At 54.4% G+C, this 70721-nt stretch overlaps 1 protein-coding gene across 1 annotated transcript; it reads right to left on the bottom strand.

The window, feature by feature from the left end:
• Window positions 1-19810: 19810 nt before the first annotated feature.
• RGS5 (regulator of G protein signaling 5) lies at window positions 19811-60341 on the bottom strand. Its single transcript, XM_079107442.1, has 5 exons — window positions 60195-60341; window positions 36369-36479; window positions 32369-32430; window positions 24186-24352; window positions 19811-20370 (listed from the first exon to the last, which is right to left on the bottom strand). The coding sequence occupies exons 1-5, from the start codon at window positions 60236-60238 to the stop codon at window positions 20209-20211; spliced, it is 546 nt and encodes a 181-aa protein (XP_078963568.1). The 5' UTR covers window positions 60239-60341; the 3' UTR covers window positions 19811-20208.
• Between the last annotated feature and the right edge of the window lie 10380 nt (window positions 60342-70721).

Genomic DNA, 70721 nt, shown 5'->3' with positions numbered 1-70721 from the left:
AGCAGCCCTGATGAAAACCAGATAAGCAACTCACCCGGTACCCAGCTTGGGCAGGAAAGCTATTGCTTACAGGAGCACAGACTGTGAGAATCTCCAAGGAAGCAATGTGGCATGACTTCTCCAACTTTAGCACCCCACTGTCTCAACCTACTACCCCGCTTACAGCAATATCAGGCAGGGATTCTTACCTGTGCATCCAGAGATGCAAGGAAGTGCTCACTCAGCCCCAGATGCATGGATAATGAACAGCTCAGATGTCAAATGGACAAATGTATAATAGTGCTTCTATATCCTATAATGCTATACAGCAGCAAAAATTAGTAAACTCACCCAACACACATCAGCATGAACTCAAACATACCATGTGAGCAGCTGAAGCAAACCACGAAGCCAACAGGTATATTATTCCACCTATGTGAATTTCAGTGACAGACGAAAGAGGAAACAATTTATAAGGATAATTGACAATCCTTATAAATTGACAATCTTGAAAAGCAAAGATTTAACCAACAAAATTCTGGACAGTAGTGGGAGAGTGGATACACCATTCGAGACAGGCGTGTGGGGGTGGGGAGAGAGGACTTCTTGAACTCCCTGACGGGGGAGTGCAGTTTTCATTCCATTCTTAAATTATTTTCTATGAATCACAAGAAAATTCAAAGACAACAGGCAGATGAAAGAAAAGTCGGGATTAGATTGCCAAGGATAAATTTCCCTTGCCTACAAAGAGTTTCTGTGAATCACTAAAAAATAATTTAATGGAATGAATATGAAACTGTCACAGAGAATGTGTGCAATGGTTAATTAAATAAGAAGAAATCCAGATGCGTTCACAGAAAGTACCAATTATAATTACTGAAAAGACAGCATTTTTACTATCGTGAAGATGAAACTTCACATATTGTAGGCAGTGCTGGCCAGAGTGGGAAAACACCATCCATCATGTCTTTCAGAAGCCGGTCAAAACCGTGATGGCTTCTTTCTTCAACTCAGATACTCCTCTTCAGATTCTGTCCTGGAGAAAACTCTGGCACAGATGCAACTCGTGGATAAAGCTATCAATTGTGCCTTGTTAGTAATAGTGAGAGATGGAGAAAATGGAAATGCCAGTCAGTGAAAGGCTAGTTGAACAAATCCAGATAAATCTGCACAATTAAATATCATGCAGTTAGAAAGGGCAAGGTAACAGATGGCAGCTAGGCACACCCATGTCAACAGAGGCAGGGTCCAGGCAACGTGATCTTATTCCTGAACATAAACCAAGTAGGAAGCCACCGTCTGCATGAAGGGGACCGCAGGCTGCATGCACTTGTTATAGATGTGTGACCTACTTCCAGAAAGATCTAAAATGGGGTAGCATTTACTACCCTGTAGACGGTGCCCAACAGGCTAAAGGATGAAAGGGGGAGGATTTTTAAAAATCCAGAGACATACGAGTTCAGCATCTACTCAGGAAGTTCTGATACAAGATAAGAAATCAACGACCATAAATAGATAACTTACTCTCAGAGGTGTTTTGGAGTCTGAGATGCCTACTGTGTTATGTGAACAGGGATCAAGAGGCAGAGATGTGTCTGGAACACAGTGTGGAGACGATGGTGGACTTTCCACGTGTGGACTGTGTGGGAAGACACCTGAGTGGATGGGATCCTTAGGAGAGAAAGGAGGAGGCCCAGAACTGAGCCCACAGACCCAGGGAAGAGCACCAAGAAGTGGGCAGTAGGAAGCAGGGACAGCAACGTGGCCCAAGACCAAGCACAGCCCCAGACGCCAACCGCTGAAGCTGGGTGGTTGGCCCTCCAAGCACTCGCCTCAGGGTGATGTTGAGAGCAGGCTAAGGGAGCCGAGTGGACGGTGCTCTGCTCGGAGGTGCTTGAGCGTGGATGAGCCTCCCAGAGGCTGTCGTGCAGAAGCCTGGTGCCCAGTGTGGCCATGTCGAGATGGTGGCACTTTCAGGAAGTGGAGGACACAGGAGCAGGGGGAGTCAAGGTGGAGGTGCGCAGGACAGAGCAGCTCAGGACATGCCTCAGGAAGCAGCGTGCTCCGCTCACCAGGGACAGAACACAAACCCCGAAGGCACCCGGCCCCTCCTCCAACCACGGCCGCCTGCCATCCTGTCGGCGACGGATGCACTGACGCTGTCGTTCCCAGCCAGCCCCTGCTGCACTGTCCCCACAGGAGCCTGGGCACGCCCCACGGCGTCCCCGGTCTCATTTTACGCTGTCTTGTTCTGCTTTCTGTTTGCCTCCGTCCGCCTTCAGCAGACCTTCCCGTTTCTGCTCTGCCTGTGCTGCCTTGGAGGCGCTAGCCTTCCGACAGGACAGTCAAACTGTGAGCTGTTCAGGCCTGGGCCAGGCCACCTCCCTCAAACCTCGCATGACACAGGGCCTTCATGTACAGCTCAATTTCCTCCTCATTCTCTAGATTGCTCTTCGAGGTCTGTTGCTCAATTTTCTAACATCTGTGAATTTTGCAGTTATCATTACTAACAACTACATTAATTCTGTGTAACTCTACAATTTTAATATGTTTTAAAATTTTAAGTCTTGATATAGATACCCACAGAACATGGTCAGATTTGCTTCATGGCCATGCACACTTTAAATGTTCGATGGGTATATATTCAGATGGACACACGTTTTAAACATGAAGTGAACATGCAGTTTGAGAGCACACCTTCCACACGTGACCACCATATGGACAGTTTGAGAGCACGCCTTCTTCCACACGTAACCACCATATGGAGGTTTCCAGTGCCCATCAGGGCGACACACACAGGACAGGACACGGACACTGCGGACTGAGACACAGATCATCAGTGGCAAACCGCTCTGGCAGGGAGGGTGTGGAGGAGTGCACACTGATGGCTGGGGAGGGTGCTGGCGCCCTGCGATCTTCCTCCTGAGGATTGACACACACATGAGTATGACCCGTGACGTTGCTGCGAATCTACCCAAGTGAACTGAAAACTCTGTTCATTCCAAACCCACAGCTCAGCATGTAAGGTGTAAAGCCACCTTTCTCTCCCGTTACAGGAATTTCCCACCTCCCAACCACCTGTCAATCTGCGTTCTGCCCGCCTCTCCTGTTACAGAAATTTCTGGCTTACACTGTTGCCATCTTCCTGCCTCCCATGTTACGTCCTAACATGCTATTGGTTCCTCCGAGCCTGCGAGATTCCAATATCTGGGAAAGGCCACGCGCCATCTTTCTCTTTCTTCTTTCTCCCCCCGCCCCCAGCGGACATGAATCATCTGCATAAAATAAAGTCCCTTGTGTGAGACCTCGTGTCTGCGGAGCGTTTTTCTGGGAGCTATCGATGAGCCACAACTGCCCCTAACAGCACCGACAGCAGTTTCACTCATGATTGCCGAGCACTGAATGGCTGTGGTGCCTCCTGGTATTGAAGCCAGAATCAAGGACAGGCAGTTAGTGTAGAAATAGGGGATCGGGTCAAATAGAGGAAACGAAGCCGTGAAAGCCATCTGCCTCTGGAAGTTGGAGACCGCCCTGGGAGAATGGAATGTCAAGGATCTCCAGAGCCCATTGACTACCAAATTTACCTGCCCTTATCAAGGACTGCAAGCAAGGAGCTGCCATTTAATGCCCCCTGGGCCCTTGCCTGGCAGGATCACTCTGGCCCTCCCCTTGCCCCATCCGCTTCTCACTTTTTACATCTCACCTGCAAAACTAGGCTTAGTCAAGTAGGTAGGAAGGAGAGCTAAGGGGGGAGAGAACTGGAGAACAAAAGAGACCTTAATCTATAAAAGATGTGGGGTGCGCTCACTTCTGGGGCTTTTAGAACATCGACCATGGCCCCCTTCTCCCTCCCAGGAGAAGTCTGTATCATTACCTTTAAATAAAGCCTGCTTAATATGCTAGCCTTGGCCTGCTTCTCCTAGTGTTCAAACTTCAACCTTAGAGGGAGCAGAACTCATCACCAGTGGACAGCAGTATCAGCATCAGGTCAGGAAGGAACCTTAGCCATGCCTCAACCCACAGGCATGGTTGTGCAAAAGAAGCTCAGGGCTCTGCGAAGCTGCTGCACCGGGTGTCAAGTTCAAAATTCATCTTGCACAAGGAGAGCCTGGGTAGTGGGGAGCAGAGCAGATATTAACGAGATCAAGCATCCGGGTTCATTAGAGTTCTGGAGATCCAAGAGACCAGCAGAACGTGGGGGCGGCAGGGTGGAGACTCAGGCTGACACGCTGCAGGAGCAGCCTGATCTGTCAAAGTCAAGTGCAGTGTTAAGGCCTGTCGGAGCCTAAAACAGGCCTGAAAACGCAGCCCATCTGCCAGCCAGCTAGTGCCTACTCAGAGAGTTCCATTGCTCCTCGGAGAAGGCGGCACCCCTCAGACTCCAACTGTGGCACCCGCAACACCAGGCAGACACCTGGGAACAGCCGTGGATCAGTGATGAACACAGGAAGCAGTCTACCTTGCAAAGAGCCAGGTGAGGCTGCCTACTGGCTGTGGCAAGGCCCACCAAACCCATGGGATGCAGACCCTGCCCCTTCCTCCTGCCATCAGGTGTCCACTGCAGAAGACAAGTGCAGACGCCCGACACAGGTGGCAGCCTAGATCTAACAGATACCAGCAAGAAGCCCCATCGTCCTGTGTCAGGTAACTCATGTCCATCTACGGGAATGGGGAGAACTGAAAATGGTCAGTAGGAGCGCAAACAGGAAGACTAGAGACGTGGGCAGCCCTGCTCAGGAGACATGGCCATGGCACACAGCAGAGCCCCATAGGTGGCAGCAGGAGGGACTCTGCATGAGGACACAGAGCAAGACGGTGTTTCAAGAGAACACATCAAGGTGTGTACCCCACATAGCAAACAACCAAACACAAGAAGCAAGGGCAAAGCGACTGACCAGAGGTGGGCAATCGGCTTCCCACACTCGGGGCTCAGCACTGGGCAGAGTGAGCCACCCGGCAGCTTGGGGTCAGCTCCTCCCAGCCAGGGTGGTCCAGTCCCACGTGCCCAGGGCCCCTAGACCCGGCAGGAGCGCAGGAAGACACAGTGGGGAAGGACGGAGTCTCCACGGTGTTGGCAGCGCTGGCCCTGCTTGTGCTAGAGTGGAGCTGGAGCCCTGCATCCCCCACAGGGCCAGGGGCCCAGGCCCTGTGAAACCCCAGGCTCGAACACGGGAGTGCCTTGCGCGGGTCTTGGCGAAGATGCGACACCAAAGGTGCACCAGCAGAAGTGAAGCGAAGCAAGGGGTGGCCTCACCGAGTGCCTGCACAGCGAGTGTGCAGCCAGGCAGCGGAGAACATGCCTCCAAGCCACAGATCAGAAACACGGGTTGGACTCACACACCTCAGGAGCAAAAATAGCAGCCACATTAAAGCTGAGCGGGAGCCCCAGGTGTTCCTCCTGAGAAGGCCGACAGCTGAACCCCAGCACAGGCATGGTGATGGTGGGTCGGCTTCTGGGAAAAGGAACCCCACCAGCAAGTGTGCCCTCACGCCTCCCAGGTGGCTGCTGTGAGGAGGTGGGAAACAGCAAGCACTGCCTTATGCACGAGGAGAGGCGCTCCTGCATGCTCCCGTGGGAAGCAGCACCCACACCAAGGCTGTGGGGTTCCCTGTGTTATGGTGGCCTAAATGACAACTTCAAGCTGCACAGCCTAAATGGTGGCCTAAATGACAACTTCAAGCTGCACAGCCTGGGGACTGGCAGCATCTCTGCCCTGTTGCATGGGGAGCAGGCTGCCCTTGCTGAGTGCTCCTGAGGGAGGGGATCACAAGTGCTCTCCTCCTGGAGGACCCCTGCAAGGTGGAGGACAGACGAACACCCACAGAGGCTCAGAAAGAAGGAGTGAGGTTAGGCCTGCTCATGACAAAATACTAAGGAGTCTAACAAGAAAAACAACAAAAAACCAGGAGAGAAGAGAAGCAGGAGGAGAAGGAGAAGGAGTAGAAGCAAGAGAGAAGAAGAGGAGGAGGCTGAGAGGGAGGAGGAGGAAGAGGAAAGCGAAAGGAGCCCCTCCAGACTCAGGTTTCGATCCAGTACCCAGGTGACTGCAGCTGGACAGGCAGGTGTGCGTGGAGACACCTCACCAGGGAGGAAGTGTGGTCCCGCCTGCGTGGCTGCGTGGGACTGCAGGTGTGCAAACTTTGCTTTCCTTTAAAAAAATTTTTTAATTTTATTTGTTCTAACCAGTTGTACATGGCAGAAGAATGCATTTACGCACTTTGATTGATCATATATAAATGGAGGGTAGTCTCTCATTTTTCCGACTGTACGTGTTGCAGGATCACATCGGTCATGCAGTCACACATGTCCATGAGGTAATGATGTCTGTTTCACTCTAGTATCATTCCTACCTCCACACCCCTTCCCTCCTTCTCTCAACTCTACCTAATATAAAGTAACTCTACTCAACCCTATCCCCCCAATTATTGTGAATTAGCTTCCACATATCAAAGGAAACGTTCGGCCTCTGGTTTTTTGGGATTGGCTCACTTCACTTAGCGTGGTATTCTCTAACTACATCTTCGCCAGCACGTGCCAACATTTCACTCTTCCTTAAAGCGGAGTCACATGCTTCATATGTATATGTATATGCACCTCATCTTCTTTATCTCGCTGGAGCTCCAGTGAGAGTAGCCTCAGGAGAGACATGGTGTGAGTCTGGATCCACACCTGCCCTGTGCACCTTTGGTGGCTTCCTAGAGGCAGCCTCTGGGCCTGCACTGTCTCCACCTTCCTCTGGATCCTCATCCAGCTTCCCAGCTCTGGGCTCAGTTTGTTTTTAGCTTTTGATGACACCTCCCAGCCTTTGTGGCATATCAGTCCTGTCAAAGTCAGAGGCAGTAGTGGCTGGGTTTGGGCTCCAGCTCGTTCTCCCTCCCTGGTACTTCATGTCCCTCTTCCTTTCCCATCTGTCCCATCTGTGGACCCACACTCCTGCATGCAACCGGAAGACAAGGGGCTTTGGAGACTGCACAGAGATTCCTACAGTGGCACGCTGTCCTGCCCTGTGGCACACACCCTGGTTCCCTCTCTCTCTCTCTCTCTCTGTTGTAGTGACTCTGCTTTGCTGATTGAAGTGTAACTGCTAAGGGATTTGTATTGAGAACAGTTCCAGAGGAACAGAATAGTAGAAATGAGTTTTCTGTGATTTCTGATTTGTTCTTGGATGTTACTGTCTTGAAGGCAGCAATCACCCTGTTCCCAGGTCCCTGGGTGCAAGGACAGCATTATTCACATCACCATCTGCACAGGTAAATGCACAGAGAAGGCACCATGACCAGGTATTCTCTGCTCCAGAGCATTTTAATGAACAGAAGGAGTGCAGTGGAGCTGGATCGTTGCTTATAGCCTGTAGAAAAAGCATGAGCCCAGAACTTTGGATCCCAGCCAAATATAGATGCAAGAGATTTGAAAATTCCCATGACTTCCCTGGCTAAGAACTTGTCCATATTGTTCTTGTTCTGGCTAAGAACTTCTCTATATTTTGTCCACGTCCTGAGACTTGGTGGGAGGCTGAATTTAAAGGGAGTGGACTAATTAATCTGGTGGAGGAAATTTCAAGGCAGCACAGACTTTAGGGAAAGACATGGACATTTCTGACAGCTTTGGCAAAGTTACTGTGAGAATCAGGAGCAGACAGCAGAGAAACAGGATTTTTAAAAGGATTTTAAAAATTTGCAGTTTAGACAAGAATTGAAACTGTGGGGACAAGAAAAGTACAGCTGTTGAGACATTACAGTCACTTAAGAGATAATAAGCACCTCAAATAGAGACTACAGGAAAGATGGCTGGAGGGCCTCTCGGGAATTGGCAAGTTCACACCCACCTCAGGCTCACAGGAGTAACAGTAAGAAGTCCCTGAGAAGAAGGCAGGAGGGCACCCTGCTTGCCCGGGGTCCTGGGAAGTCGCTTCCTTTCACTCAGCCACGCAGGCACCAGAGCTGCTGTAGACGTGGCTCCTGAGGCTGGGCTACTGCTCAAGGTGGTGGCAGATCAGGGTCAGCCACGTGGTGCTTGCTCCGCAGGATGCTGGAGTTAGGGGGTTGTGAAGGATTCCACCAAGAGTCAGAGGAAGACCTGGGAGGCCAGGCAAAGTGCAGCAGGTGGGAGTCCCTTCAGGGAGCCCTGAGAGGGTGATGTGTGAGAGGTGAAGGTAAAGCTGAAGTGGGAACGGAGGCCCCAGGAACTCAGAGATGTCAGCAACCCCAAAGTGCACTCTGCGGAGGAAAGCTGCTGGCTGTGAAGAAAGCAGCCTGGGAGAAGGGCCATGAGCTCTGCGTCCAGCAAGTTCAGCAGCAGAATGCGGAGGCCTGGACAGCACGCCACCTGACCATGTCCCAGGCTGGAGGCTGAGTGCAGAACTGGTCTGCTCCCTGGGTTAGGTATTGCTGTGGCCCCACCTTCTTCCTGGGCCCCTCTTTGTCCCCCAGGAGTGGGAATGTTTAGCCTGTGCCACTCTCTGGGGTAAGTGTGACTAGATCTGACCTTCACAGGGGCTCACAGCCAGGAGTTTGCTTGAGTCTCAAACGAGACTCTGGACTTGGACTTTGGGGCAGGGCTGGAACGGTGGAGATGAAGAGGCTCTTTGAGTGAACTGAGGGTATTTTGTGTTATGAGACACACCTGAGCTTTTGCGGACCAGGGACAAAATATCATCATTTGGATACAAGGCGTCCCTAAAATCTCCTGCACCGCTGCAGGAATATTCCGTTGAGATCACTGGACGTGAGCACTGTAACCTGTCAGTCCGTCTTAGTTTGAATGGACTGACTGGGTGGTGACTGCAGGTGGCCGAGGCTGGCAGTGGTGGTCCCTGGAGCAGTGCCATCTTCTGTGCCAGCTCCCTCCTGTCACAACATGCTGCCTCACCGGAGCTCAGCTCTGGATCACCAAACACGGACCTCTGAAACTGTGAGCCAAAATAAACTTTCCTTCCTCCAAGTTGTTCTTGCCAGGTGTTTTGGTCACAGCAATGAACAGGTGGTTAACGCAGAAGGTGTGTTTTATGCCAAGAGAGTGACCTGATTTTGTAAATTCATATCAATAGAAACCTGGGGTGTATGTGTGCAAATGGCTCATAAAGCTTTAGGATCAAGGAGAAAGGAAATAAAACCCGACAAACCCCAATTTATGGGCTCACTAAGCAGAGATTCAAGAATGCACACTTTAGCTCAAGGGGATAGAAAAGAGTTTGTTTTCATGACTTTAAAAAGCTCCAAATGTGGACTTCTTGAAATGCATGCTTTAGTTCAGGGAGATTGGGGTGCTGGGGCCGTTTCTTCACACAAGACCTGCTTAGCCCCCGAGTTCCCAGGAGGCCTCCACCAGCTGGGACCACAGGTGCTGGGAGCTCCCTGGTGGCTTGTCCTGTTGTCACAGTTCGGGGAGCCTGGAGAGTGGAGTAGGTCCTAACGCACCCTGGGGTCAGAGCTGTGGTAGCGTGAGTCATCAGGGAAGGTGGGAGGGAACCCTACAAGGGACAGTGGAAGCAGCAGCAGACACCAGAGTCCGGCTCGGTCCTGCTGTGCCCACCAGGGACGTCGATGGGCGGGCCTCAGTCTTGCTGGATCTGTGTACATGGAATTCAGCAGTCACCCAAACAGATCCCCCTCCAGTGGGCTTTGTGGGCCTCAGACCAGAAGGCACACGGGGCAGGGGGGGTCCCTGTGCCGGTCCCCTGAGTGAGAGCGGATCCCCAGAGTGTGGCAGAAAGGGCCTTTCCTTGTGGACCAGGCTGCCATCTTCCGGAGTCTGCGATCACTTACCCACCATGGAAACAACTTGGAACCCCTCTGCTCCTGTCTGCTGGTGGGATCTGTGCAGAGAATTTATCTCCCTGAATGGCTTCAGCGCCAAAGACGATCTTGACGTCCGCGCACCCATCCGCTGAACTCGCGCCCCATGAGTGCATGACTTGCTGCTGCCGTCACCACCCTGCCCACTTCCCATGGGGAAGGTGGCCTGGTGCTGGTCAGGGCAGCAGCTCCATACATGGCTTGTGGTCACAGCAGGGTGCTCACCTACACCTCGGCTCTACCCTTCTTCCAGAGGGTGCAGGGCCAGGATGCAGTGAGGGGTCTGCGTCCAGCACTTCGAGGAACATGGTGGGCCTGACAGTGGACAGCGGTCAGGGCTGTGCCAGTGCCCCAGGCCTCCTGCGGCAGAGTCCACGACAATCCAACCAGGTCCTGGAGTTCATCCTGCAGGCTGAGACTCCCAGAGGAAACTTCTTAGGCAGAATGTGACTTGGCATCTACAATGTTAGGTTGTTTGTCTTTTGAAGCATAGGAATGAATTTTTCCGCAGGTGCTGATTTGTTAAGGATACCACAGTTATGTTAGCCTGGTCTGTCTGGGCCGACTAACAGCCTAGCTGGAAGAAAACTGTCCTCTGAACTTAAAATGGGGGCATGCAGCCCACCGCGTGTACTTTCGAGGGAAACAGAACAGGTCCCTGAAAATGGCAGCTGCCTGGGAGATCTCTGGCCTCTTGCTGCTGCCTGCAGAGCCCATGGCGGCCCCACAGGTAGGGAGGCAAGTCCACGAAGGACCTGGGGGTCCATGGCAATGAGAGAGGAGGGCTAAGAGCCAAATTCCACAGAGCAGGAACATGGACCACCTTTGCTCCGTAAGAAGGAGGAAGAGGCACCTGCAGTCACAGGCCTCTGAACAGGGGCAAGAAAACTCAGGCCGTCATGGTAAAAATAACCTGGCATTGTAGGACCCCCCAAAAGGAAGACCCTTACTCGAGTCTCAGGATGGCGCACTCCAGGAAACACGAGAGACCGGCTTGATGCAAAAGCACGAAGCACTTTAATAACGGAGCTCCGGGCCAACACGCATCTCACGCAGGAGATAGAGGAGTCGACCCCGAGGCTCAGAAACCAGGGGTTTATATAGGAAAAGTTAGGGAGTTTGGCGCGGTTACACATAATTGGCTGATTCAAACATAAGCAGGCACATGACTACATTGATTTCATCAGCAAGTAGTACGTGCAAATTGACATTCCAGCAGTATGGTAGGGCAGTTTATTTTGGTTAGCAGGGGTCAAGTTAACCTTAAAGAAAAGGGAAGAAGGGGGAAAGTGGGTGACACGAGATGGTCCACGGCCTTGTGGAGATTGTTTATCCCCCATGGCCAGTTAGTTTTTGATGCTTTGGCAGTCTTATTTTAGGCTTGTTTAGGTATGTTCAGGCCTCAGGCCTGTCCCTCTTTGTTTCTTTTCCTAAGTTCATTTGCTAGACTACAGATTCTGTGCTTTATTATGGGCACTTAGATTTTAACTCCTTCAGCATGAAGCTGAAATAGGACAGAAATAAAAGAAAGGAAGGGAGGAAGAAAGGAGCTGCAAGTTTGGCGCTGACCACAGATCCTGTCCTGGCTCCTGCCTCACTGAGCCCAGTTCTGCTCTCACGGGGAACCCAGCAGACCCTGTCCTGGCAAGTGTGAGACACCAGCATCGTGGCTCCCAAGAATACAGGCAAATGAAATTTTGAATAAGAAGGAAGCTCTGTCACGGAAATTAGAAATAAGTAGTAGAAAGGGGGTCAAAGGAGAAAGGAAAGGAAATTCGGAGGACGGGAAGGCTTAGCCCCAAGGATCAAGACCTAGCTCACTCTAGAACAGGACTGTGGGACCTGGAGCAGTTTTGGGCCTTGGAGAAGAGCAGCTGGGCTCGGCTCCCATGCAATTACATGTGCAGAAATGGCTCCAGGGTCTAAGGCAGTGTCTAGATGTGGGAAGGCATCAGACAGGAGAGCAATCTCACCACAGCAAGGCCCCCTCAGTGCAGGCCCTCTCTGGTGGGCACAAGAGCCTGACCTCAGACATTCTCCCAGCTCTGGGGAAGCAGGGGGTCGGGTGGCCTGGGCCTGCCCCAACCTGCCTGACAGAGCCTGCTGGGGTCCCACATGCCCCTCAGCTCTGTCTCCCTCCTTCTCAGAGAACTGCACATCTGTGGGATTGACCTCCGATGAGATGGCTTAAGAAGAAAGGGTTATGCATTTGTACAAAGGCACAAGTATTGTGCCAGGGATCTTCCATCTGGGCAGAGAGAGGTGCAGGCTCTGTGTTCTCTTACCAGCCCTGAGACCCTGCATGGAACGGAGCTCCTGAACCTGAACCATCTCACTGGCTCAGCTCGCTGAGATTTAGTGACTTCGCCGAGTCCCTGACCTATACTCAGTTCTCACGTGAACATATGTAACCCTTCCTCCTCCTGCAAGCTCTGACAGTCAAGCAAGACACCCAGGGAGAGCTGACCAGGCCACAGCTGCCATGGCATGAGCGGACCAGGCCACAGGGCCCACATCTGCTGCAGACGCCCGCAGACCAGCTCCCCGGTGGGACTCTAGTTGGGACACTGCTCCAGGTCCTGAGCGCACAGGAAGCTCCATGGTGCTGGCCTGTCTAGCTTGCAGTCAGGAGTTGGCTAGCTAGAGAGGTGCTGTTTCTCTGATCCTGTCCTGCAGACTTGCACCATGAAGAAGGGAAAGGAAGCCAGTGCCCACCTGGGCTGTGGGAAGGCCGCCATGCTTCAGGCTGCAAAACCTTCCACACTGTGTTTCGTTTGCTCTCCATTGCTGCTCTGATGGGTGGCCCTCTGCTCTAGTTTTACAGATGAGCAGAAAGAGGCTCAGGGAGTTATTTCTGCTGCCCTGAGTCAGCTACGGGAGGTGAGGGCTGAGCTAGCAGGGCACCTCTCCCAGCCTGAAGCCAGCTGTCACCCATGCACAGTGCTCCTGCAGCATGCAGGCCATGCATGACTTTATCAAAATCTGCCGTGAGATCTCCCTCAAGTGTGTGACTGGGGAGCCAGGAGCTGTCCTGACTTCCCTGCAGACCCTCCAGAGACTGGATTAAGAGGAGGGCCTCCCCACACACAGGAAACCACACCCCTACCTCCTCTGCCTCCTTCCTCATTCGGGAAGACTAGGTGGGAGTCACGCACTTCTGATGTCGCTGAACTTTCTCAGAGGAACACATTCCAGTTTGGATGAGTGAGATGAGCCTTCGCTGCCTGCGTACCCCTAGGGTGAGCAGAGAAGCTCCTGGGGTGGAAAGCCACTGCAGCTCCCTGCCGTAAGTAACCCAGAACAGTCCACTTGCTCTGTTTGTTTAGGGTCGGGCTGCATGAGGGACACTGGGCCTGATGGATGTCCATGCTGTGTCCTGCCCAGAGGCTGCTCGGAGGAAGGGTGGAGGCTTCCCAGGCCCCACCAGGGTCCTGTTGCTCAGGAGCCACCCTCCCCCTCTCCTCAGCAGCATCTGGATGTGGAATGTTGTTTGCTGAGGGCCCTCTTGGAGTCTTGGGTGGCTAAGACTATCCTCCTGGCCTTCCAGGGGCAGAGTGGGGTCTGGAGGTTTCCCTGTCCAGATTTCTTCAGAAATTAAAATGTTAGACTTTGACCCCCCAACACTTTTTAGAAAGTAGTCCTATACCCACACCATGCTACCAGCTGCTGGTGGGGACGGGCCAGCCTAGTCTACAGGTGGGTGGAGTCTGAGGAGGCCGAGGAGCTTGCCCTGCAGAGGGGAAGTCTGCTGCTAATTCCTAAGGCTGCATGGGTGTGGGTGGAGCCTCAGGGCCCTGGAGGACCGAGCCCTGGGCGCTCTGCCAGAGCTGCAGGCTACGTGCTGGCAAGAACCTGCAGATGCAGCTGGGATTCAGGATGCCATTGGCTACGGTGTGGCAAGTACGATTTCAGAACGAGAACAAGCTTCCAAGACCAGGACTATGTTTTAGGACAGTCCACTTGAGAGTAGCTATAATATTGTTGCCTGTTTGTTTAAAACATTAGAAATGAGAAACTAATAGACTTTCAAGGGTTTTTAAAAGTGAATTTGTGTTTTTGCTGTTAACAGTAGTGACTGGGTTTACACACAGCGTTGTGGGGTGTTGCTCAGAAATGGACAGTGCAGAGCCCATGGCTCACAGAACACTGAATGCCTCTCCCCTGGGTCTGCAGTGCAGGGAGCAAGGCGCTTGGGTGGTCATCTCACGGTCTCCTCAGGTTTTGTTTTGCATTACAGTTACAGAGGACAGCGGGGCTCGATGTGACATGAGGGCACTTGTGTGGAGTGTGATCCGTTCCACCTCGGACTCCAGCTTTCCCTTCCCTTTCTCTACTTCACTGGTCTCCCTGTTCTCCCTCCAGTCTTTCACTAGTCTCCATGTGGAGACCAGGGAGCAGGGGTGGAGATGCCTGGGTCCTCTGTGGGAGCAGGGGTGGAGATGCCAGGGTCCTCTGTGGAGCAGGGTGGAGAGGCAAGGGTCCTCTGTGGGAGCAGGGTGGAGGGGCCAGGGTCCTCTGTGGGAGCAGGGTGGAGGGGCCAGGGTCCTCTGTGGGAGCAGGGTGGAGGGGCCAGGGTCCTCTGTGGGAGCAGGGTGGAGGGGCCAGGGTCCTCTGTGGAGCAGGGTGGAGGGGCCAGGGTCCTCTGTGTGAGCAGGGTGGAGGGGCCAATTCCCTCACACTGGAATCAGATGGTTGTCTGATGACTGCCCCAGACAAAGGACTTGGGAGAAATCTCTGTGCCTATGGGCCTGATTTCCTCCCATTTGCCACAGAGGTTGATGGTTGGGTGGTCAGGGAGTGGGGTTCTGTGTGTTCACAGTGGCCGCATGGCCTGTCCAGGTAGGCTGGGCCCTGCTCCCAGGCCCCAAGGCTGCCCTGCCCCAGCTCCTGCTTGGTGCACTTTCAGCCTGGGCCTCGGAACCTCTTGAATCTTCAGCTGCAGGACTTCTTGGACCTGAATTTCCCCTCTTAGCTCATGATCAGTCTCCTTGTAGAGACACTCAGCAGGGCAGGGCTGCAGCTGCTGGCTGAGAGCCTGCAGGTGAAGAGCTCCAGCCGCCCCTCACCCCTGCCCTGGCTCCCGCTCCCTGTGGTGTCCGGAACTCAGCTGGAGCACAGGCGTCGGGAGCAGAGCAGGACCAGGTGCCACCTGGTCTCTGTGGCAACTTGTCCCTCCTGGCACTTGAGGGTGCTGCTGGCTCAAGCGCAGCACCCTCACCCTGTCACTTGCCACCAGCAGCAGCCCCAGTGGTGGGAGGGACTTGGAAATGTGACCTCAGTGGGCAGACCTGAGGCCTGTCTTCTAGGGTGACCAGGACCGCCCTGTAAGCTCTGCTCTTCAGTGGGATTTTCACCTGAGTCTCAGTCTCAACAAGTTAAAACCAGAGGGTAGGATAAACGGGAAGTGCAAGAAGCACCCGAGGACTTGCCAGGTGAGATTGATGGGAAGGCACAGCCCGCGGAGGCCTTGTGGGCCAGCGGAAGAGTCAGCACCTGGGCAGCACGGTCTCCAGGACGCTGAGGATCCAGGACGGAACCCAGCAGAGGGTGCTTTGGATGTCGGGTGGTGGAAGAGCCTGCCTTACCTGCCTGACGGAGAGCAGAATGGGCTCCCAGTAGGATGGGGCTCAGTTATCTGGTTCTGCTCTGGTCGGGGCCAAGAACACGTCTTGGGGTCGCAGGTGGCCCCTCTGATCTGATAGATCAAACAGGAGCCCGAGAGGCATCTGATCTCTAAACCCTGCCCTGCACACGTTTCCATGGCGGCCTGAAAAAGCCCCTTGCTTGTGGGGAGGTGGAAGGGTCGGTGATCCTTGCTCTACTGGAGTTACTTGGTGGAAATTCTCAGAAAGGAGCCCAAGGTGACTGAAGTGCGGGCAGGTTCAGGGGTCTGCTCCGCGGTAGCCACGGAGGGCCGCCCAGGGCCAACGCAGGTGCGCCCGTCTCGCCCACGTTGTGTCTTCTCACTCTCTGCCTCTCTCCACATGGCTTCCCATCGCTGCTTCTCCCCACAAGTCTGCTCCCGTTTCTTCGTTTCTGCACAGTGCTCTCCCCTTCCCCAGGCCCAGGACCACTGCTGTGTGACCTCAGCCCGTCACTCACCACGTGAGATCATAGACCAGAGCTGCGCGCTGCCCTGCATGCGCTGGATCTTACGTCCTTCACTAGTGCAGGGAAAGAAGGACTCAGTCACCCCCACTGAGCATCGCAGGGTCCATGTCAGTGCTGTGCCCAGTCCTTCTCCCAGCGGTGGCAGCAGGGACCGTCACCCCTCCAGGACCAAGTGCCGCCAGAGTTTATGGACATGGCACTTTGTGTCTCCTCCATGGTGTCCTGCAGGTCACTTCTCCAGCGGTTCCCACGGACTTCTCCGGAGGGAAGGCCTCACCCTGGGAAGGAGGACCCTGAGGCTGCCGTCACACAGACGCCGTTTATCGTACACATGCCATGTGGCCACAGGTGTGGATGTGGTGCTTTATTTATCAAGAAGCTTGCATTACATAGTACGTAAAGTGTTGGATACAAAAAACAGAAGATAAACACGACTATTCCAGAATTATAAGCTTACGGAGTAGATACTGACAGGTGGTGAGACAGACCTTTGCTTCCACTCGTTCCTGCCCGTGGCTCCCGGAAACGCCTGGCGAGTTGCAGCATTCTAAAAGCCTTTGGCTCCCAGTCCTGACACCACACGACATAAAGAGGACTCAGCAAGTATCGGAATCACTCGTCTGCAGGGGTGAACCTCCCACCCCTGCCTTCGCTGAGCGGAAGCCCACGCGCTCTCCTGGGTAGCAGCCCAGTGCTTCTCCGCACACTCTGGCACCAAGGTTGGACATACTAGACGTTTTCTCTGGCAGAGGGAGGCGAGGAGGCCCTCAGAGTGAGGTGGGAAGGAAAGCAAGTGAGCTTAGTAATGGGCAGGGTTCTCGCTAGCATGGAGGTGCAGAGGGCGGCTTCGTAGTTTCCCTCTAGGAAAGGAGGCTGTTAGACGTGGTGCAGGGACACTCCCCGGTCTCCAGCGTGCCCCTCCTGCTTGTGTGTGCTGTGAGGTCCCCTCACAGACACCTCCTCCAGGAGCCCTGGCCTGAGAGCTGGGGTGGCCAGTGTAGGAAGACCTTTCTGTGGGTGCTGATGGCCATGGTCTGCCAGGACCTACTTGGTGAAGTGTGTCTAAACAGGAAGCGGCTGCTGATCACCCGCAGAACCTGACCGAGCCCACATCAAGCACACACCTGTCTAGCGGAAGCAGAGACTGGACAATGGCCAGGCCCGATTACAGCTCAGGGAAACTCCCGGAGTCCAGGCAGGGCTGCCCGGCCCTGGGTTTGAAGGAGTCTGTGTGAGAAACTGGTCTCTCCACTCTGCCGTCTACACCTAAGCCAAATGGGGAAGCAAGGGGGCCTCCACGCTCTCTCTCCTGGGGCCAGCTGCTGGGATGCCAGCCTGAGGTCCCCTCTGGCTGGACTGTCAGGGACTGCCCCACCACTCCACAGCAAGACTTGCCACTAGGCTGGACTGCTGCCTCCTGGCCACTGGCTTCACCTCACAGGTCTCCTGGCCTGCGAGAGAGAGGGGCAGCAGTAGGGGTCACTTCCCCAGGACACAGCTGAGCTCAGGTGACAGAATCACCACGAGGTGGGACAAGTGGCTTGGCGGGGCCTGGGGTGCTCATCACTTCTCAGCAGTATGTCACTAGGCCCCTTCTGTCCTCTGGGCAATAATCAATGTCACCTGCTGAAATGAACTGTGTGCTGAGAACATATCACCAAGTAAAACCCATGACTTTGGGGAGGATGAAAAGAAAACAAACTTCCTCAAAAGTTCTTCTCCCTCTGGAAAAATCTGAAATCTCCTGAATCTAAATCAGAGGTGGAGTGGTGCACAGGGTGTGGCGAGTGGGGCAGGAGGCCACCTCTGAGTCCTGCTTTGAGAGAGGTCCCTGCAGCCTGGGCCAGAGCTACGTTCCGAAGCTGTGGGGTGGGGGTCAGGGCAAGGCCTGCTGCAGCCCACCCAGTCATGCACAGCTCCTGATCTGCTCTAGAATCCACAGGTCTCTTTGTCCTGCTCTGACCTAAACCCAGCCTGCCCAGCCCTGCACTATACCAACCCAGGCAGAAAAGTGGGCCAACACCTTGGCCACTGCAGGTATCTCAAAACAGGTACCTCCATCTCCAGGGACCACAGCCTGGCTCCTCCTCCCTACTTCCCAAGTCCCCCTGCAGGGGCTGCGACTCCAGGGGCGGGGAACCCCCAGCCTCCGAGGCTCCCACAATTCACTCAGGGCAGGGCAGGAGGGCACGCGGAGGGAAAGGGGTGCACCCTGTGCGCCTGGAGAGCTCGCCCACATTTCTAACTTCCCAGATCTACAGGGATGTTTTCTTCTGTTACCTCGTAGCCAGCTACTAACATGGGGCATTGTTTTGTTTTGTTTCCTCTTTTCCAAGTTTCAAAAAAACTTTCCAAAGCTTTCAGAACTTTTTCTAGGGCAGTTTTAATATGTCCAGTTTCTCATTTGGGGCTGGAATATTTATACAGGTAGATAAAAATCCCTGCCTGCCTCCTGGGTGCAGCACCGCCTGGGGCCCTTCCTGCCCTTTGCCTCCTCAGCCCTGAGGACGGCTGCATCCACAGGCTGCATTGGCTTGAGAGGTACCAAATGCCATCTGCTCCACAGCAGCCCTCTCGGTGGAATCTGTAATGTCCACTTCAACCTCTGGGCGTTTTCAAACACTGGGATATTTAAAATAATGCAGATAAGACATTTGAATTTTTAATTTTTTTTTTTTCTTCAAAAACAAGTCACCCAGATTCTTTGGCCGCTAACATTTCCAGCTGCATGAGAAAGGCAGGGGCTGGCATTTCCCTGACTCAGAGCAGAGTAGGTGCTGGGGAAGAGGGTGCCAACGGGCTCTGGAATTCCTGTCTGAGCTCCTCTCAATCCACACGGACTCACAGCCTGGGTCCTGCCTGCCCTCGGCTGACACGAGGACTCTCACTGCAGCTTGGAGTCCGTGCCCCTGCAGATGTGGGCGCCAATTCAGTCGCTCCAACCCACTTCCAGGCAAGAATTCAAACACTTTATCCCTTGAAATCACAAAAGACGGAGGCCAGCAGGACTGGCCAGGGTTGACCCCAAGAACAGTAGCACAGCTGCTGCCCCTCAGGCATTCCTGGGATAACAAGCAGAGGAGCAGCACCCTGGGAAAGGAGCATGGGCAGGAGCGAATGCAGGACTGGACAGGGCCACCCTCTCCTGGACGCCCCTCCAGCACCTTCCTTCTGTGAACTAACTCCATGTCCTCCCTTGATCTCAAACACACTAGTTCAGTTTGATTCTACTTATTACCAAATTATGTGAATCATTGCTAATCAAACCCACTAAAGTCAGGAAGAGTCTAGCAACATTTGTGAAGAGTCTAGCAACAATGTAGAACCAGAAGTTCCAGCCAGGATACAGCTTGACCTGTGCCTTAGCTGTGCAGGAGGCAGGTGAGGGGTGTGAGCCTCCACCTCTCAGGCAGCCACACTCAGGCAGAGTTCAGGACCAGGTGCGTCGTGAAGGGCCAGTTGCTTGCAAAATGCAAAATGCAAAATGCAGGCCCTGGGAACTGCCTCTCCTGGGAAGGCTTCAGGGGCGACCACCTGTCCTCAAGGACAAGCGTGCCTGACGACAGTCAGCCTTCACCCACAGGGAGACACACCAAGGGCAACGCCCACTGCGGGGCATGGCTGCCCTCGAAAACGCACGTCCTCCTCACACCCAGGCGGGCGGTCACTCCAGGTGGTGGCAATAGTTTTTTAAGATCAAAGAATTTTTGGAATTAATTGTATTCTCACAAGGATTTCAAATAATTTGAAAATTTTAAATTTTGTTCTACATCCCAGGGGCATAAATACATTTATAAAATAGCCCATTGTTGATCCGAGGTCATCGATTTAAAATATGATTTGTAATTTACAGGGAGGAAGTGAGGGAGGGATGAGGGCAGAATTAGCCTGAATGGCCTTCGGACTGGTTTTACATAAACTTGGAGCTGTGCTCGTATCTCAAGGCTCTCCAGCTCACGTGAAGGCACTTGTAGGGAAAGGGCAGAATTTTAAACAGCGCAGTGCTTTAGAAATCCGTGGTAGGACTCTTACCACCTCTGTTGACCAATTCAGAAATGGTCAGGGGTGACTGCCTAAGGTCCCTGGAAACCGGTCTTCCCCTCTGACTTCTCAGCTGGTGTGGGCGGTGGTCTGCTTGTCTCAAAGGGTGTGTCTGAGGCAGGACCCTCTGATTCTGACTGGGGCTGACAGAAACCAGGCAGAGTTAATTAAGAACGGGGTGGAGGCAGAGCAGCCCCAAACCGGCAGGCCTGGGGTGAGCAGGGAAGCCTGGAGGGTGTGCGAAGGGCCGGCTGTGGGGGGGCCTGGCTCCAGACCAGGCCACTACTTGACAAGCTCCTGATAGAACTCGGAGCGCAGGAAGCGAGGCAGCGAATCCTTCTCCATCAGAGCGTGGACCTTCTTCTGGGCCGTGTCAAAGCTGCTCAGGGAAGGTTCCACCAGGTTCTTCACCGTGAGGTCCTTGGTGAAGTGGTCGATGTTCACCTGTGGACCAGAAGCAAGGCCGCAGGGTGGCAGGTTGGAGAGGGTTGGAGAGGGAGGCCAAGGCACCAATAAAGCACCTGAGGGGAGAGTCCTAAATGGGGAAGAGGCCAGGTGAGTCGGCCCCGAGGCCAGGCAAGCACCCTCCACATGACTCAGACGCCCCCAGGCACCCTCAGACACCAGCCCCACCAGAGCCTGCACCATGGCCAGCAGGCTGCCGTGCCTGGTAGAACTGAGAAGACGCTGCTCTGCATGCACGCACAGGCACACACATGCTCCCACATGTACACACACATGTATGAGGACACCAGCATACACATGCACACACGCGCATGCTCACACACATATATACATGCACCAACACACACATGCTCACACACGTACACATATATACATGAGGACACCAACATACACAAGCACACACACATGCACATGCTCACACACACACACATACACCAACACACACATGCTCACACATGTACACACAGAAACACAGTCATGCACATGCTAGCACAAATTTACATGCACACACATGCACATACTCACACATATATACACGACACCAACACAATGCACATGCACACACATATGCATATACACATGCACACCCATATACACATGCACACCCACATACATACCCACACATGCACATGCTCATGCTCACACAATATACATATATGCATGTGCACCAACACACATGTGCTCACACATGTTCATAGTACATATATACACATGTGTACCCACACGTGCACACACATACACATGTGCATGCACATACCAACACACACATGCACACACATACATATGCACATACACATGCGCACATATACACACAAATGCACATACATGCTCACACATACACATGCACACACCAACACATGCATGCCCACACACATGCACAACACATGCACACATATGTACACACATGCACATGCTCACATGTACACACGTGCGCACCCACACACATGCACTCACATGCATGCACATGCACACACACACGTGCACACACAACGTTCGGTGGCTTCGAGACCAGAGTGCACTCACATGCATGCACATGGTGAGTGCCTCTGAGCACATTGTCCTGCCATTGGATCTCACCCCTTACACCCAGCATTCCTTTCACACCTTGCAGAGGGAGCAGAGAGGAAAAGAAATTCTGACCAGGGACCTGTGACCTCCTCTGTGACTCTAGAAGAACAAGAAAAGCAGGAAACATGACAGAGTGATCATGCAGCTGCGGACATCCATTAAGTGGTTTGTCTCTGCAGGTGGCGTGCTCAACGCCTGTGGATGAACTGGGGATCCTACGACTGCATGAAGAGGGCACTGCCCTCTATCTAGATTTCTCAGCTGAAACAGAGGTGTAGAAGCAGTATGTGATTTACTCAAGGTCAGAGCGACAAAAAGCAAATCAAGAAGCCAGAAGTGCCACTGGAAGGTGGTGGCTCACATGTGCTGTGTGCGGGGCCACACATGGCACAAGCCAGGCATCATGATATCAGGGCCTTGTGTGGCCTGTTCCCCTGCAGCTGAGCAGGGTGCAGCCACAGAGCTAGCCCGAGTTTGGTTAGAGAAGAATGTACTTCATACTGTGTGCTTCAATGGCTCCCAAGGGGTGTGAGTGTAATAGAGGAGAAAACAGAATTGACCCTGGAGGAGGTTTGAGGGTCTCTTTGGGGCTGCTGGAGGTCCTGCCATTGAACAGCGCCATTTCCAGGAGCCCAGATACCTAGGAGCCATGGTAGGCAGGCCTGGGGGGACAGGGCCAGGGGCGGCAGGCCTGGGCTGTGCTCGTAAGCCTGGGCTTGTGCCTGGTACAGGCTCGGGGCAGAGCAGCCCTGGGAACCAGGAGCAGCCTCAGGTGGGATGGGGCAGAGAACCTGCCTTCCATGTGGGCTCTGTGGCCTGTGAGCTCAAGTCTGGGAGAGGGGGAGACTACGACGCAGACGCCTCCATTCTTGGCATGAGTTCCTACCATCATGCGAATCCAGGGCTGCTTCCCCTCTTAGGTAGAAATGCGCTAAGCTATCAGGCAGCCTGACTCCAAATGGTCGGAAAATATGATCTTAAAGTCTATTAAATATCTCCTAGATTTATCTTAAATCTTGAGGGGATTCAACCCTCTGAACTCACAGGAGGCAGCAGCAGAGAGCAGCACTTTCTCAGCTTCTGTGCATGACCTGCTCTCTGAAGCCCTTCTGACACGGGCCATTCACAGGGCCAGGAGAGATTACCTCCTAACCTTAACTACAGCCAGACAGTGAATGCACAGACTGTGTCTCCATCCAACTACGAATGACCATCTCTTTTTAAATTCTTAGTCCCGATTCTTAACACCTTATCTCTTGGACAGCTCTGGACAAAACAGCTGAGGTAAATACTCAAGAAAAAAAACTTGGATTGCTACTTGCCAGAGTGAATCTGTAACATGATCAATCTTTTCAAAAGAGTGAATATTTAGGTCAAAATGCAAGAACCGCACGATACTTACATACTAATACCTGTAATTTATTAAACAGACATGGATGCAAAACATTTGCAGTTAAGAGAAACAGTCTGAGAGAAACCAAGATTCAGAGACTTGCACAAATTCATACATCTAGGCAGGTGTGAGGTTGGATACCTGTATCCATTCCCCACACAAACATTGCCAGATGACTCTGATGTGCATGTCCAAGGCAGATCCACCTCCCTGGTCCCTGCTCTCCCTCATTATCCAGGGGCAGGATTCACCTCCCTGGTGCACTGCTCTCTCTCATTACCCAGGGCAGGATCCACCTACCTGATGCACTGCTCTCCCTCATTATCCAGAGGCAGGATCCACCTCCCTGGTGCACTGCTCTCCCTCATTATTGAGGGGCAGGATCCACCTCCCTGGTCCCTGCTCTCCCTCATTATCAGGGACAGGATCCACCTCCCTGGTCCCTGCTCTCCCTCATTATTCAGGGACAGGATCCACCTCCCTGGTCCCTGCTCTCCCTCATTATTCAGGGACAGGATCCACCTCCCTGGTCCCTGCTCTCCCTCATTACCTAGGGTCAGGATCCACCTCCCTGGTCCCTCTCTCCCTCATTATCAGGGACAGGATCCACCTCCCTGGTGCCCTGCTCTCCCTCATTACCTAGGGTCAGGATCCACCTCCCTGGTCCCTGCTCTCCCTCATTATCCAGGGACAGGTTCCACCTCCCTGGTCCCTGATCTCCCTCTTTACCCAGGGGCAGGATCCATCTCCCTGGTCCCTGCTCTCCCTCATTACCCAGGGACTGGATCCACCTCCCTGTCTCTGCTCTTTAAGACTCATATTTTCATAACCAGTGATGACTTCATAAGTGACCTTGAGAACAGGGCAGGGGAAACTGGACGGGGAGAGCAGAGAGGAGGGGAAAGGATTTGAAGGAAAGGAAAGAAAGCAGAGGTGGCAGGAGCAGAGGAGACGTGTGGGAGAGGTGTGGGACGCTCAGCCGGCACCATTAGTCCTGGCCCTGGGTTTGGTTCCCACACCTCGTCTACCCCTCTGACATCCCTGAAATGCAGTTTCCCACATACCTGTTTCACAGGGGGAGGAACTAGGTTCAGAGGGAGTCGGCAATTCCTCCAAGATTGCAGCGCAGTACCCACACTGTGCGGACCGTGGCTGGAGAGCGGCCAGACAGAACCGGGAGCTCCAGCTTTGCCCTGGGCAGACACTGCGCCAGGTGGGCAGCACCAACAGAAGCAGCCCATAGCCCCAGTGCTGGCCGTCTCTCAGCTGGAAGCCTCCTGGGGACAAGTGGATCCCAGCTGACCGCACCCACCCCCCTGCCACCAGGACCCACCTCCTTCGGAGCCTCCGTTTGAATGAATTCCTCATAAATTTGCTTTGCCCTCTCTGCCATCTTGGCAGGGGACTGGATCTTCTTGTAGTCCTCACAGGCAAGCCAGAATTCGAGGTTCTCCTCACTGAACTCAGACTGCAAGAAGCTTTTGAAGCTGGCAAGTGCATCTAGCAAGGAAAGAAGTCAGTTGGGGAAATATGTTAATTAATTTAGTGACACTAAACCTTGCTGCTCCTGCTAGGCCAACCTCCTGAATGTGTCTGTCATGGATATAAGAACCCTACAAATGTCACCTACTGGATCCTCTTTGCAAACCTGAGAGGAAGGTGCTGAAAAGTCCTAGTTTACAAGTGAGGTCAGAGGTCAAGTGACTACCCACAGAGGCCCAGCTGGCCAGCAGCAGAGTGGACTCTAGGCTAGGCAGCTGGATGTAGAGTCCAAGCTTCTGAACACGTTCCCTCTGCTCAGAGCCGCCTTGTTCTTCTTCTTGGACCAGACTGTCCAGTATCAGCTGTTGCCGTCCACTGCACTTGAGACTACGAGGCCAGCTGTGTGCAGAGAGAAGAGGTGGACCCAGCTCTCCTCCACTGCGGCTGAATCTGTCATGTGTCTTAAACCAAGGACGTCAGTCTCTGTTGAGTGGAAATTTCTAAGGCCTTTCTAGCTGCCAGAAAATGAAGTCTGAGAAGGGCCCACGTCAGCAGCTCTAAGACCGCAGAGGAACCAGCAGTGTGTAGAATAAGCCAGGCAGTTAATTCTCATCAGCCCCTAACCCACAAGCTGTCAGGCACCTTCAATCACCCATTCCACGTCCTATAGAACACATAGGTGAGATTCCATGCCCAGTGCTGTCTCTGACCACTCTAGGACACCCGTCAGGTCATTTCCCACAGGCTGAGGGGGCCACCCTCCAGCATGCACGCCATTTCTGGGTGCCCTCTCACTGAAGGCTGCAACATTATTCCAAGGCTTTTTGACGTGTTGACCGCACACCTAAACTCACAAAACAGTTCTGTGCCTCCCAGTCTGGGAGAGGCAGAATCTTTCCCTTCCCTTATCTGGTTCCTAGGGATCCTCCTTCTGGCCCCTGCAGCCGCTTCTGGGTGCATTCTCCTCCTTGGCCTGTAGTTTGCTTTTGGTCCATCCCCATCATCTGGGAGGATGCTCTCTTGGGTCAGAGTGGAGGAGACTATAGGCCAGATGCTTCTGCTCTACAAGGAGCTCGAGTCTTCTCAGCCTGACCACCTCCCTGCCTACTCCACCCCCCAGAACACCCAGCTCGCATCCCTACTGAATTGCCACATCCTTCCTACTAAGGCGCCTGAGCCTCAGGATACCCCTCAACAAATCTCTTCAGGCATCCCTACCCGGGGGTCAGAGGAGACCTGGTCCAAGGCTCGTGCCAACACCCCAGTGTGGTCTGCGTTATGATCCCAGAGCTGGCCCACTGGGTAACACCACTTTTGATATGATGTAAAATAGAGTAGCAACCCTACCATGACCTAAACGAGACTGCCTATAAGACCACTTTGAAAATAAAGGCAGGATCAGACAAATTCAAGTCAGTTTACTATGAAGGAAAAAATATTGAAAACTAGATCATCACAAATCTCTTCAACAAGGGAGGGAGAAATGGAAGGAGAATTAAACGGCATTGATCATTGATAAGCACTGATCATCGATAAGTCCCATTACATAGTTAATAAACTATACACCAATAGGTTTAAACATGGGCTCTAGAGCCCAGTTGCCTGGGGCAGATTCCAGCACACCGTGTTCCTGCAATAAGCTGAGCAAGTGAGCCAAGTGGACCTCTCTGAGTCTCTGCTGCCTCGTCTGTTAAATGGACATGATCATGAGAGGGCTGGGTGGAGACTGACTCACTTTCACAAAGCCCTCATGTGATGCCAGTCATCATCACCATTCACAGCTCAGTACAAGCTGGCATTCGCCATTATCCTGCACCACAAGTCCATACTCACCATCACTAAAGCCCAACCCAAGGGCACCTCCTCGAGTGGGGGCCACTGCCCACTATGCTCTGAGGACTTTTGTTGTTGGGAGGGAACACAACACTTTTGGTTCTTTGATCAGGATTTCCGATCCTACAGTTCTCTTTCCCATGAGGCTATAATTCTTTGACTTCAAGGTTTGAACTTGAGTTCTCTCTGCCTCTCTTTGCATTCTGTCTCCTATTCTAAATATGCCCATCTGCCATTGAATAGGCAATAGCTCCAGGGAAGTAAATAAGACGATGAAGGAAAGCATTTCCTTTCAACTCATGAAACCAAAGTACAAAGCTTTAAAGAAAAATAAACTTTTTGATTTTGCTATTGTTATAGTATTTTATTCATGAGCAAGTTATCCAACCTCTCTAAATTTCATCTTCCTTTTCTGAAAAATAGGAATTGCTATTGACTTTAAGCTCTAAAATTATTGCAATCATTAAATAAAGATCATATGCAAGTTTCCGAAAACAGTGCATGATATACGATAATTAATGAATGATAGTTATTGCTTTTATCATTGTTAACACTATCTTCATGAAGACTGTGGTGCCAGTGAATAAGAAAGTGAGAAAGATGAGCCAGGAAGAGAAGAAAGGAAACTGGAAACCAAAAGGAGAGAAGTGAGAGGGGGGCAGAGATGAAAGCAAAAAGTTGTGCCTGATCCAGGAGAGCACACAGGTGGAAGAGAGTGGGTGCACCCGGTCCAGGAGAGCACACAGGTGAAAGAGAGGAGATGGGTCTGGTCCAGGAGAGCACACAGACTGAAGAGAGGAGATGGGTCTTTTCCAGGAGAGCACACAGATGGAAGAGAGGAGATGGGTCTGGTCCAGGAGGCACACAGATGGAAGAGAGGCGATGCACCTGGTCCAGGTGAGCACACAGGTGGAAGACAGGGGTGCACCTGGTCCAGGAGAGCACACAGGTGGAAGAGAGGAGATGGGTCTGGTCCAGGAGGCATGCAGATGGAAGAGAGGAGATGCACCTGGTCCAGGAGAGCTCACAGATGGAAGAGAGGAGATGACCTGGTCCAGGAGAGCACACAGGTGGAAGACAGGGGGTGCACCTGGTCCAGGAGAGCACACAGACTGAAGAGAGGAGATGGGCCTGGTCCAGGAGAGCACACAGGTGGAAGAGAGGGGGTGCACCTGGTCCAAGAGAGCACACAGGTGGAAGAGAGGAGGTGCACCTGGTCCAGGAGAGCACACAGGTGGAAGAGAGGAGATGTACCTGGTCCAGAAGGCACACAGATGGAAGAGAGGAGATGGGCCTGGTCCAGAAGAGCACACAGACTGAAGAGAGGAGATGGGCCTGGTCCAGGAGAGCACACAGATGGAAGAGAGGAGATGTACCTGGTCCAGGAGGCACACAGATGGAAGAGAGGAGATGCACCTGGTCCAGGAGAGCACGCACGTGGAAGAGAGGAGATGGGTCTGGTCCAGGTGGCACACAGACTGAAGGGAGGAGATGCACCTGGTCCAGGAGAGCTCACAGATGGAAGAGAGGAGATGGGTCTGGTCCAGGAGAGCATACTGACTGAAGAGAGGAGATGGGTCTGGTCCAGGAGAGCATACTGACTGAAGAGAGGAGATGGGTCTGGTCCAGGAGAGCACACAGACTGAAGAGAGGAGATGGGCCTGGTCCAGGAGAGCACACAGACTGAAGAGAGGAGATGGGCCTGGTCCAGGAGAGCACACAGACTGAAGAGAGGAGATGGGCCTGGTCCAGGAGAGCACACAGACTGAAGAGAGGAGATGCACCTGGTCCAGGAAAAGGCACAGATGGAAGAGAGATGTGCCTGATTCATGCTGCTTCTCTCCCCATTAGACAATCCATCGTGTCTCAGGGAGTTTAGGAACCATTCTAGTTTTTGAACTCCAGGGGAAAGAAGAGCCACTTGAAATGTTTTTGCAACCTGACTGATCCATTCTTCCTGTGTTCTTGGAAATGGTCTTGTGGGGGAATTATTTTCTGTAACTGTCTTACAGAAGGTCCATGAGCAATCTATTTTGTGTTTGAAAACAGCATTCTGGTTATGTACTCCCAGGAACCTACTAAATGGAAACAGACTATGCTGAGTGTAGAACAGAAGCAGAATATGTAAGGAGTTGGTGTACTTCAGAACAGAATCAAACACACTGCATGATGGGAAATTATTTTTTAAAAAGAAAAGGTAACAGGACCCTTGCTAGTTACCAAAGATTGAGTAGCCACTTAAATATTTCATTATTTTGAGGATTGGTACCATTTAATTTTGTTTCCATTCAAGAAAAATTAAGAAACATTGTATGGAATGCTTGGGTAAGCAAATCAATTGGGGAGGGAATATCCTACATTAGCCCAGAAGAGGGGCAAGCACCCTTTAAACCGACAGGATGTTGTCCTCCAAGTATAAATGACTTACGTCTATCATACTGGAATTGCACAGAGGGATTGTTGAGTTGTAGAAGCATTTTTTTCTTTCTTTCTTTTTTTTTTTTTTTTGTCTTCCTCCTATGGCTTGAATTGATTGCAGCTATCTTAGATCTTTTCTGATGAGAGACTGTTAGTTTTGGAGGAGTTGAGTCAGAACAGCTCACAGGAATCGAATATGCAGTTTTGCTTAGTTACCCATGAGGCACAGCAGCTGCTGTGTGGGAAAATGGTCAGACGTGGTTCTCTGGTTGGTGATGCTGGGCAGTGCTATGGGGGCTGCCTATCATTTGGGGGTTCTTCCCTGGGAGGAGCCCAAAGGCACAGGGCAGATACAGAGTGGCCAGAAAGGTGGAGAAGGAAGAGTCCTGGAGAGATGCAGACTCAGAAAGAGGGAAGAAAGGGTCACCACAGCATCGAAAAACAGGCGAAACTCTCTGCCTTGCCCACGGGCCTCTCCCGGTTTCTGTGAGATCTTCCCCACCCACACCTAAATGCCCTTTTCTACTCGAGCTGGTGGAAAGGACAGGTGGCCCTTCAAAGGAAAAGCAGACTAGAAAGTTTATTGGGCGCTTACTGTTTATTGCTTTGAGGAGATAAATTGCCCAGGCCTTAAAAATACAAATCATTTTAGAGGATAATTATCTGGAGCTTAAGATTACATGAACACACACACATGCTGTGTCCACAAAAAGACACATACATTATGTCCACAAACACACACACACACATAATATCCACAGACACACACATTACACAAACACACACATTAGGCCCACAGGCACAGACACATTCACACACAAACATGAACACACATGTAGCTCTAAAACACATTGTTGTCTCCACTAGAAGCTCTGTGTGCTGTTACATCGACACACCCACGTGTACGTGTGCACATGAGTCCCACGTGGAGGGACAGGCCTTCCCCTTGGAGAAGCAGGAGTTGCCACTGTGAGCACGGTGGGCCCAGCTGCTCAGGTCCTCTGCAGACTCCTTATTCCTCGTGCCCGACCCTTAGTAGCCTGAAATGCCTCAGCGTGTGGCCCTGGGAAAGGGCCAAGGGGGCAGGAAGCGTCTGTCCTCCTGAAACATGAGGGTAGCTCTGCTCACTAGGGCTCTGGGCAGTAGCACTGTCCAGGGAGCGTGGAATTCACCTGTGCTCTGTGGAACTGCTGCTGGCACCAAAGCTACGGGGAGAAGCCAGCCTGGGCGGGCAGTGCCGCAGCCGGCTGAGGAGGGCAATGGGCGGACATCAGCACTTTCCTTCTGACCAACCTCGTGGTCCCAAGAAGCAAAGTTAATTAATTTGCTCATTTGCTTAATAAATATGTTCTGAACATTATATGTGTTAGAGGATGGTGCTCTATTTAGTACAAGAAATAAAAAGTGAATCAGAAATGAGTAAGATTTTGAAAAGTTCCAAATTAAAGACTGTGGAGATCAGTCTCCAAAGTGAGAGATTGAGCCTGCTGCTGGGGCAGACCGTCTCCAGCAGAACAAGACGTTCACACACCACACGTCGGTCCTGCGCCCAACAGACACCACAGTCCTGTGACAGGGCACAGGATCCTGCAAGATGGACACCAGGTCCTCTGAGAAATGCCTTGTGGGCATGGGGTCCTCTGAGATGTGCATGGTGGGCACAGGGTTCAGTGAGGAATGCCTGGTGGGCACAGGGTCCTCTGAGAAATGCCTGGTGGGCACAGGGTCCCCTGGGAAATGCCTGGTGGGCACAGGATCCTTGAGAAATGACCCTTAGCCACTGCTGCCTACTTTGGCTCACCATCTAAGAAGGCTCTCCTGCACCCTTGTTAAGATGGAGAAACCAGAGCTGGCACTGCAAGCTGAGTCACATTGTAAGAGCACCCTGGCCACAAACCCTTGTCTCCCTCACTGCTCCTCCTTGGCAGAGTCATGCAGATGGAAGGCCCACCCACACCAGTGAGCCCACCGTCACAGAGGGAAGACACTGCACACAGAACAGACCCAGGCAGGGTAGCTGCGTGGTGCTGTGTTGGCAGAGGGTGCTGATAGTTCATTTTGCAGGTGGAGGGAGACTAGCCAGATCGAGTTGGGCTACCCTGCAGGAGGGGTGGGTTTGGCACTGAGAATGTGAGCCCAAGATACACCAGCCACAGGCAGCACGTAGCCGTCCCATGTGCAGAGATCAGTTCAGCTTCCCAGGATGAGCTGTGCAGCAGCATGGTGTCGTCCCCCGCGGCAACAGTCCTGCGGATATTTGTTACCGCCTGCAGCAACAATCTCACGGGTATTTATTGGAGGTGGACTGGAAACGAACTACTTCTACTATCTTTCTTTTTAGTGGGCTGCTTTCTTGCTTGTTTACTCCCTAGTTTATAGAGGAAGAGAGGCTTTGAGAGGAGAGAGAGAGACTTTGCCCAAAAGAGAGTCTTTGCTTATGGGAGAGGCTACACTTTCAGAGATGCTACTTCTTAGTTCTCTGCTTCTTCTTAAAGGTGCATCCTGCATCCTGCGTCCTTCACTCTGCTATCTAGAGGTGTGGCTTTACTTCTCTGTTCTGCAATCTGCAACCTGCGTTCTGCCATCATTCAGAGGTGCTGCTTAACCGTTGCTTATCCGTCTATTCGGTTATCCATGGTGCTGTCTATAGGTGTGTCTTATATACCTACGGCAGCCAATCAGCTTAGAATTAAGTAGCACAGTTGGAGCATGCGCCACGGTACCAATTAAGAATGAGGAACATCTGTTGACCACTAGCGCAGAGGAGACATTAACTAATCAGGCAAAAGTAGATCACGCTGTGTTAACACTAACTATGCGCCACCTCTTGGCTCAACGCCAACCACCATCTTAGGGTTACCCAAACATGTCTTCTGCAGCGTGGTGAACCTTGAACACTGGGAATCACAGTCGGCAGGGGAGCCCTGGGGATTGCTGAGGGCAGGGTGGGCAGGCAGGTGTACCCAGGTGGCACTGGTGTGGGCAGGAGCCCTCCTGCGCCAGTCACCTCCTGAGTGAAGCTGAAGGAGGCCTGCTGCCTGAGAGGGAACCGAGGCAGAGGGGCGGCAGCCCCCGTGGGGTCCCGAGAGCTGGAGAGCAGTCTGATGGGGTGCACTGCTGACCTGTGGTGGGTGGGTCCTTCCTGACCCAAGCAGAGCCGAGCAGGCAGCACCCTGTTCTTTTCTTCGGTACCAGGGTTTGAACCCAGGGGTTCTAACCACTGAGCCACACCCCCAGCCCTTTTTCTATGTTTTATTTTGAGACAAGGTCTTACCAAGTTGCTCAGGACCTCATTAAGTTGCTGAGGCTGGCTTTGAACTTGCCATCCTCCTGCCTCAGCCTCCCAAGCTGCTGGGATTACAGGCAAGAACCACCGTGCCCAGGGGCCTCACTCTTTTCTGATGAGCACTGAAGAAGCACACAGGTCATCTAGGTGTGGTGGACAGTGCCTGGAGTCCAGCTGCCCTGGAGGCTGAGATGGAGGATCACTGGGGCCCAGGAGGTCAAGGCCAGCCTGCCCACAGGGAGTCCTGGCCTCTGGAGAACACAGGCAGCAGCACGTGGGCCCAGCCACCCTGACTGCCCCTGCAGCAGCAGGCAGAGGGCACGCAGCCTGTGCCCTGCATCCCTGGGCACCGGGCCTGTCCCCACACTCCACCCTCCTCGCCCTCCTGGTCACAGCACTGCTGTATCCTGCACCGGCCTCCCCAGGGAGACCACTAGCAGGACTGGAGGGTCACGGAGAGGGTCAGCGGGTGCCAGCCCCTGGCCCCAAGCACTTACGGCCATCCTTCAGGAGCCCGTCCAGCGAGTCGCGCCACTGCAGAGCCTCCTCCCGCGAGGGCCTGAGGAGAGAAAGGCCAGTGAGAGCAGGCCTGGGCGGGCAGCCAGGCCTGGCAGTGCTGTGGCCCTGCCGAGCCGGTGATGCCCCTGCCGTCCTGGGACAAGGACAGTGGGTGGTTTCCTAGCCGTGGGTCCTGTCAGTCAGCGGCTGCGTTGCTGTGTCCCTGGGCAGATCTTCGTCTCTGGGCGTGTAAGCTGGGTCTGTCTGCTCGTCATGGCGCCCAGCCTCGCTGTTCCGTGGGTCCCGCGGGAGCAACTGCATGGTCTTCACCCCAGGCACGCCCCAGAGCACTCCGCCCGTCACAGCTGAGCTCCTCTCCACCTCACCCATTTGCTCCGCGGTGCCTGGGGCTCCGTGTCCCTGACCCCAGGCTATCGGCAAGGCTAGAGAAGGATGGGGTGTGATCTGCCTCATGCTGGGACATGATCATAGCGAGTCTGCATTTTAAAAATCCACATTTTCCCTGTCTAATTAGAACAGGGGACTATTTTGAGAAAAACGGTTCGCACACCTGGAATGGAATTTATCACAAACTCGAGGGGCGCTGACTCAGGAGAATGGCGGCCGGTCGCCGAGTCCTCTCTGGTGCTTCATCTCAGTGCCCATCCCTTCCTGCCAGCTCCCCCCTCCTGGCAGTGCCTAGGGTCCCGCAGGCCTCATCTGGGAGGGGTCCCACTCCCTGCTCCAGACCAGACAGGCGGGCATTATGGGCCGGGGGTGTTCTTAGCTCTGGCATCACACCTGACTCTGCAGACGGCACAGGGAGGTCCTGCTTCTAGTCTGAGGAACAGTGTGTGGCCTTTTAATGATTCAGGCCAGCAGCTGAGGTTGGCACAGTCGTGGGTCCTCGTCCTGTGGGCCGAGATGCAGCCTCCGCTGTCCATGCGTGCTGAGTGCTGCGCTGACCTCCTGACTCCAGTTCCCCACGACAGAGCATGCGCAGACTAGGGTGGATGGAGCTCCCACAGACTGAGTGGATGAGCCGCCCTCTCTGCCCTTTTCCCCCAGCTAGCACAGAGGGACCGGGGAATGGCGTGGACGTGAGTGCCTGTGCGTCCTGCTTCACTTTTTTGCTGACCTAAAAGGTCAACGACTCCCTTTGGCTCTTCTGCAGAGCTCCGTACTGAGACTTTCCCTACGAATGTGCTCCTTCCCTACAGTGAGCTCGATATTTTGCACTTAAGAGTCACACACTATGTCAGAGTACACACAGAAGCAGCGGGACATTAAACTACTGGACAAAAGAAATCGACTCAGAGCAACAGAAAGGCCTGGTTTGCGCCCTGAACCTCTGACTCGAGTATGCTCATGAAATGAAGTCACTTCCCTGGGTCCTTTCCTCTGGGGGTGGGAGACGTGGGGGGCAACAGTCTGAGCACCCTCAGGTGCACCTAACGTCAGCACACTGCCAAAGCCAGTCTCTCCCCAGTGGCCTGGTCGGAGCTGGACAGTGTCCATGCCAGCAGCACACCACAGCCCAGATCAGTCCTGGAAAGGACCCACAGGGCCCACTCAGGGCCAGGTTGGTCCACAGGCAGGTAAGGCAGTCAGGTAGACACACCCCAGCCAGTACTGACGGCAGCCTGGGAGGCAGCAGAGCCAGCCCTCATTATGTCCAGCTTCTCAGGAAACAAGACAGATGCAGGATGACCAGTCAGCATTCTGGGCTAACAGTCAGAGCAGACCAGGGGGACGCGCACCCTCCATGTGTGGGTGTGTCGGGGGGAGGCTGGTTCAAATGGATGGCCTCAGCGGAGGGGTGGGCTGCAGGTCCGACAAGGCCAAGTGCCTGTGGCTCAGGGGCCATCTCAACTGGTAGCCCCTCCTGTCCACTCTCCAACCTGCCCTGCCTGATCTCACTGACACCATGGTGCACCCACTGCCTGGGAGATCAGGACCTTCGGGAGAACCTTCCCCTTCTCCCTGCCCTGGGCTAGTAACCTAACCCCTGCAGCACCAGCAGCTAATGCATGAGCATCTCGTGAGGGTAAGAGATGTCTGCCAGTCGGGTCCACACACAGGATGGAAAAGGGCCAGCATTCCCCACTGGTGTCCCATCCATGGTACCCAGGGCAATGGTGGCCTTGGGTAAGGACTCAGCAAGTCTTCACGGGCTTGGGGCTGGTCATGAGCCAAAGGCACTGCAGGGTGCCCTGCAATTGAGGAGTCCAGGCACAAGTACGTGAATATCGGCCATCGTCCCCAGAGACAGGCTTGCTCCTGGAAGCCACAACCAGCGACATACGAGGAGCCATGGTCACACCTGCTGGCAGTTCTGCCATGCATGGGCTGTGACCTTGGGGTATCATGGGTGTGCTCAGCACCCTACTCAGTGTGGGTCACTCTGCGTTGTCTGTCTGGGTCCAGCTTGGTTGGCCATCTGCAGGGTGCCTGAGTGTGGGTCTCTCTGTGTTGTCTGTCTGGGTCCAACTTGGTTGGCCATCTGCAGGGTGCCTGAGTGTGGGTCACTCTGTGTTGTCTGTCTGGGTCCAGCTTGGTTGGCCATCTGCAGGGTGCCTGAGTGTGGGTCTCTCTGTGTTGTCTGTCTGGGTCCAACTTGGTTGGCCATCTGCAGGGTGCCTGAGTGTGGGTCACTCTGTGTTGTCTGTCTGGGTCCAGCTTGGTTGGCCGTCTGCTGGGTGACTGGGTGTGGGTCTCTCTGTGTTGCCTGCATCCAGCTTGGTTGGCCATCTGCAGGGTACCTGAGTATGGGTCACTGTGTTGTCTGGGTCCAGCTTGGTTGGCCATCTGCAGGGTGCCTGAGTGTGGGTCACTCTGTGTTGTCTGTCTGGGTCCAGCTTGGTTGGCCATCTGCAGGGTGCCTGAGTGTGGGTCACTCTGTGTTGTCTGTCTGGGTCCAGCTTGGTTGGCCATCTGCAGGGTGCCTGGCTCAACTTGACATCCTTGCAGGTCCCTGCTCTTGTTGGGACAGTGACCAGGGGCTGGGGTGGCACCCACTAGGTCCTGCTCTGCTCGCCACCCCCCATAGTCAGCTGCTCGGGGCCAGCCCAAGTCTGGGAACCCTGTCCTGCCTTTGCCCCATGGGCAGCAGTGCCCAGCAGGCCAGTGGGTGGTGGGTTCTAAACAGCAGTACTTCTGGAGGTCTGCATGTGGACCAAGGATGGTGCCCTGTCTTTGCTCCTCAGCAGGCCCACTTTGCAGGCTGTGGGTGAGTCCGCCTGGCCACAGCAGTGATGGTCCAAGGTCCTCAGAGCCCAGAAGGGGCATTCATGTGCAGAGTCAGCCCAGAGCCCCACAGCTGCAAACAGAAAGAGCAACAGCAACAGCAGAAGGAAAATCGGGCCGGGATAGCTGTGAGAACTGACATCTCAGCTCCCCGGACTGCATCTTCCCACGGTGCCTAGGTTCCCCTGAACACAGTGAAACCCAGGAGTGCAGGTGTAAAACTGGGGGAAGCTCTTGTGCATGAAATAGAAATGGCCAGCCCAGCACCCACTCCTCTGTGGACCTGGGAGGTCTCCAAGTTGGGGAAGAAAACAAGTCTTGGATCATCTGCCTGTCCCTTAGAACCTTCCTGAAGGAAACACTCCTCGCACTGAGAACACAGCCGTCCCGGCCCTCGGCAGCGAGCTGAGGGGTCACTGAGGGCTCCTGGCCCATGATCTGGGAGGGTTCCTGGCCCCAGCCAGCGCCAGATCAGGTGTTTCTACCACACTCTGGACCACACTCTGGTGGCTAACTGAGCAGATACCTTCTCCTTTTTACAGTGTCTGACTTTCCCAAGGTAAGGCTCCCCTCCTTCTGAGTGTGTGTGTGTGTGTGTGTGTGTGTGTGTGTGTGTGTGTGTTCTGCCAGTGTCTGACACCGTGCTCCAGAAATGGACTCATAAGGAAAACTCATCTACAAACCTACTCTCGGGGGGCTGATCTGCAGTGATCAGGGCAGGCCTGTGGAGCAGGGGCCCCGGGGCTCACTCACTTCTGGGTCTTGGCTAGCTTCTGCACCTTCTCATCGTAGGGAATGACAAGGTCGACGGCAGAGTCGGGCTTCTGCAGGAGGGTACCCAACTTGAGCTTGATCTCCTTGGCCCTGGAAGGGAGAGAAGGGAGCAGGACTGCCACACCAGCACCCGCGTCTCAACAGCAGAGTCCCTCCTGCTCTGAGAACGAGAAGAGACAACCGCGTCACTGCCTTCCTTCCTGTCGCGCAGGAAGGACACCAGCGCAGACTGATCGTCACACCTCCAGGCGGCTGCAGTGACCCCGGTTAGTTAGCACTGTCCCGTTTTAATCTCAATTGCTTTACATGCTTTGTCTTCATTGCACATAAGCTAGTGTAGTGTCGTTTCCGTCCTGCCGATGAGGAAACTGAATGACAGGGAGCTTAAGTATGTCCAGACGACCAGCCAGGCTGGTGCAGCCTGAGCGGTCTCTGGGATGCACAGGTAATGGCTCTGTGTGGTCCACCCGTCCTCCTGGGCTCTGTGCCCAGCCACCAGTTAGGTATGTGACATTTAAAAAGTGTCCCTACTGCCCGACCCCAGCTCCCTCTTCTGCAGGATGACGCACGTGCCCAGATGAGTGTGTGCCGTTCCGGCTGCAGGGCCGGGGTGTTCTGCTGGGTGACCTTCCCCTCCACAGGGCTTGCTCCCCTGCCCCGGACTGCCCTGGACGCTGGAGGCACCCCTTCACAGAGCGGACTTGTTGCCAGGGACCTGCTACACTGTCCGCCGCCCTGTGTGGCCAGCATTTTCGGGCGTGAGTGGTCTGGACTCTGCTCCTCTGAGAAGAGGAGTGGCTTCTCACTCCCAGTCCTAATGCCATCTTCAGGCCTTGCTTCCCCTCACTGCTACTCCAAGCCTGGAGAGCACCAAGCAGAGCTTTGACAGTAATCCAGGGGACGAGCCAGGCAGACACCCAGACCTCCTGGCCTGGTCGTGTGGCACAGCTTTTACAGGCTGCCGTCCTGCATGATGGTTGTGGCTTATGTGTCCATTTACAAGCTGGACACGAGAACTGGAAAGTGGAATCCTTCCTAATGCCTTCCATCCCCTGTGCGGAGCACAAAGTTGACATCAAAAGTATTCAAGAATTCAAGGATGCTTGCTGATATGAACTGAAAATACCTAGCTTTTTTCCTCACAGAGCTGATAACATATGTCTTCTGGTCACAGCTAATCACAGCCAGACATGACAGTGTGGCCACGGGATCAACCTGTGATTAGGACAGGTTCCTTCTCCATCGACCACAGAGACGAGATGCAGGATGCCCAAGAGGAGCACGACAAATGTTAGAGAAGTGGAGGACACCACAGGAAATGCCAGTTCCAATACCCCATTTTCCCTCAGCATAAGGGACACAATACCCATGGCCAGGGGGTGTCCCGCAGTGTCCTTCCCTTCTGCTCTTTCTCAAGAACTTCTCAACCACTGACCCAACGAGGTTGCTCTCGCCCTGCCCAGCACAACAGGCAGTAGAAAAAGTATGCTCTGTGCAGGGAGCAGGATAACCCAGGTGAGAGTCCTCTTGGCTCAGGAGGGTGAAGGAGCTAGCAGCTCTGTTCAGGGAGCAGTATAACCCAGGTGAGAGTCCTCTAGGCTCAGGAGGGTGTAGGAGTTAGCAGCTCTGTGCAGGGAGCAGGATAACCCAGGTGAGAGTCCTCTAGGCTCAGGAGGGTGTAGGAGTTAGCAGCTCTGTGCAGGGAGCAGTATAACCCAGGTGAGAGTCCTCTAGGCTCAGGAGGGTGTAGGAGTTAGCAGCTCTGTGCAGGGAGCAGGATAACCCAGGTGAGAGTCCTCTGGTCTCAGGAGGGTGTAGGAGTTAGCAGCTCTGTGCAGGGAGCAGTATAACCCAGGTGAGAGTCCTCTAGGCTCAGGAGGGTGTAGGAGTTAGCAGCTCTGTGCAGGGAGCAGTATAACCCAGGTGAGAGTCCTCTAGGCTCAGGAGGGTGTAGGAGTTAGCAGCTCTGTGCAGGGAGCAGTATAACCCAGGTGAGAGTCCTCTAGGCTCAGGAGGGTGTAGGAGTTATCAGCTCTGTGCAGGGAGCAGGATAACCCAGGTGAGAGTCCTTGGTCTCAGGAGGGTGTAGGAGTTATCAGCTCTGTGCAGGGACAGGATAACCCAGGTGAGAGTCCTCTGGGCTCAGGAGGGTGTAGGAGTTATCAGCTCTGTGCAGGGAGCAGGATAACCCAGGTGAGAGTCCTCTGGGCTCAGGAGGGTGTAGGAGTTAGCAGCTCTGTGCAGGGAGCAGGAAAACCCAGGTGAGAGTCCTCTGGTCTCAGGAGGGTGTAAGCAGCTAGAAACCATGACATGCTCACTGTCTAGAGCAGAGCACAGCCCTCACCACATATCAGTCGCACTCTAGAAGGTATGAGGGAGGGCCTCTGCACCACTCTTACCTGTAGAAAATCTGATACGAATGCAATTACGATGCAGCACTACGGAAAATCCTCTTCAAACAGGCTCTGTCTTATGAACACATTGAATTTCCAGTTTTCTGTTGTATGTCCGTTTGTTTTTCCCGTGAACACTCTGTATATATGTTATACAGAAATGCTCCAGACACTCAACAGAAACCTTTTAACAGCAGCATGAATCATCCCCAGTAGTCACTGATCTATATCACTTCTTAGTTGTTTTTTAATGGAATTATGTGGAAATCAACTGCTGTTTATAAAATCATTGTAGAAAATCACATTCTAATCCATTCCATGTTCCATATTCCATCATGTGTAGAAAGTCACGTTCCATATTAGCTACAAAAAAAGCATGACTTTATGGCATTTGCTGGTAAATGGATGGCTGGAGAGTATCAAGCTAAGTGAAATAATCCAGTCCCCCAAAACCAAAGGCTGGGTGTTCTCTCTGATGTGTGGCTGCTAACCCACAATAAGGAGGATGGAAGAATAGAAGCTCATTGGATTAGAGAAATGGGCATTTCCTTCTCAAGGGAAGGGAGGGTGATAGAAATAGGACAGACAGTGGAAGGAATGGGCCTCACTTTCCTCCACACAGTATGAACACAGGACCGGTGAAACTCCACATCACCTACCACCCCTGAACGGATCCTAATTAGAATCAGTCGCTCTTCCTCTTCCAGTCTCAATCACTCTGGGAGCAGCGGCTTACAGTGCAGACATGGCCAGGTCCAAGAACCACACCACGCACAACAATCTCGAAAATGGCACAGAAATGGAATCAAGAAACCCCGATCACAGAGATACGACTCTCTTAAGGGAGTAGACCCCACGTTCCTGAGAAATATGCGTTTTGCAAAGAAGCACAACAAGAAGGGCCCGAAAAAGATGTAGGCAAACAACGCCAAGGCCCTGAGTGCACGTGCTGAGGCCGTCAAGGCCCTGGTGAAGCCTGCGGAGGTCAAGACCAAGATGCCAAAGAGCACCAGTCGCAAGCTCGATCGCCTTGCCTCGCTTGCCCATCCCAAGCATGGGAAGCGTGCTCGTGCCCACACAGCCAGGGAGGCAGGCTCTGCCGGCCAAAGGCCCAAGTCGAAGCCAAGACCCAGGCTACAACTGCAGCTCCAGTATCAGCATCAGCTCCAGCTCCTCCCGCCCAAGGGTGCCCAGGTCCCTGCGAAGCTCCATAATAAAGTCCTCTGTGAATGTGAGGACAGGACTGGTGTGACCCCTGAGCCCCTATCTGTGGGGACTGGTGTCCTCCTGTGCTGTTCGTATAAATAAATCCAGAGGCAGGAAAAAAAAATAAGTCATACTCCACGTATGTGTGATATGTCAAAACACACTCTACTGTCATGCAGGCCTAAAAAGAATGAACTTTAAAGATGACCTTTAAAAAGAGAACGAAAGCCACTCTCTGCTTTTCCTCATGCTGGCCCTGCAGGTGGGAAGGGAAGCCCTGCCAGCCTGGGGACACCCCGCTCCCGGGCTGCCAGGACAGCACCTCGGAGCAGGGCCTGTGTAGGGCAGCAGTCTGCTTAACTGGAAGCTTGCTGGGCAGTGGTACCTGGCTGCGTCCGTGTGCAGGACACGGGCAGCCTGCGGTTCCCACCACTGCAGACACGAGCTCGCCTCTGTCTCAGGAGGAACAGTGTCTGGCTTGCTTTCCTCCTGGCGATTCTGGAACACCTCCCCACCCTGGTCCTTTTCCTCTCCCCTTCCCCGCACACACAGAACTCCGGGAAGGAAGCTAATCAAATGGAAAACAAGACAAAGCCCAAGCTTGCTGCATTATCTCCCCTTTAAAGATAAACTGGAGCATAGCTAACATTAATTTAGAGTCAGAAGCAGCCCTGTCTGGGGGAGGACTTCTGGTCTGTTTACAGGCTCTCTCTGACACGCCAGGCTTTTCTTCTGGCTAGGTTTCACCAAGGCGTGTTAACAGGAAGCGAGTTTTATACCTTCGCAGGTCCAGCCCCTTGTCCCTCTGTTTAATAAGGAAAAACTTGTTTTGAAGTGAAATCAATTGGAAATGCCCAGGTGAGAGCTTAATTAAAGGCTCAGAGGAATCATTCTTTCTGGAGATGACTCACTAGTGGTTTCGTCCGGAAGGTTTGAATAAGTCTAGGGTCCTGCTGTTTTAAACCTGCTCCCCATGTAGGTACCCTAGCTGCAAAATCGAAATCCAAAGGCATGGGCTACCTTGTCCTTCCTGCTAATTTGTGCATGAAGTGGAAATTGTTATGCTTGAGATGCTCATGGGTGGACAGCCTTCAGGAGCACTTGCCAAAAACAAGCCCTGGTTGATGCTCTAGAAACGCAATCATGTTTGAGCAAGACGCATTGAGAACCAGCCACAGAGAGCCCTGTGCAGGCATTTCCAGGGCTAAAAGGAGCTTCAGACCCTGGGAATAGTGCAAGGGCAACTTTGCCCTCCCTGTAAACTGAAGCACGTGCTTTGCTTGTCCTGAAAGACAGCGGGCAGGCTATGATGGTGGAAGGACACAGGGCCTGCCCGGGAGCACAGGAGGAGGGCACTGCCCATCCAGCCTCACTGCCTGGAGCCTCTGGGGTTCCCTGCACAGCACCGTGTCCCTGCGTGTGTGTGTGTGTGTGTGTGTGTGTGTGTGTGTCTGTGCCTGCGGAGAGTCCCATTTGCTCACAGTGACAGCCTCACTCAGCCCAGGGCCCTGCACTCCACAGGCACTCAGTAAAGACTGGCTACTTGAGTCAGGGAACCCACAAGCGAGCAAATGAACTGATTCCCCAGGCTAAAGTAAAGCAGCGTTTGCTGAACTACTCAGCGAGACACAGAGTGAGTCCCCGAGGACGAGGGTGTCTCTGGTTTGGTCAACTGGGGAGTGGAAATGCCCTAAGTGGCCAAAACCACTGAATCTAATGTCTGTCCTTCAGAGAGGCTGAAAATAGGTATGTGGAGGTCTGGGCATGCAGTTCAGCAGTAGCGTGCTTGCCGGCAGGTGCACGGTCCTAAGTATGATTCCCAGCACCTCAGGAAAGGAAAGAAGAATTTAAAAATCAAAAAATAGACAAGTCGACCTGCGTAGTCATTCGGTTCTTCACACCACAGGACCTGTTCTGATGAGGATAGGCAGAGAGAGTAAGTGCAGTCTGGAAATCTGCAGTTAACTGTGAGACCATCACTTTCCAGGACTTAAGGAAGCAGAGCGGCCCTGAGACAGAGACCAGTCCTGTGGCTTCACACGCCAGTGGCTGCGGGCGTGGGAGTCAGCACTTAGCCTTCCGGCTCCAGCTCCCACGATGCCCTCAGGCGCCCCCGGTGAGTCCTCCTCCCACCTCCGTACAGCTGTCAGTTCACAGCCACGTGCAAGCCCCTTGCGCACAACTCAGGAAAAGGCTGGGAATTCCAGCAGGGCCTGCTCAGACTGGCTTTAGGTCAGCACTGTGGGGGCAGCACCTGCAGTCCCAGCTAGGGGGATGAGCCCTTGAGTCCACAAGTTCCAGACTGGCCTGGGCAGCGAGGCTGACCTCATCTCAAAAACACACCAGCCTGGCCTCGCACAGCTTCTCCTTTGGCACATTCATTTTGTCAAGATGAAAACTATGTTTGCTGAATGCCAGGCCCTTGTCATACAGTGTTACTTGTTTGAAATTCCCCATGAAATAGTCAGTCCTCCGCAGAAGTTTAGGTTTTAATTGGGCAAGACAGGAAAAACAGGAATGAGAACAATGAAAAATTATGGCTTATTATAAATGAGGCTGTAGCTATTTGTAACTGTAACTGGCTATAAAAGTGACTGGCTGTAACTGTGGCTGACTGTAATCACAACCGGTTGTCATGGCAGCTGGCTATAACCATAGCTGGCAGTAGCTGTGGCTGGCTGTAATCACAGCTGGTTGTCATGGCAGCTGGCTGTAACCATAGCTGGCAGTAGCTCTGGCTGTCTGTAATCACAGCTGGTTGTCATGGTAGCTGGCTGTAACCATAGCTGGCAGTAGCTGTGGCTGGCTGCAATCACAACCAGTTGTCATGTCAGTTGACTGTAACCATAGCTGGCAGTAGCTGTGGCTGGCTCTCTTGCACAGTGTGACACCTGTGCAGTAGCTGACCTCCCTGCTTGCCCCAATAGAAATGCACTTCTCAGTGGTCATCAGCAGGTGTTTGAAGGTCATGCTCCAGAGGCGAAGGCTGTCTCGGCCGCCTGGTCCGGATCAAGGCCATGTGCTCTGCCAGCCAGCAGAACACTGCTGGAAATGAGCTTCCTGGGCATGAGGCAATGGGCTCTCCAATCATGGCACTGACTCTGGCGGATCTGGACTGGGGTCACTGCTCTGGGAACAGCTGCCCCAGCCACAGGACAGCAGAAAGGTGCCCTTAGCCCTCAACCTTTGAGACGACCTGGTAGCTTGATCTCTGCGAGGCTTGGTCCAGTCCAGGCTCCGAGGCTGCTCCTTGCCCATTGCAGAGCGAGAGGGTCCTGAGTGTCACTGTGACTCAGCTTTGATACTCCACGTGGCCAGAGCAAAAAGGACAGTGGCTCAGGGCAGGGCACACGTGGGCCCTGCTTTCACGCACTGAGCGTGATGTTGTGGAAGAACGACTGTCTCCTACTGACCGCTGACAGTCACAGGCATCTGCCAAAAGCCACCTAGAGGTGGCTGTGAACAGGCTGACGTGGGCTCGTCTTCGAAGCTGCCTGCTATGGGGGCTGCGATATCTCTGGGCCTCGACTTACCAGCCCCAGAAGGAGGGTGACATTCGGACCTACTCAAGGAAGTTTCTGGGAGGAGTACAAGAGATATGGCTTGGTTGCAAAGTCCACTGGCACTGGCACATGAACAGCATGCACGCTGTGGCCGGTGTAGTGCCCTGTGGTCATCGTCCTCTTTGTTGCCACCTCCTCTTGGGTAATGGGCATGCCACCTAGTGCTGCCTTGAGGCTGTTTCCTGTCCTGGGAGAGTCACATTCGATTCCTTAGGCTCTGTCCTCACTGGTTGGGTGGATGAACTCTCCTCGAGTATGACTCTCTTGGTGACAGAACAAAGACACAAATGTGAGAAGAACGAGGAAAAGCCAGGTGCAGTTCTCGGTGATTCCCCTGCATGGGGAAGGTAAGGGGACAGCTGGGCTTCAGACACCAGGAGACGGTGACTGTGAAAGAGGGACTGCGAAGAAACGAGGCCTGACCCCTGCTGGGCAGAGGGCAGAGACCACTCCCTGGTCACCTGGGGGAAGCACATCCTGTCTCCCAGGTCCTGAGATGCCCAGGTGAGATCCCAGACGTCCGTCTGATCACACAATCCCTGAGCCCACACACAAGGACTCCACCAGGGTCCAGTGGCCACCCCTCCACCAGGGTCCAGTGACCACCCCTCCACCAGGGTCCAGTGACCATACCTCCACCAGGGTCCAGTGACCACCCCTCCACCAGGGTACAGTGGCCACCCCTCCACCAGGGTCCAGTGACCATCCCTCCACCAGGGTCCAGTGGCCACCCCTCCACCAGGGTCCAGTGACCATCCCTCCACCAGGGTCCAGTGACCACCCCTCCACCAGGGTCCAGTGGCCACCCCTCCACCAGGGTCCAGTGGCCACCCCTCCACCAGGGTCCAGTGACCATCCCTCCACCAGGGTCCAGTGACCACCCCTCCACCAGGGTCCAGTGGCCACCCCTCCACCAGGGTCCAGTGACCACCCCTCCACCAGGGTCCAGTGACCACCCCTCCACCAGGGTCCAGTGGCCACCCCTCCACCAGGGTCCAGTGACCACCCCTCCACCAGGGTCCAGTGGCCACCCCTCCACCAGGGTCCAGTGGCCACCCCTCCACCAGGGTCCAGTGACCACCCCTCCACCAGGGTCCAGTGGCCACCCCTCCACCAGGGTCCAGTGACCATCCCTCCACCAGGGTCCAGTGACCACCCCTCCACCAGGGTCCAGTGGCCACCCCTCCACCAGGGTCCAGTGACCACCCCTCCACCAGGGTCCAATGACCACCCCTCCACCAGGGTCCAGTGGCCATCCCTCCTTCTGCAACAGACAGAACACAGGCAACCTGAACCAACTCCACTGACAGTAGCTGTGCCCAGGTCAGCTCCCGAGGAGCCAGCTCAAGGGTCCCCCTGCGTGTCTTTCCTCTTGCCGGAGGACACCAGGCACCTGTGCTCCCATCTCTGAGAAGACGATGTGGGTGGATCCCATTTCCACTGACTCCCAACCAGGAATCCCTGAGGAGAAATGCAAGCTTATTCCCAAAGATGATGGAGAAGACTGCTTCTTAAAGAGGAAAGAAGCAGGGAAATCAAGAGGCGAGAGAGGGACGCTCCGAGGGAAGGCCACAGTTGTGGAGTAGGTTGTGACTTGTCCCCCTGAGCCACACACCTTGGCAGCACCATGAAGAGGGACAGGGAAGAGGAGCCCTGAGCACCCGGGTCCCAGGTCCCAGCAGGAACCAGCCTGCATGACAGACCTGGAGTGGAGCTTCACATAAGAACCCACAGCATGCGTCCTTCTGGGGTGAGGGAGGAACTAGCCTCCTGAAAGTGCAGAAAGGCCCCGCAGACAGGGCTTGCTCAGGGTGGACAGGGCACTCACTAGCCCCCCATCACCTGGACAGGAAGTGTGGCAGAGATCCCACCAAGTGAGGTCAGCAGGAGAAGACCAGCCACCAGCCGCTTCAGAGCGCTGTCGCGACCCCGGACGGCGCGGTCGATGTGGCTGGGCGTTTCCCAGGTTTCTGGCCCATTACTATGGTCAATAGTAACCTATTGGGGGCGTCCAATTGCTTCCCTAGCAGGGCATGTCCTTCAGCTGCAGCCAACATCCTGTCTTGGGTGATGTAACAGGAAGCATTTGCACGACTCTGACCTGCGGTTGCAAAGGCTATTCCTGGAGAGAGCCACGTGGAGCCTGAGCGCTTTTCGTCCAGAAAACCCAGACAGCACTGAAACCAAGCTATGTCTCCCTGAGACAAAGGGCAGCCCAGCTCCCCAGACCTCCTTTTGGCAGGGTGGCCCTGGGCCAGTCTCTGTACGCCTCCTTGCCTGTCCCTCATCTGTGGAATGGGGTGACCACAGTGTCTTTGAGGCTGTCAAGAGACAAGTCCCCGCCTGAGGAGTAAGCACGCTGGTGCGGGGCACTGCAGGAACGGCAGCCTTGGTGTCACACAGGACTGTCCCCTTCATTCCCAATAACCTGCACGCGTGTCGCTCTTTTCTCCTAGAAATGCTCCGAGTGTGCCTTCCTCTCCCTCCTGGAGGCACTGCCCTCCTCGGGGCTGCTGCTGAGGCCTCGGCCTCACTGTTTCCATCTTCTCCTTCCTTGCCTCCTACACGCTGTGGACCAGCCTCTGGAGACCTCCCCTGCTCACCTGCCATGGTCCAGCGCCAGCCACAGGGGCTCCTCCCACAGGGTGCAGGCAATTCTCCTGGAGAAGAGACTCTGGGCCCGCCCGAGCCCCTGATGCGAGGTGAGGCTGGAGAGTTCCACCTCAGGCCAGGAACATGGAGAACCGCCTGCCTCCCCCTGGCTTCCAAATCTTCCTCCCCAACCATTCTTCCCCCCAGTGTCTCCTGCCGTCCCGGGGCCTCCTCAGGATCCGCAGCCGAATGCCTCCCTCCACCCAGACACCAGCTTTAAACTCCTCTGCTGCTCTGGGTCAGCCTGTCTCGCTCTCCCCAAACCTCTGCAGCCACAGCCTCGTCTGCTTTCTCTCCCCCCTACCACGAAATCACAAGATGGAGCCATTTCTAAACCATGTTAGAGAGTGTTTACTTTGCTTCACTCCCATTTTAAAAGTAGAAAACCCAAGCTCATGGAAATTGGAAGATGTCTTCGACTTCTCATAGCTAGTAAGCAGATGTCCCTGGTCCCGAGAGTCCCATCCTTGGCATTCCCAGTGAACAGCTCCTGGAGGGCAGGGCACACGCCTTGGTCTCTACAACACGCCTCGACAGTAGCTCGGTGCTTGACGCAGCTTCAGCTGCTGGGGCAGAGAGGAGAAGCCCCCAGTCCTTACCAGCAGGGCGGCTGGAGCAGGTTCTCTCACGTCAAGTCCATTTTCCAGTGCAAAATGGTGATAGAAGAGTCCCTACCTCACAGACATGTCACGAGGCCAAGAAAGACATGGCATTCAAGTGTTTAGAGTAGGACACAGGAAATATCCAACACACGCTGTTACTATCACCGTCACTGCCATGTCACAGCGCTGTGTGGAAGGAGTGGTAAATGGGCAGCTGCGAGCAGATGCATGGAACAGATGAGATAGGCTTACACAGGATGGACGGATAGGTGGGGTGGGGTGGGATGGGATAGGATGGGGTGGGATGGGGTGGGATGGGGTGGGATAGGAGAGTTGGGATGGGGTGGGATAGGGTAGATGGGATTGGGTGGGATGGGGTAGGGTGGATGGGATGGGGTGGAGGAATGGATGGGACAGAATAGAGTGAGGTGGGATGGGGTCATCAAAGATCTGCTTGACATTCAGGACGAGCTCCTCCGGAATGTCTTCCCCTCCTAACTGTGCAGCTAGTTCTGAAAGCATGGAAAGACAAGCTGCTGGCCCTTCACTGGGTCCTTGACGTGGAGGGGCACGGGCAGTGAGCAGCGCAGGCACATTGCAGCATCACCCCTCTGTGCTATTATTTTATCTTAAACTAGTATTGTTTTTCCCAAGCTAAGGGTTTCCGTGGAAACAGTGACATTCCCATGCTTTTGTGGCCTGTCTCTGACATCCTCCTCTGGGGTGAGAGGGGCCAGGAGAGGACACATGGGCTGGACAGAAACAGCTCAATTCCCTCTGACCTCCATCCTCACCTCATCCAGTGTCATTGGCAGGATTTCTGGGTTGTGGCGATTTGGTAATGAGCAGTGGGAAAAGGCCCCCGTCGAGGCGGCAGACGCCACAGCTATTTCGAGTTCCAAAGGTGGAGGGTCAGAGGAGATTCCCGTGAGAGCGTCTGAACGCTGTCCTCCCACAGCCCTGGAGCTGCTCCACATTGTTCTGAGTGGCCAGGAGGGACTTGAGGACTCAGGCTTCGTGCACTGGGCCTACTTTTACCTCATTTCATGCATCACAAAGCGTAAAAGTGAGGCAGGGCACTGGAGGGGAAGGGAGGGAGGGAGGGAGGAGCAAAGTGAAGCTGCGGCCACCCCTCCACGAGGCTGCCCTTCCCAGAGCCTCAAGTGCCGTCCCACATGCAGATGCAGATTCACGGCCGCCAATGTCTGGGTCGGCGCCTATCTTTGCCACGTGGCTAAAAGGGCATGCTCAGCAAACTGCTGAAGACACAGGAGGATAAGAGCACTGTTCTGTAGTGTAGAATTAGGTCCCAAACCGTCCCCCAGAAAATGTTGTAACAGCAACTTGTTATTCCCAAGACTCCTATTCTCAAGGATTCTGCTTAACTTCTGTTCTGATCTACTGGAAAGACTTTCTTTAGCACAGCAGCCACTATTTGCCATGCCGTCCTGGAAACCGCGGGAATGTTTCCCAAACCATAGGAAACCCTTCCCATAAAGCTTCCACTCCCTGGGTCCACGGCAGTCCACGGCTTGCTGCTGAGACGTGTTCAGGGTTAGCACCCTGGGGTCGAACCCAGGGTGCGCACTGAGTTCATTGGAACAGCTGTGAGGTCAACAATACCTGCCCTGCACACCTTAATGAGAATTAAATCAGAGAATATCAAATACTAAAGTTGAATCTGAGAGAAATAGGGTAAGAAGAGCTGTAAGGAAGATAAAAAAGATTCTGCAAGAGTTGCACATGGAGGACGAGCTCTCCCTGGGGAGACTGAGGAAGACCTCCTGGTGCCAGGCTTCTGGGGTGTCTGAGTTGGTTGAGAGCCTGCATGCCAGGAAGGAAGAGGAGTGTGGACCCCAGAGCCTTCCCCAGCTCCGCGGGGATCCCTCCCGATATTTGGTACAGAGTTGACATTTTTCTAAAATACTTCCTGAAAATTTCAGAGAGGCTTCAAGGTCTACGCATATGTTCAAGGATCGCTGTCCTGGAAGTCCCTGCCCAGCGTTCTGACACCATTCCTCCTGCCCTCCAGTCAGCAGGCAGTCTCCGTGGCTCTCACACATTGGGATGAGAATGGGAGCTGCCCCACATGTGGTCACTGCACAGGAGATACTGAGTCTCGGACTGGGCAGAGGGCAGGGGCCAGGCAGAGTCCACCTGTGCCACCAGCAGAAGCCCAGGTCTCACCAGTGCCCGGCGTTGCGCCAGCCCTGGCCGAGCACCCACCTCAGGCCGCGCTCCCTGGAGTGCCCGGGAGAGGCGATTTCATGTATCACAAACGCAAGTCACAGACACAGAACAAGACCTGAGACTCGGGGAAGTGCTGCAGAGACAGTGGCAGGAGCGAGGGAAGGCGAGGCTTTGCGAGGAAGACCATAAGGCTGGACCCTGAGGAGACGCGCCCAGCACGGAGAAGGCGCCCCTTCCCACGGCCCTCCAGAGACATCCGGGCCCTGGCACCTGGACAGGAAGGTCTTTGCAGAGGTGTCAAGTGGGGGATTTGCAGTGGGGGTCACACTGGGCTTTCTAGTGGACGCCTGGGGTCACGATGGCCAAGGCGGGAGGGCCAGAGTCTCAAGGTGACTTGATGAGAAGCAGAGGTACCAGAAGACGCTGCTGGCTGTGAGGATGAAGGATGTCGCTGTGGGCCGGGCATGCAGATGGCCTCCAGTGTGAGGAGCGGCGAGGGACTCCTTCCTCCCTCAGCCTCCAAGGAGGGTGTGGGGCATACCTGCGTGTGGCACTGTCTGAAGGCCCAGCCTGTGGCAAGGCCAAGGCAGAGGGGCAAGCTGGCCCCAAGGCACACTCAGCCTTTGCTCTTCCAAGTGGACACCATGTGGACAACCAACCCAGGCACTGCTGTGGCCTCCCCAGTGGCCTCTGCTGTTGCAGACCTCTGTGCCCTTTGAACCTGGCTGGATGGTCTGCTTCCAGCCGTGGCCACCCAGTCTCCCCAACTCAGCTGTGTCCACACCGTTGCTCCTCTCTCCCAGGTCAAAGAGCTCAACCTGGACAGCGTCCCCTGGCCTCCATTACGTACGTGTCCATGTTGCCACTTTTACACTTGTGTCCATGCTGGTGTGTGTTGTCTGAATTACTCCCTAGAGCCTTGCATATGGAAGATGAGGCTGGTGATTTTGGTGCTGGGGATCAAACCCAGGGCCCAGCATGTGCTGGCAAGCACTACACCTTGAGTTCCCCAAACCTTTTTATTTTACTTGAGACAGGGCCTCACCAAGTTGCCCAGGCTGGCCTGGGACTTGCCATCCTCCTGCCTCCGCCTCCTGAGTTGTTGGGATCACAGGCATGGCCACCACTGGTGGCTCACAGCTTTTAAAAAAATCAAATAACTAGTGAAGTGTAAGCATCAATCTACCTACTATAAAATCATCCAGGAAGGTCAGGGCGAGGGAAACTAGGTCAACGTCAGTTAACAATCCCTGAAAGAGGTTAGGGTTCAGAGGACACGCTCAGGACTTTCTTCCAGAACAGCCTTCCTCCCGGCAGCTGTTCTCCAACCCCGCCCGGTGGTCATCTGTGACCCTGCCCCTCTGGGTCCTTATGTTGGTCCCTTTCCCTTGGGTCTCCTGCACCTGCTTTGCAGCTTGGCAGGGAGGTGGAGATGGTCGTCTGTTCTGGGCCCAGCCTGAACAGGGCAGGCAGAGAGGAAGAGCACTGCTCTCCAGCCAATGGGTGGTCGGCACCTCGTCTGCTGCTCCCAGCCGTCCTGAGAGGGAGGCACCTGTTGTCCCCATGCCCTCAAGGACACAGACCCAGAGGAGTCAGGCTACTTGCCCAGGTTCACACAGTGAAAGACAGTCGCAGGATTCGGGCCAATCTTGTTCCAGTATCTGGGCTCTTTGACGACTGCATACGCTGCTGAGGTTCTCAGTCTAACTGGCGACTAAATGCATCCAGTGCGTAAAAATGCAGAAGGAGGACCGTAACGGTGCAGTATGGTCATCAAGACTCAAGCACAGTGCTAACAGAAGCGTAAGTATTTTGAAATCAAGACACAATAGCATGGATTCATAGCCAGATTCACAGATAAAACTCATCAGGAAAAGTGCAGTGGAGGTGACTCGTGAGCCCAGAGGCCTTTCCTCAGCTCCAGTCCTAACGGCCACGTGGCTTGGAATGAAACGACAGCAGCACAGAACTGCTTGCCATCTATGGAGGGGGACAGGCTGTCTGTGGTCCTGAGCTGGTCATGGCCTGGGAGGTAGACACGCCCTGTGTGAGGTTCAGGTTCATCCACGCAGCCCAGCCCCTGTGGTGCCCTGTGTGACTGAGGTGTGCCCTGCCTTCTCCCTGGACTGCACAGGCTCCATGTGAGCTGCCCCTCCTTCCCTGCCCTCAGCGGCCATGTGGCTGGACGTGCTCCTTGATGCTCGTCCTGGACACTCTTCCCACAGACATCCAGCCATGGCAATCACATTTCAGCACCCTGTGAGCATCTGGCCCTGACTGGACCAGAAGTAGTGAAAGCAGAGCTGTGTCCAGTGGATTGGACCATGACACGTTCTTTAGCTAAAGGGTTTCTGAGCCCTTGGGTTAGAATGTTGAGAAAACCCAACTTACGTTCCCCGCAGGGCCCCAGAACAGGAAGTGCATGGTCGTGTAGCCCCTGGTAGAGTCACCGGGGGCTGCCAGAGACCCCCGCCTGCAGGGTGTCCGCTGACCATGTCAGTAAATGCGTGAGAGACAGCTGACCTTCCACCCCAGGAGTAGTTAAAAGGAAAGGCGTGCTGCACTCAGATCAGCCCAGAGGTGTCTGCCAGGGATTCCTACCAACCCGGAAGCCATTTACCAGATGACAAAACTACTTCTGGTCACCAAGAGAGCCAGTATGGGGCAGCAAAGCCAAGTGGCAGCCCAGGGTTCCGGGGAAGGGGCTGCTGTGGGTCCTGCAGGGAGTGGTCAGCCTCCTGAGGAGTCTCCTACAGTGGGCTGGGCTAGCAGGCCCCCACAGAGGGCCTGGCCCAGGGGCAGGGTGGCTGTGGCCGAGTCACCTGACCTGCTGGACTGGTGAGGGCCACTGCAACTATCCCTTGTCCCATAGGAATGCCAAGGGGACTGTCCCAGAAGCGGCAGTGGATGAGCACAGCATGTGAGTGTGTGGGCTGGTTGAGTGGCACTCAGTGTCCACCCACGGGGCAGGCCTGCTTCCCAGGCATGGCAAGGGCACCCCCATCTCACTGCTGCAGAGGGGAGCGAGGGCCAGAAGCCTCGCTGAATTTACTAGTTCCTCCTGAGCGTCTTCCAGGTGCCGATAAAACAGCAGCCTGATTGACACAGGATGGAAGATGTCGGTGGTGAGGACCAGACTCTTCTCACGAGGTGGGAATGTTTAAAAGGTCATAAGGAAACAAGGTGAGCCAGGGAAACACTGGGCAGAACACAGCAGCCGTGGATGGCTGGTCCTGGTGAGACACTGAGAGGGCTGGGGACAAGGAGCCTGGGCTCCTCCCACACCAGAAGGCCTATGCAGGCCCCTCTGTTTACCCAGGTTGGAGAAACTTCAAAAGCCAGGAGACAATAACTATAATCAGGAACCTGACCTGCAAAGCTGCCCGAAGCAACATTTGGCCACTCTATCAAGACAAGATCAGAGAGGCCTGGGTTCCGGGCTTGGCCCCTGCTAGGGACCCAGACTTCTGTATGAGTGGGTAAAATGAGCAGGGAGCGCAGGAGTTTCAGGGTTCCTCGTGGTGCCAGAGCCCCCCTGGAGGCAGGATACAGCATGTGACCGCGGCCATTTCCACACCTGACTATAATGCCGAAGACCGAAATCTGATTCCAAGTCACGCTGCCGGCACTGTGCGGAGGTCCGTAACACTGCTGATGCCAAGCAGGGTCCAGGGGCAGCCAGAGGGTTGCCCGCCTGGCATCTCCCAGGAGCACCCACTGGGGCTCTGGCAGACCCCAAGGACCTCCATCAGTGCTGCCAGGACTGTGGACCGGAGGATTCCCTTGGAGAGGCAAGTCCTAGCTTGCCATCCGACATTGTCGGAACTGCCTCTCTAACCGTGGGTGCCAAGGAGTCTTGAGCTGGGACACCTCGTCTTGCTCATGTGCAAGCCCTCCTGAGGGGTGGCTGTGCAGAGCAGTTCCTCAGGAGCTGGGGGCAACTTACACAGGACTGTGCTTCCAGGGTGCAAGGAGGAAACGGACCCATGGAGCCTTGCTCCCCAGAACCATTCTGGAACTGTGTGAGAGCTGCAGATTCCGCCGTCACTGGGACAGTGCCCATGAACACACCAGACTGACCGACACAGAGTCTGCCACAGCGTGGACCTGGGCTGAGTCTGGACATCCTCCTCCTGCACCTTCAAAGGCACAGACGCCAGTAAGGACAGCACAGCTGGGAGCGAGCTGCGGCCGGAGGCTTGGCAGCCACAGGTGCCTTGACAGGAATGGGCGCTGACTCTCCAGGTTAGGCACTAGTGCTCAGAGTTCCACCAGCAATGGGAAGGCACCGCACAGGTGTGCAAAGCTGGCTGTCACTTCTGCAGAGCAGGAGTGCAAAGCTGGCCATCACTTCTGCAGAGCAGGAGTGCGAAGCTGGCCGTCACTTCTGCAGAGCAGGAGTGCGGTTTGCAACCTGTGACCCTCAAAGGACAGAGAGGCGTCTTCAGAGTCATCACTGGGTAGAGATGTGGAATGGGAATCAAAGCATGAGCTGTCTGAAGGGGCGGAGTGGAGACAGAGGCAGGCAGGCCGAGTCCCAGCCTTCATGGGCTCAGCAAGAGGGAGCTGAAGCCCAGGACAGGCCGGCTCTGCTGGTGATCCAGGCGTAAGGGCTGGGGAGCGCCAGGCTGTTCTTCTTTTCCACGTCACCTCGACCCTCTTCCCATCACGAGATGTGAAGTCACAGGGCTGTGGCTGCAGGCCTGGAGGAGGGAGGTCCTCAGGCCCGGGCCCTGTGCCTTCTCTGGGGAAACCAGTGCCCTCAACCGTGCAGTGGGACAGTAGCCCCTCCATTGACACCAGTGAAAAGCCACTGACCACAGCAGGAGCCAGGTGACGTGGGAAGCGCCTGGGGACTGGCAAGAGGCCCACGGCTGAGGCCACAGAGTGGGCAGAGCTGTCACCACCCCGGGACAGAAAACTGGGCATAGGTGAAGGGAAGAGGCGGAGGCAAAGGGAAGAGGAAGCAAGCACACAGGAAAGAGACTGCCATCAGCTGGAGCAGGGAAGGCACAGGCTCGGCAGGGGCCAGGGCCACTGGAGCCCTCTGCGGACCCAGGCTTTCCTGACCCTACAGGATGGGACAGAGCCCAGACCTAAGCATACCTGCATGAAGAGGTGACCACTCAACCAGAGACAGGACTGCAGGAGGCAGAAGGTACCCCAACAATGCGCCAGCACCTGTTGGCACTGACAACCTGCTGCAGGGTTCAGCCAGTCAGAGACCGGGTGGGAGTGCAGCACAACGAGCAGGGCACATGCATCCTGTTCCACGCTCCGGACAGAGGGGCTGGCCCTTACCCCTCCTGCACCTGGAGGACTCGCACACCTGGGTTGGCCCTGGTTCCTGTACACAGCTGCTAACTCCTTACACACCACAGGGAGCAAGGCCCCTGTTCACCACCTCACCACGGGCAGGAGACCCCCTCTCACCACCTCACCATGGGCAGGAGGCCCCCTCTCACCACCTCACCGTGGGCAGGAGGCCCCCTCTCACCACCTCACCGTGGGCAGGAGACCGCCTCTCACCACCTCACCGTGGGAAGGAGGCCCCCTCTCACCACCTCACCGTGGGCAGGAGCCCCCCTCTCACCACCTCACCGTGGGCAGGAGATCGCCTCTCACCACCTCACCGTGGGAAGGAGGCCCCCTCTCACCACCTCACCGTGGGCAGGAGCCCCCCTCTCACCACCTCACCGTGGGCAGGAGCCCCTCTCTCACCGCCTCACCATTGGCTGGAGACCCCCTCTCACCACCTCACCATGGGAAGGAGACCCCCTCTCACCACCTCACCATGGGAAGGAGACCCCCTCTCACCACCTCACTGTGGGCAGGAGGCCCCCTCTCACCGCCTCACCATCGGCTGGAGCCCCTCTCTCACCGCCTCACCATTGGCTGGAGACCCCCTCTCACCACCTCACCATGGGAAGGAGACCCCCTCTCACCACCTCACTGTGGGCAGGAGGCCCCCTCTCACCGCCTCACCATCGGCTGGAGCCCCTCTCTCACCGCCTCACCATTGGCTGGAGACCCCCTCTCACCACCTCACCATGGGAAGGAGACCCCCTCTCACCACCTCACCATGGGAAGGAGACCCCCTCTTGTTAAGCCACCTGCAATTCCCCTCAGTGCTTGACAAGGATTCCTCTGAGTAATAAAGGTGTTTGCAAAGTCTCGTTGTGTTGGGAATTCGGTTGCAGACTTTCCTTCCTTGCTTGCTTAATATGTGTAGGTTTACTATTAATATTTTATGTGTTTTCCCTGCAAACAGAGGTCTTAACAGAACCAGGGTTAAAACATAAAAACCGGGCTTCTAATGGAACAGTGATTTCAGATTTAGTCATTTGTAATGAAACTTTGAGTAACCAAGAATGTTATGAGAAAAGACAAAAATAGATTCTAGCTGCCAATCCCCTGTTGACTACTCTCAGATGACCTGAAGTATGTAGATGAATAACTCCAACCCCATCAGGAATGATTGACAGGAACAGAAGAAATACAGAAAAGGTGTTCAGTTAAAACACCTTATGACAATGCTTATTTAATTAATGGAAAGCCATGACATCCTTACAGAGGGACACCTCTTAAGCCCCTGGATTTAGACCCTCCTTTATCTCCCACAGGATATTTAGATGTAAAATCAGGACATGTTATAATCTGGTTTGAAAGTATACATACAAGAGTGCTAGATATTCCATTTCTTAAAGATTAGGATTTACTAAATGCTGTAAATATTATTGGCCACCTATGTCCCGGAGAAAACGTTCCTCAATGTTAAGTTCACACAGTGGAAGATGATGTCATATTACTGTTAGCTTGAACTGTCTGGCACTTATTAACCACGGCAGTAGCCACACAACTGACATTCACTAACCCTGCTGAACTTGCTTTAACCTTTATGATTAGTTAAGCAATATTAATATGTCTTATTTTTAGTTATAGGTTATCACAAGTAAGCAATTACTAAAAATAATTAGAATACTTCATTGCCTGGTCTAGTAATGATCATACGAGATATTTTTGTTATTTTTCCTTGTGATCTTTTTCTGTTCTGGAAAAACATGTGTAACTGTCAACCTTATAATGTATAAAAATCTGGCTGGGAAAAATAAAATTTAGAACTTAGCATCCATTCCTTGAGTGTGTGTTGCTTTGTTCTCCACCTCGCCAACGCCCACTCCCTCACCTGTGACCACTACGACCCCTGCTAGGGCTGGACCCCGGCACCCTCTCACCACCTCACCATGGGCTGGAGACCCTCTCTTACCACCTCACCATGGGAAGGAGACCCCCACTCACCACCTCACCATGGGGCATTAGACCTCCACTCACCACCTCACCATGGGACATTAGACTCCCTTTCACCACCTCACCATGGGGCATTAGACTTCCTCTCACCACCTCACCATGGGCAGGAGGTCCCCTCTCACCACCTCACCATGGGGCATTAGACCTCCACTCACCACCTCACCATGGGGCATTAGACTCCCTCCACCACCTCACCATGGGGCATTAGACCTCCACTCACCACCTCACCATGGGACATTAGACTCCCTCTCACCACCTCACCATGGGCAGGAGGTCCCCTCTCACCACCTCACCATGGACTGGAGACCCCCTCCACCACCTCACCATGGACTGGAGACCCCCGCCACCACCTCACCATGGACTGGAGACCCCCGCCACCACCTCACCATGGGGCATTAGACCTCCTCTCACCACCTCACCATGGGGCATTAGACTCCCTCTCACCACCTCACCATGGGGCATTAGACCTCCTCTCACCACCTCACCATGGGGCATTAGACCTCCTCTCACCACCTCACCATGGGGCATTAGACCTCCTCTCACCACCTCACCATGGAGCATTAGACTTCCTCTCATCACCTCACCATGGGGCATTAGACTCCCTCTCACCACCTCACCATGGACTGGAGACCCCCTCCACCACCTCACCATGGGGCATTAGACTCCCTCTCACCACCTCACCATGGACTGGAGGTCCCTGCTCACCACATCATGGGCAGCATGTGTCCAGTGCCAACTCTCTTGCAGGGTTTTAGCCTCCAGAACCAAGGGTCTCAGCAATTCCCTATGACCCACCAGGTCTCCAGTCATCTGCTGCAGCACAGGTAATGGACAGAGCGAGGAAGCCTGCAGGAACCTGAGAACTCCCTGGTGTGCAAACCTGGTCTGGGGTAGCACAAACACCTGTTTTCCTGTCTGTGCCGTCCCTGTGCCTGATGTACCCTCCTGTTCTGGTGAACAAAATGCTGTGCTACACAAATAAATTGTAGCAGGGAGAGCCTATCGATTAAGAGATCTGAGACTTTCATCCTATCTCAGTGTGTAAGCCTCTGTGGGTTCAAACAATCCAGCCGTGGAAAGATTGTTGAGGGCATTTGGATATTCTTAATTTTCAAGCATGAATTGTAGTTTTTAATGTTGTATAAATCACCAGCAATGCTTTTTAAAAAAGAGAAACGTGTAAGGGAAACACGGTGCTATGTTACGAATTAGCCTTTATTATTTAGAAAAGATGAGGCATGGTGCAGAAGGATACAAGAAGGAACTTTTATCAAAGGCATTGGCACATGATTGACCAGCATTTCTCTGACAACCTACAGGAAAGAAGGAAGGGTACAAGGGAAGTATTGAATCCAGTCACCTTGTATACAGTGCTACGTGCATCTCCTGTAGCATCTCTCCCAATACCAAGTACTCTCATTTGCAAGTAAGCAGACGAAAATCAGAGAGTTTCAGAGCCCTCCCAATCACACCAGCTAGGAAGTTCAACCTCGAGCTACCACCCCAACACCTTGCTGTGTGAGGGCCCAGGTGAAAGAAGAGGTACTCTGTGAACGCACACCTTCCCTACGGCACGTTGGCTTTGTGATCCTGAATGTGGGCACGTAGTATAACTTTCTTAGGCAGGTGGAAATAGGCTTTTTGTGGTCCCCAGCCCTGGCTGAGTCGGCCTTTGAGATACAGCACAGATCCAGTGTTCTCTGGAAAGGGATCGAAACCTTAAAGGAGGAGAAGATAGGAACCCGTTCTCATCTGGCCTGCAGCTGGATTCTGGCTCCGTTCCCAATGACTGGCCCTAACAGGACTGGTTCAGTAGAGTCCGCTCTGCTTTCTGGCCAACAGGACAGACAACAGCCACAAACCCTGGGCCCAGAAACAGAAACTCGTTCTTCCCTCAACGGCGGCCACCCCATAATAGTATGCAGTTCCTACTGAGGAAGAAGAGCAAATTCGTCTGGCTTTCAGGCCACTCGTGCTGAGAGCTTCTGGGATCTGAAGTCAGTGTGAATCGATGTTAGAGATCCGACAGAGCCCAAGCGGCAGAAGCAGCGAGTCAGAACAGCCACACGGGAGGCCATGCTGAGCGGCCCGAGGGGCAGAGCTCCAGCTCACCTCCGGGTGTCCAGGGCTCTGCTGCACACCTGAGCACCGTTCTTGGGTTTGCACAGAGCAGGTAGGGCAGCAACGCGCTCCGGGCCCACAGTGGGTCCCTGGGCCACATGGACGCCTTGGCGGAGTCTGACAGCTGGGACTAATGATGACCGGTCCCTCTTGTGTGCAGGATACTAATAATCTGTCCTGCTGACTACAGGCAAGCCCCTCTGGGCCTCACTCAGACCACTAGAGAGCCTGTGGAAGCTAGCAATAGGCCGCGTTCTGTCCTGAGAAATCAGTTTGATGTTGTGTCTAGGATGGAAGTCATCCAAAAGAAGACCTAGCTTTTAAACAGACAGAAGTCCTAGGTGGCCACTAACAAAGTGACCTTCTCAGGTAAGCCCTGCCATGCCTTCAGGAACAGAATGCAGGTATCACTTTCCTTTGATAACACAGATCACACTAAATTAATCAAATCCAGTCCTAATAGGAGGAGAAACGTCCCTTCCTCTCGGTAGCACGCAGGATTGTTACATGAAATCTTCTAGCAAGATACTTGTTCTGCTCTGTCCACTGTAGAAACCTGGGACTTCCTCTGAGGCACTGTCCAGACCCAGGACAACAAGCTGCATTTATCCAGGGACGCTGGCTAAGTAACCCCTGTGTCCTGAGGGCTTCTTCTGATGCAGTCAGGGCACAAAAGTCCCCTCTACCTCCCAGCAGACCCCTCCTCATCCTGTCATTAGGGAAGGTGACCACTTACACATCCAGACCCTCTGAGCAGACACAGACCAGTCCCCTCTGCCTCCCAGCAGACCCCTCCTCTCCCTGTCATTAGGGAAGTTGACCACCTACACACCCAGACCCTCTGAGCAGACACAGACCAGTCCCCTCTGCCTCCCAGCAGACCCCTCCTCTCCCTGTCATTAGGGAAGGTGACCACCTACACATCCAGACCCTCTGAGCAGACACAGACCAGTCCCCTCCGCCTCCCAGCAGACCCCTCCTCTCCCTGTCATTAGGGAAGTTGACCACCTACACACCCAGACCCTCTGAGCAGACACAGACCAGTCCCCTCCGCCTCCCAGCAGACCCCTCCTCTCCCTGTCATTAGGGAAGGTGACCATCTACGCATCCAGACCCTCTGAGCAGACACAGACCAGTCCCCTCCACCTCCCAGCAGACCCCTCCTCTCCCTGTCATTAGGGAAGGTGACCATCTACACATCCAGACCCTCTGAGCAGACACAGACCAGTCCCCTCCACCTCCCAGCAGACCCCTCCTCTCCCTGTCATTAGGGAAGGTGACCATCTACGCACCCAGACCCTCTGAGCAGACACAGACCAGTCCCCTCCGCCTCCCAGCAGACCCCTCCTCTCCCCCATTAGGGAAGGTGACCACCTACACATTCAGACCCTCTGAGCACGTCCCCTCTGGAACTCAATGCCCATAACCAGCCTGTGGCAGATAGTCTCAGCATCTTCATTTTGCAGATGAGGAAACTGAGATAGAGAGGTTAAACACTGCCCAGAGACTCGGTAGGGAGCAGCGGGGAGGATGTGGCCCAGGCCTTTGCCCGTGGGGTCTGCCTTGAGCCTCACTCCCTCACTCTGCAGCAGCACCTATGGGACAGGCATCCCCTGGAGGGAATGTGTTTTGGGTCCTCAGGGAGGTGTGAGGACCCTTGAGAATGTCTGCTCTCCACAGAGGACCCGTCGACCCAGCTCAGCCCAGCAGCAGTGTCCCCAGGGCAAAGGCACCTGCAGCACCCAGGCCCTGGCCCCAGACCCCACTCACCTCTCCAGGCAGGAGTGGGGTAGCGCTGCAAGCCCTTTACACATCCTGGCAGGTGTCTGGCGCCTCCGCTCTGGACACAATTCTCAACAGCGAACAGGGAAAGATCTTCCGCAGGGTCTGGGGCTGCCTTTCCCGCTGAGAGATATATAGGGCTCTGGCCCAGCCCCTTGTGGCTCGGGACCAATCCAGGGCTGCTGAGGAAGCTGCAGCAGGACGGGGTGGGGGTGGGGGGGGTGACCCGGCTCCTGCACTGTGCTGCCGGCCGGGCTGCCAGCCTGGCCTGCTGGATCCCCAGAGGGCTGCCAGGCAGCTGAGCCCCAGCACACACAGGACCCTCAGGCTCAACTCTGACCTCAGGCAGGCTACGTGAGGCTGTGGGCTTCCCAGGAAGGGCGCCTCAGGCCCCTCAGACCTGTGAAGACAGCTGTTCTGAGGGCTGCAAGGGCCCCTGGGGTCACTGCGTCCAGCTTCTCTCCCAGTGGGCGACAGCCTGGGCTTCTTGCAGTGGAGGGGTGGGGACGTGAGCAACCAATACGTGCCAGGCCCTTGGGTGGACACAGGAGTTCAGGAGGCGCCTCCCATGCTCAGGACCTCGGCACGAGGCGGGTGTGTGTGGGCCTCCTGGCTGAGGCTTGCCGCTTCCGCCCTCCAGACTTCCTGCCTCCTGCCCCTCAAGAAGTCCCAGGAAAACCTGCCTGAACGTCCGGTTGAGGCTAGGCGCTCGCTAGTGATGGCACCCAAACAGATGCCAGAGCGATGGCAGAGCCCAGGCCCAAACCCACAGCACCACACTCACTCCAAGGGCAGCTCAGGGTCTGGCTCCCAAGAACATCCTCTGTTTTCCTGTTATTCCGAAGTTAGGAATTCAAATGACTCTCTCCTCGGATATTCTTTCCTTCAAATCATTAGCTAAGACCTGTCAATTCCATGTACTGTGAAATCAAATGAGAGAATAGATGAACATCCAAGCATACTACACACAGGTTAATGCTGCTTTCCGGAAGTTTCCTTTTAATTATCAGCATTCTGTACATGGGATCATTAGGCAGATTGTATTTCTTACTCTGAATCATAATCAAAAAGGCTTACAGGCCAAAATCTGTATGTGTGTTGTGTGTGTGCACGCGCGCGCGCGGGTGTGTGTGTGTGTGTGTGTGTGTGTGTGTGTGTTTGAACAAAGGCCCCATCTGCTCACTTTGCAGCCCCGACTCTGAGCGTGCTGTCAGGCACTTGGATGTCCACAAACACTGCTTGAACTGAGCATGCTGTCCCAGCTCTGCTGCTCACTGGCCAGCTCGACAAAGCAACCGTGGTTAATGACCTGGACCTTGGTGGCAGAAGGTAGATGACCTGGCCTTGATTGGTGCGCTGTTAATAATATTGCTTTATTATGACTTTATTCAAGGTAGAGACAAGCTTGAGCTAAAAATAGCCTGTCTGGACACTAGAGAGGTGGAAAATGTGACTTTGCTGTAGCATGGCCCTGAAGCAAGCTCCTGACAACCTGGAGCTACACGAGGGTATAAAATCTGGTCCTGCCCACAGCTTATTAATGTGTGCTCCAGGAACCTTAGTGCTGTGAGACTATCGATAGAACTCAGAGCACCCAGGTCCTTGGGGAAAAACACATTTGGTCTTCTCCAAAGTCCCCAGTCAACCATTCTGGCACTGCTCAAAATGTCAAGCCCAAAGTCTCCACTGAGGTGAAGATCAAGCTGTAAGTCCCTGTGAGAGGCCAAAGGCACAGCTACGTACTCCAAGCTGCAGGGGCGCAGGGAGCACCCCCATCCAAAGGAGGGTAAAGGAGGGTCAGAGCAGAGCCGCAGTGGGTAACTGACCCAGGCCTGGATGTAAAGTAGACTAAACAGGTGTCAGAACAGGTGCCCTGGAGAGAGCCCCCTCCCTGTTCCAGCTTCTGCCTGCTGGGTCGCAGGGAACCTAAGGAGCACACTCACTCCTTCCCTTGGGAATGCAGAGGACTTCCTAGGATCTGACCACTCCCCCGAAGTGTGAATGACCCTGTGAGGCCTGGTAAGGGAGCCCGTCTCCTTTATGGCTGTCCTTTGTAAACACAACTTCACTTGAAAGTCTTACACACAATCATATACTGTTTTCTGAAAACTTGTGCCCAATTGTATACTGTTTTAGACTAGAAAATACATGGCACTAGATCGCCTATAAATATTGTGAAAAAGTGGTCAGGGGTGCTCAGAGCTTGGAGTGCTGATCTCCCCTGGGTCCTCCGGGTAAGGTGAAGTTTGTTTCTCCCACTCTTTGAGTGCCCTTTGACAGACCCAGCGGAGCAGACCTCGAGCTCAGGGCTCAGGGCTGTGCTGGAGTCCGGGTCCAGGCGGCAGCGTGACTCTGACCTGCTGCGCTGCCCACAGCTCCCCTCTGGGGCTGATCTCCTGGGCCTCTGGGACCCCGCAACCCTGAGCCCGGTCACCGTCAGACTCCAGCACCTTCCGGAACTCTTGCTGGGAACAGTTTTCAGAGCATCCCTGTTTCTTAAAACACGTCTTCACGTTGGATTTGGGTCCTGGTGCACACAGGCGACATCCTCAGGGATGCGCAGCCCGTCGCGCGGCACTAGGAGGCGCGTGGCTGGCGACCTTCACTGTCGTCAACTCACACGGGGCGGTTAGCGGGGTCTGAGGGTCTTACACAGTAAACATGGCCCTTTTGTGAACATGTGATCGGCAATGAAGGACCCGCGGCTGCGACCTAAGTGCCCGGCTCCTGTACTGTGAGCAACGGGCTTCGCAGCCCTTGACGCTCCTGGCCCTGGCAGTCCCTCTCTGCTTTAGAAATCCCCAGTGGAAACAGGATTCTGTGGAAATTTCTATGTAGACAACTATGTTAGTTTTAAGTAAATATTTGGATCAGTCCATCAGTATGTACTCAGTTCTAATCCCAAACTTTTACATCTGCCCCTTTTACATCTGCTTTTGGCCAGAACCTCGAGGCCTGGGTGGAGTGGAAGGGGCAAGAGCAGGCCGGCTCGTTCTGGGTCCTGGGGAACGCCTCTTCAGCCACAGGGTTTTCGGGAATGGCCTTCTTCGGGGACGCTCCCTCCACCTCTCTTTCCCAGTGGTTCTTCATTGTGAGTGAGCGCTGGGTTTTCATGTTTCCACCCACCTCCTGAGATGGTCCTGCTTCCTGTGCTCTGTCAAGCTAGTGAGCATGGACTGACCGCTGTTAGACCAACTCCGTGGTCTTGGGATGAAACTCACAGTACTGATTTGTGTCCCAATTTGTGTATTTCTTGATTCATTGGCCCAGAGTCTCTTAGGGACATTCGCCCCTATGTTGATGAGGGACCTGGACCTGACACCCTTTTCCTTGTGATGAATATGCGTCTTCATTGTTCACGTCACAGTCTGGTGATCTTGTGACCCTGTGTGGGGCGTGCCCTTCCTCTCCCCTTCAGGAGATGTTTCCACAGAATGACTTACTTCTTCCATGAATATCATGAAATCCATTTGGGAATCACCTAGGCTAGGTTGTTCTCTGGGGGAAGGATTTGAAAACAAAATCAATTTCTGCTTCAGTTATCTCTTATCACATAAAAAAGCAACAAAAATTTAGTGGCTTATTACTAGCTCATTACTTTACACACTCCTGTGATAGCAGGGCTCCCTCCAGGGCTGCATTCCCCTGGAGGGGGCTTCCCTGTGAGCCCAGATGCCTTGGTCCATGTCTGCTGTTGCTGGCTCAGTCACTCACACCCCTCCAAGGGATGGGAGGCAGAGGCTGAAGGGTGTCAGGACTCCAGGCCCAAGGATTACACACTGTCACCCAAAGACCAACAAGAACAAGGCGAGAGGAGGAACAGTTCATTTGGCTCACAGCTTCAGAGGTCTCAGTCCATGGTTGCCTGATGCCATTGCTTTGGGCTGGGGTGAGGCAGAGGTCATGGTGGAAGAACGTGGTGGAGGAGGAGATCTGCTTAGGACATGGTGGCCGGGAGGCAGAAAGCCTCACGGGGGAACAAGAGAAAAACCCCAAAGTCACGTTCCAGGGACCCCCTCCTCACGCCACACCCCACCACCTACGGTGACCACCCAGTGAATCCGTTCAAGTAGATTAATGCACTGACTAGGTTAAGGATCTCATGACCGACCACCCTACCTCTGAACACTGTCTCACACATGAGCTTTGGGGACGGACTCCTTGTCTGAACCATAACAAATGATAAACTACTTCAGAAAACTGCTCGCAAGCTTTGCTTCTTAAGTCAAAAATACGTCGGCACTGTGGCCTTGCAGCTCCGCTTTAAATATCTACCCACTGTAAATAAAAAGATATGTAAACACTAAGATTTGCACATCATTACTTTACTCATAAGAGAGACTGGAAGAAATCCAGAGTACGAAGGGAAACGGACTCGGAGCGCCACTCAATCAGAAGTGACAGAGACGACCGCTGATTCCTGCAAAGCCGTGGATACAGCTCACGAGCTCGTCAAGCCAACGCAGCTTGTCCGGGAGCATGTGCGCCCTGTGCTGACATGAATTCCAGACCACAGGAAGGTCAGGCGCTCAGGAGGCGGGCGAGCCTCCGGGAGGTGGAGATGAGGGGTTTCTAAGTGCATCCGAAAGATTCTGGATCTTGTTGGAGAGGCTGGATCACCACACTCGTCTGGTTTCCCACCCAAGACTGATGCCTCTGGAAGTGAATGAATGTCACTGCGACTGAAACCCTCCAAGCTCGGTCCACCTTGACCCTGGGCTTGCAGCTCAAGTCTCTCCAGTTCGCAGCGTCCCCCACTGGCCCCTCAGGGAGCCCATGCTTTCTGAAGGTCCACGGGACAGGGTCTGATGGGGCACAAGTTCCCTCTGTCAAGTGCCTGCTGCACCTTTTGAGAGACAGGCAGTCTCCACAGGCAGCCCAGGTGCAGGGGTGTGTTCCACTGCCATGGAACATTCCATATGCAAAGGAGCAAAGGCCTGGCTTTCAGAATGGGAGAGCCTGCCTCCTGCACCAGCTGGCTGACTGCGCTGAAGACGCGTGGACGTTCTAAGGAATGATGGAAACCTGGCCTTGCAGTTGTGCCAGTCCCTGAACACAGCTTACACAGCACAGCTCTGGCTCCTCGGCATTTGAGGGGCCGACAGCTGGAGCCATAGGACTGTCGGTCAGTTTGAGTGGCAGATAATTTGATAGCAGTATTTACCAGAAGCAGTAGGAGATCTGCAAAACCAGGAAGATGTTCTTGGCTCTGCAGTTTGAACAAAAGTGGGGTCAGATGCAGTTGCAGAATCCACCCTGCTGTTCCTGGTATCCCCTGCTTCTCAGAAACCACATCCAAGGGCAGGCCCCTCCCAGCTCCCCATGGCTCTGCCACACACCTCCCAACTCATCAGGTGCTCCTAATCAGCATGGTCTCCAGACCAGTGCCCAGCAAAGTTCATCAAGCCCACGTTCCCTGCTTGGAATTCATCCTGCAGCACTTCTAACACTCGGGGAGAAAGGAAGCCAGGTTTGCAGTGATTTTTTATATTTTGGCAGATGTCTGGAACAACATTAGCAGAAACAATGATACTAGCAATAAATGGAAAAGAAAATTAAAGTGCTCGCAGAAGCCCTGGGGTAATCAGCCTCTCTCTGAGTGCCGACTCTCAGGTGGAGAAACAGAACACAGCCAGAAGGTCTCACTGAGAGCAAAACTGAAGGCTTGTCAGGCAAGAGCCGTGGAGCTCAGCCCCACATAGACGTGTGCTAGGGCGCGGCTGGCCCAAAGGCCTTCGTCCCGACAGCCCTCCATGCCAAGTCCAGCAGCGTGAACACAGCTCATGGCCGGAAACACTGCTGTGGGGAGGCCTGACCACAGGAAGCTCCTGACCCCGCTTTCCAGTGCCAGGGGTCCATACCCCACAGGGATGAGATCTCGATCCACTTCGTCTCTGCCTCTGTCCCCGGAGGCGGGTGCGTGCACATCAGCTGGGACTACCTCGTCCTCCCTCTCCTTCCCGCACGTAGGTGCAGCATTCTCGGCTTCCTGGTTGGAGGAAGGATCTCATCATCTGATTTCCGAGCTGCCTACGAGGTGCTTTCTTCCGTGTGAAGTTCCTCTGGGGCCAGGCTGCTGTGGCAGTAGATCATCAGCCAGTCCCACGGCAGCCCTTATTGGGGGACACGTGTCTGCTGCGGGCGGCCTCGTCCACCCCAGCCTGCTGGCCAGTGTCTTCCTGCTCCTCTTCACCCAGTCCTCACGTGCCTGTGGGAGAGCTCTGCTCTTCTGCCCTAGTCCCTCATGATGGGTGTGGACTTAGATCAGAAAGGCCAAAGAAGGCCGCGAGCGGAGCAGGGCAGAAGGCAGCGCCCGTCCTCGTGAGGAAGGTGTGCAAAGGTGACCCTGCAGAGGGCTTTCAGGGTCCCTCAAACTGACCCAAGCCCCATCGTCCCTGTCCTTGGGTGCCACACGGCTCTCAGCAGGAGCCTCGGGCCCTGTGGCTCCAGTGTCTGCCTGTCTGCAGGTGGAGGAGCTCAGGTCAGGGCGGAGGGGCCGGTCCCAGCTCAGGGAAGCAGTTGGCACTGATCAGGACTTGTCCTGGGGCCAGTGCTGGGCGCAGCTCCCAGGCACTCCAGCCCCACCCTCCGCATCACCGTTTGTTAGAGCCTGTCCCCAGGAGCTCATCACAGGGCCCCTCTGCACGCTGCTTGGCTTTGCTGCCTTGGATTGGCTCAGATGAGTTCCCAACATGAGCAGGAAGTAGAACCCAGGGAGAATTGGGCCCATTGGACCTGATGTCGGCTGATATTCTGCATCTCTGTTTTGCAGAATGCTATGATCTGTCAGATACTAATTAAGGACAAAACGAGATCATTCTGGTCACTCAATTGAGAAGCAGTGGACAAACGTATGAAAAGACGAACTGCACGCAAGCCACCTGCTGACTGCATCTGACAGAAGACACACAGGCCACAAAAGGGCTCTCGGAATGGGCAGCGTGAATGGGCAGCCACACAAGAAGAAAACTCATCAGGAAGAACGTGCCGGTGGCCACAGACTCAGGAAAGGCTTCTGCATCTCTCTTCAAGGACTGAGCACTGCCCTCTGGGCCACGGCACTCACGCCGGGGTGGCTGGGTCAGGTGGCACCAGGGGTTGGTAAGACCACAGAGGGGCTGCGCGGCCCTCTAGTTGGTGATGGGCCTGTCAAATGGCACCACTGTCTGGAAAACAAGCTGGCAGGTCCTTAGAAAACCAAATGTAAGCCAGGCATGGTGGCACAGCCTCTAACTGCAGCAACTTAGGAGGCTGAGGCAGGAGATTGGCAAGTTCAAGGCCAGCCTCGGCAACTTAGTGAGGCCCTAGGCAACTTAGCCAGACCCTGTCTCAAAAATGAAAAAAAGAATTAGGGTTGGAGATGTGCTCGGTGGTTAAGCACCCTTGGCTTCAATTCCCACTACCAAAAACCAAAAAAATAAGAAAACAAATACATACTTAACATATGTCCCCGCCAGTCACACTGGAGGCCCACAGAAGCTTTTTTGTAAGAGCTAGGAGTGGGAAAGAGCAACAATGTTCCCAGCGGGTGATACGTATGTGGCACAAAGAAGAGCAGACAACCTGCATAGCCACTGGAGGGGTCTCAAGGGAGCCATGCTGAGTGAGGAGGCCCTCCAACAGCTGTATGTGTCTGAGGCCATTCAAGCTGCCTTCCCGCGGGACAGAACTGCAGAGCTGGCAAGGGTGGCTGCTGAAAGCCGAGGCCAGGCTGACACGGCGCTGGACTGCAGCCGTGGCTCTGGGCTGGAGTCCTGATCTGAGGACCCTTAGCATTCAGGGGCATCTGGCGCCCCGAGATTGGATGAGGTCACAGTGGAACGGCCAACACCAAAGAGAGGTGCCGTGTCAGGAGCCCTGGGTCCCAGCGCACCTGAGAATCCACGAGGAGTGTGGGGGTCAGCAAGAGACGCGAAGACGGCCCATGGCAGAGCCAGAGCTGCGGGATTTGGGGTGATTTCCCTTTCTTAACACTGTGGTTCTGGAACTTTAAAAATGATAAAACGTTCAAATCAAGCTTCAATGTGTTTGGCAAATGTTTGAGTTCAGGGCAAGTCTGGGAGCGTCATGGACTCCAGTGTCAGGACCCCAGAGGACAGATGTCCACGCAGGAAGGCAGCACAGAGGACCCAGCCCACCTCCAGTGCGTCCTCCCTCTCACATGAGCGTAAGGGCCAGGACCGAGACGCATCCCTGACGATCCATGTTCTGCAAAGCGTCCCTCCTCGGGGTCCAGGACACCATGGGTCAGGGGCAGCATCTGCAGCGTCCCAGTAGTAAGTCTCCAAGGCTGGTGAAACGGGGGTCAGCTGAGAGCCCAGCCCTGACACTTCTTGGTGGAGCGTGCCTGGTCAGCAGCCCTGGCAGAGCTTGTCCACATGTTTATGCATCCGCATTTTTGCCCTTTAATGGATGGAACTTTATAGACCATAAATTAAATGGCCCAGAGAACCTTAGAAGCTATTTATTCTTGCCCTCTTTGCCAATCTTGTGTGTTGAATTCCTGACTCCATGGCACTTAGCTGAAATGGCATTATTCTGGCACAGATAATATTTTCTATGTTCTTCGGGGTCTTTCTGCCAAGAGCCTCAGAGAGCAGTGAGGAAGCAGGAAAAGCTCTCTCCTCCCTGCAGAGGCACATCTGGAAGGTGTGGCCGGGCACTACTGCCCAGAGGTCCGTGGTCCTCGCACACCTGACAGCAGCAGGCTCCTCAGTGAGTGGGGAGCGGTTCTGCCTGCAGCAGAGTGGCTGCATCCAGCAGCCCCCGCGTGCCGGGCACCCTCGTGGAGGGTCTGAGGGCTGAAGGCCCAGCTCTAGCAGCCCCCACACGTTTGTCGGTGGCTCTTCTCTTTGCCTCAGTTTTATAGCTGTGGTGACAGCTTCCGTATCGTCACGTCGGCCTCCTCGGTCCCAGCTCCTTGTCTCTCAGCTCTGGATGAGCCACAGGCTGTTCTTCTGCAGTCTTTGCAGAGAGCCTTAGACTCGACTGGGAACCCAGCGGTTGTCCTCGGGGCCTCGTGTCCTGACCCAGCCAAGATTTTCCTGATGGTGTTACACTAGGGCTGAGCCGAGCTGCCCACCTGGCACCCATGTTGGTCAGGAGCTGGGGCAGCTCTGGGCCCAGCATCGGGAGCTCCACGCATTGAGCCAGGGAAGCCGAAGGCCACGGGCAGCATTTCTAGGGTTCTGTGGTGTTAGCTCATCTACCCGTCATGAAGAAGAACCTTGCCCGCCCTCAGAAGAGGAAACCAGGCAGGAAAGAGCCAAGGTTTGCAAGAGAGTCGGGGCCACTTGTAGACCCTCTGGAAGGAAGGCCTTCCCTGCGAGGAACAAACCAGAAGCCTGAAGACAAACTTCAGAGGCTGCCTCCACATGGAGGAGTGGGAGAGTCTCAGAAGAGACTCCCGCCTCATGGCCCAGGACGGACAGCCCTGAGGCTGCCTGCCCCCCACACAGGCCTTCCAGCTCAGGACCAAGGCTGGCGCCCTGTCTGAGGGCTGTGTCTCCCAGGGCGCTTGGTGGACCCGAGGCCTCGCACACGGGAATCTCCTCCACGCTTGTCTCTGCCCTCTTCATGGAGGGTCAGGGCCCTTACCTTCCTGCCTCAGGAGCAGGCGAGCAGGGTGTCTTATCCAGGTGGAGCAGCCGGCAGACCTGGCTTCTCCCCTGACACGTGGATGAGTAAGACGGACTCAGCTCTGTCCAGTGCTGATGCCATGCCCACGTTCAGGGTGAGGCACAAGTTGGTCCCAGCCACAATGTGGAAACTCACCTCTGGAGCCGGTGAACTCTCCGTCACCTCGTCCAGAATGGAGTCACACTGCTGGGCCTGCAGGACACCTGGCACTTGGGACTCACGGAAGCAGAAGAGAAGACAGCAGCAGAGTCCTTGATCCCTGGCCCAGGAGATGAGCCCACTAGGAAGCAGGGTGAAGCCAGGCAGCTCTCTACCCACAGCAAGGGCGAGGTGGCCGCTCTCCATGTGCTGGGGCCTGGGAAGGGAGCTGGCTTTGTCCACCCTTACAGCACTGCCACCGCCGACCAGGGGGAGATGCAGCCGTGGACCTGGAAGGAGGGGCCCTGAGAATGCCCAAGGCTGAGAAAGCCCAGGGCGAACTCTGCAGGGTCTGCAGGGGACAGGGAGAAGTGAGGCCGCTGACGGAGACTGTGGATGAGCCCACTGTCATGGAGCGAGTGTGAGTGGAGGAAGAGGGAAGAAGAGCACGCGTGAATGCCTGGAAGGCAACCACTCAAGGGCCACCCGCCTGGGCCAGCGCTGAGCCAGGCCCGAGGGCCACCCGCCCGGGGTTAGCGCTGAGCCAGACCTGAGGGCAAGACCAAGCGTGGATGGGATTCCAATTTGTGTATACACACAACAAAATGCAGGGTGTAAAAAGGCTTCCCGTGTGCACACTCCGTCTAGTCCACTCCATACAATTTCCACAACCAAAGATGGGTGGGGGACTTGAACACGTTTTACAGAGCTGGACTCAGTATGCATGGCTGTGTGTTG

Source organism: Sciurus vulgaris (genome assembly GCF_902686455.1).
Source record: "Sciurus vulgaris genome assembly, chromosome: 12".
Taxonomy (NCBI): domain Eukaryota; kingdom Metazoa; phylum Chordata; class Mammalia; order Rodentia; family Sciuridae; genus Sciurus; species Sciurus vulgaris.
The sequence above is the reverse complement of the archived record's forward strand: the minus strand, read 5'-3'. Positions and strand labels throughout refer to the sequence as shown.

Excerpts from the sequence above, each read along its gene's own strand:
- RGS5 (XM_079107442.1), bottom strand. The coding sequence starts at position 60,238 with ATGTGTAAAGGGCTTGCAGCGCTACCCCACTCCTGCCTGGAGAG. Across the intron at positions 36,480-60,194 it reads CCCCACTCCTGCCTGGAGAG|GGCCAAGGAGATCAAGCTCA; the intron begins GTGAGTGGGGTC and ends TCTCCCTTCCAG. Across the intron at positions 20,371-24,185 it reads AAACGGAGGCTCCGAAGGAG|GTGAACATCGACCACTTCAC; the intron begins GTGGGTCCTGGT and ends TCTGGTCCACAG.